This window comes from Pempheris klunzingeri, chromosome 9, assembly GCF_042242105.1.
Source record: "Pempheris klunzingeri isolate RE-2024b chromosome 9, fPemKlu1.hap1, whole genome shotgun sequence".
Classification (NCBI taxonomy): Eukaryota; Metazoa; Chordata; class Actinopteri; order Acropomatiformes; family Pempheridae; genus Pempheris; species Pempheris klunzingeri.
In genome coordinates this window covers 17363776-17422681 of record NC_092020.1, presented here as the reverse complement: position 1 = coordinate 17422681, position 58906 = coordinate 17363776, and the positions used below count along the sequence as shown (strand labels likewise).

Below are 58906 nucleotides of genomic sequence, written 5' to 3'. Positions count from 1 at the left end.
TTAAATAATTTTGTAGATTCATGCATCCATCATTGAAGATTTTCACATTTTAAATGTACCAATTAAGAAATCCGTTATAATTAACGTTGTGTTGTTATCCAGGTGCACCAGCCACCATACTTTACAACAGGTTCACTTCATACATGGGTACATTTAGCCAAACATTATCTCCTTGCCTGTATAAGAATAACCAGTTAATAAATGAAGTTTTGGTTGTTATTTATTGATTATCCTTAAATATGTCACCAGGCTTTACAGGTGTTAACTGTTCAATGAGGACCAACAGGCCCCCACGCCTGAATTCACAGTAAGAAACGTTAGCTAATGAGCAATTTAAAGACAAATTAGCTTCATAATCCGCAAATAATGACTCACCAAAACGTCTGTTGTGGAAAGACTGGAGCTTCGGGGCCATTTTGGGCGCGTTTCCTCACTTGTTCAACTTTTAAATGAGGAATTAAAACAGTTAATAGCATTTCTTTTTTTCTTCTTCTTCGTCACAGCGCTGGAAGGCGGTCCGAGCAAGTAGCTCCCTCAACTGCGGACAACAGCGCCATCTGTTTTTCCTCCCACTCTGACCCTGTCTTTTCTTGTGCTAAGAATAACAATATTTATTGTCCGTGGCTTGTTAATTATAAAAAAAGTGAGAAAAATACAGCGAACCGCGTAGGAGTGTTAAGAGGTTGGGAAAGGTGGCACGGTTGGTGTTTGAATGCGGCCTTATCGGTGCTCAAACGGATATCGTCTCAGCTTCACTTCCTGGTGTTTCACTCATTTCTGTCCCCAAAATGGCGAACGTCGCTGCCGCCGCGGCTGCTGCTGCTGCCGCCGCCGCCGCTGCGAATAGAGACCCAGCTGTTGATCGATCATTACGATCAGTGTTTGGTAAGTCTGTCGCTGTTACTCCATCGGTTGCAGGCAGTTTTATCCGTCCGGTACACAATAAGTAAACAAACCAAGGGCTAATGAAGCTAAAGCTTGCTAACGTAGTTTGACCGTTAGCTAGACAACGAGGGAGTAAAATTAACGCCTTACATGAAACCTTTACATGAAAAGGCGCATTTATTTTTCATTGCGTTAAGGTTTGTCATATCTAATACTTATTTTAGTGGGGAACATTCCGTATGAAGCCACAGAGGAGCAGCTGAAAGACATCTTTTCTGAAGTCGGACTTGTTGTCAGCTTCAGGTGAGTTAAAGCAGGTCCCATTCAGTTTCAGTAACGTGGAGATAAGTTCGCCATGATTATGTGCTGCAGACCCCTGATATAAAAATCTGATTTTGTCCTGTTAAACACTGGTGTTTTAACAACAGGCTCGTATGGTTGTGTGTGTGTTATTGTTCAGTATAACATGGGTTTGTTTGAGTCAGCTCTGTGAGTGTGTGTCTTCTTGTTCTCAGGTTAGTGTATGACAGAGAGACAGGGAAGCCAAAGGGATATGGCTTCTGTGAATACCAAGACCAGGAGACAGCCCTCAGTGCCATGCGGAACCTGAACGGGAGAGAGTTCAGTGGTCGGGCTCTCCGAGTTGACAACGCAGCCAGTGAGAAAAACAAGGAAGAGCTTAAAAGTAAGCTTGGCATTAAGTCGTCTTGGCATTATTTCAAGCTGAAGTGCTGTGTTCACAGTTCTCTGCTATTTCTGGGTTGCACAGGTTTGGGAACAGGGGCCCCCATTATTGAGTCTCCTTATGGAGATAGCATCCAGCCACAGGAGGCACCAGAGTCCATCAGCAGAGCTGTGGCCAGTCTCCCTCCTGAGCAGATGTTTGAACTCATGAAACAGATGAAGGTACGCTGGCTTTTGGTTGTCTGTTTTTACTACCAGGCGTTTCCTTGGGGTGGACTCAGATTTTCAAGTATGTTGCTGGTCTAACCGACCTAGCTTTTCCCTTTCCTACAGACATTTTAATTGATTAATTTAGCACTTGAGAGAGATGTTGAATACTTCGATTTACTCGTATTTCAGTAAGAGGTGCACTCGGAAACAGCAGAACCATCCTGTGTACTGCTTTACACCGTCACCCCGTTCTCTGTTCAAAAACTTACAATGTGATTGGTTCATCTGACTGTCAATCAACATATCAGTAGCTCTGGTCGTGCTTGTTACCCCTTCCTGTGTGTTAGTATTGAATCGACGTGAGCGTCAAAAATAGCTTGTGTGCCATTCTACTCAATGTAAGATGTAGCTGGTAAGTAATTTGTTGTTTCTGTTATTGGTTATGACCCTCTTGTAAATAATCCACCTTCTAGTAGCTGACCCCTATGAACTCAGAAAGCTTAATAACATGTTTGATCTGAGTAAAATGTGAGTAATTAGTTATTTAATGTTTATTTGTATAGGGACAAGCATGTAGCATAAACCGATGCTTCGCATCACAGCATGTATAGCTAAGTTAGTTTGCAATGTCCGTCTCTAGATGGGCCTTTTACAATACATAAAGCTCAACAACAAATACACCAGAGACAATAGAAAGCACAAGTTCAACAATAAATATGTAGCCTACAGTAAAAACTCAGAAGTCCGAACTCAACAGAAGAATACAGGCAGAAAAGAGGCAAATGTAATAAACAAATGTAAACAATAAAAACACCAGGAAATAAAAGTTACTTTGACTACATCTGTTTATTTTACTTAGTAAATTTGGTGGTTATAAAGCTGTTGTAAACTCTCCGTCCCCGTCAGTTTCATCAAAAACCTCACACGTCACTGATGACTTCAATTACTGATCTATAAAGAGCTCTCATGGTGTTATAACTTAAGACATTTCTTTTTTTGAGGGAAACCTAAAGTCTACATGTGTGCACTGTGTAGACTGTATGTATGATCCTTCATTAAAAAAAAAAGGGAAAGTAAAGTGCAATACATTCATGTTTGGGGTTAATGAGAGATTCCGTGAGGCTGATAAAGTAGAGAAACACAGTCTCTTGCCTGGGAATGGTTAAGGGGCAGTTGTGTATGTATGATGACTTGATCTCTGGAACTGATGCATTAATATTTATGATATATTCTGGTGAATGTATGCTCACATATTTGCACATCAGTACAGCCTCCCTAAAATAGAGCAAATGTACCAAATAATAACGCCACATGTGATTGAACATGCTGAATGCTGCTGAGGGTTTCAAAGTGAAATTAAAAAATATCTGACAAAGAATAATAATATAATTGAGAGTATAATAGTTTTTCCCAAAAGTCCTGTTCTCAGACTGTATGTTTAATGCTGCTGATTGTCTTAAGTCCCCAGAAAAGATGGTGACAAATGTTTATCTCAACTCGAATCCCCTCCAGGATGACAACTGTATGCAGATGCTCTTCCTTCCCTTTCATTAACGGAGGCTGTGCTGTGCAGTCTGTCTCTCTCTCTCTCTCTCGCTCTGCCAGAGAAGCCCTATCTTTGCACATCTGGCAGTCTGCTTCATTAAGCTCAAACAAACACCACACTGCAGACATTTTTCCTCCGACAGGAAAAGTGTTTTCTTGCACTAAGCTTGTGTCAGATGGACAGCTCCATACACTGATCAGAGAGTGAGTGTTTGGGCTCCAATTCTGATAGCAGAGACATCGTTGCACGTCTCTGTTTAATGTTTTGTGCTGATGCAGCCACTGTGGTTGTTTATGGACATGTCTCTGAATCACAAGTGGGTAGCAAACCTGTCAGGAAGTAAAAACATACAAAACCTTTTTTTTTTTTTTTTTTGTATTAATGAGGAGCTGTTTCTGTGTAAATGGGATGGATTCATGCTTTTGTTAAGTTTTTTTGCTCTTTTCAAATCTGATTTTCCATGCAGTCTTCAATACTGTATTTCTGATTTCTCTCTCTCCAGCTATGTGTGCAGAACAGTCCTCAGGAGGCGAGAAACATGCTGCTGCAGAACCCTCAGCTGGCCTACGCTCTGCTGCAGGCCCAAGTGGTCATGCGGATTGTCGACCCTGAGATAGCCTTGGTAAGAAATGCTGACTTGTGTATGAAGGGAGCAGCCAAATCTTACAATGTATTATGCTTATTTGAGCAAGGTATGTGAATGCTAACTTCACCTGACTGCGATCTGGTCATTAGCGAAGGGAGCTGAAAGCTACTCTGCATTCTTGAGCCATTACACAATTTTTAGAGATGATGTTCCATATACTCCACACACAGAAAATGCTCCACCGTCAAACTACAGTCCCGTCTCTGATTCCAAGTGGGCAGGGTGGAGGAGCACCAGTGGCCAATCCACCGCCTGCACAGGCCAACGTGCCGGTGTCTCAGCCGCAGCCTGTGGTAAGTAGAACAGTGCCTATTCTCTAAAGTAACAGTCACATGACACCTCTGTTCACCTAAACAGTCCGTCACTCCACCCAGAAAAAGGAGGTATCTAACAAGTTGGTTGTCTGGTTCTGTGACGATTCACTAAATATATTTGATGAATTCTGACCTGTGACTCAGCCAGAGCCGACGCATGCTCGTCTTTTATAGGCTCCTGAATTTATGTCGTGTCGGTTGAATTATTTATGTTTTCCTATTTACTTATCTGTTGTTGTTTTGTCATGTGATAAGCCTGGAATGCACGTCAACGGAGCCCCTCAAATGTTGCAGCCCCCCAACATGGGTGTTGTTCCCGGACCAATGCCTGGACCGGGACCAGGACCGGTATCGGGACAAGGACCAGTGGGACCTCCAGGTAATCATCAAACTGCATGCAGCTTTGCATCATCCTTACATTTCAAATATAGATTACCACGGTAGTTCATGGCTTTAGAATATAACAGAAAACCCAAGCCGCACGTTTTGGTCATTATAAAGTTGTCTTGCCTTTGATAGCAGATCGACAGTGATAATAATTTGTCTGCGGGTTGCATTAAAAAGGGGCTCAATCTATTTCTGCTTTGCATTATTTCATATGAACTGTCACAGTGTGGTGTTTCCTGTGCATTTTTTATTGAAGCAGATCACCAAAACCGTTTTTTTTTTAAAACAACATTTAATTGGATTTTTTATTTATTATCTTTTCCATTCAGAAGTCAGAGTGACTTTAAACTGTCATGTAGCAGTGAAAGGAACCTCCATCCTCATGGCTCTTTACATGTAAATGTTACAGTTTAAGAAAAGTTACTCTAGTCGTGTACACTTTTGGACATGTCATGGCTCTTTAGTACACTAGGTGTCACCAGAGCTTTGTAATTAGCTGAGCTGCTCAGAATAATCAAATTGCCTCTTCAGGATGCTTTTTTTTTTTTTTAATCCTCCCAAAATGTCTGGCAGCCTCAGTGCTAGTTCTGTTGAGCCCACATGTAACATATTTACTGACGTTAAGTCTTTAAAAGTTCTCTCTTCACTCCTCTGTGTGTGTGTGTGTGTGTGTGTGTGTGTGTGTGTGCATATGTACAGTAATGTTATTAGCACACTTCAAAATGCTCTTAAAGTGCTGCTTTGCGCTCTTGAGTTTTGTGTCTCCTGTTCTTCTCACTTTAATGCTGGCTCAGGAAATCTTCAGCATTCTCCCACAGGATCGTCTGGCCAAGCTGCTATCGAGCGGCCTCAAGGTATCGCTGCACTCCCTCAGTTCTCCAGTCAGATCACAGGCCTGTTATGGAGAGGCCTCTGTCCAAATATACATTACCTCTGGGGTTCAGCTTTAGCTTCCTGCTGTTTGTTACACTGCATGTCCACCATAACCAAATAGGAGCCCCTTCGCCCTTCACACATTCAGCCCTTGAAGTAGTTTTTAAGTGTTTGTGTGTAGATTATGATATCTGAGGGTAGCCATGACCAAAGCAGAATCGCCATGTCATGGGGATGAAGCTGCATGTGAACAGATACAGGTCTGGGGCAGGAGTAAAAGTACTGATGTGGCTCAAAGCCCAAATGTTTTTGCATGACTAGTTTATCAGTGTTAAAGCCAAGCTAAACTGTATTTAAAAAAAAAAAAAAAAAAATAATATTACAGTAAATAAGTAGTGAGTGTTGGAAGTAATGTTTCTTCAATGGTAGAAAAATATGACATTTCAAAACAGTGGTTAGGAGTGGTTTTGTAGCATATTACAAAGGTCGTGTTGAAATTATATTTATATTTATTTATTTAGATGTTTCGATAGTGGAAATGTGAAAACAGTTTGTATCCGTGGCACAGCGTACACACACGTGTCACATGTATATAGTATGCTGGTCAACTCCAGATTACAACATTACAAATGAATTTTAGAGCCGTGTGTGCAGACAATGAAAGCTTTCCGCCCTCAGCACTCTTCTAGTTGGACTGCATTGTACAGCTCAGTGGCTGTCAATACAAAAGAGTACTTTAGATGCTAAGTAACAAAGAACATTTTCCATGCTGACAGGTGTAGTTGCTCAATCACCTTTTGGATGCCTTGTCATATCTTGTTTTTCTTTCAATGCCCTGCGTGGACTCATCTTAGGTCTTTGACAGAAGACAAACCATATTAAAACCTCTCGTCACCATTAAATGACTCTCGGAGTCACTTTGCAGAGTTTGTAGTTTGAGAAAGTTGTGAACTGACGTGAGCTGTCCTCAGTCCAGACTGATGGATCACATCGTTCATAGATGTTGAGGCCACGTGCTGCAGAGTTTGGGATGGAGGCACGTTACTGCCTCCAAAGGCCTATTCACTCTCATTTTCTGTATTTTTAGCCATGGTGCTGTTGCTATGAAACTGTGAGGAAAATCCAAGTCAGTTAGCCACAGTGGGATGCTTCTCCTCTATACCTTTGTGCCATTTATTTAAAATGAGAACTCCCACTCCTTTTATGAATAAGTAGAATTCTACACGAACGCATTCAAACCGCTCGTGTTTGTCATTTTAATCGTAAAGAGTTAAAACATCATAGTTGGTAAAGATGATACTTTATGACTGTGTTGCCAGGATAAAGATGAAAAAATGAACATTTGACATATAAGAGGGCTGTCCTGCTGTGTTGGCCTTGTCAGTTTTCATGTGTGCATTTGTCATTCTTGCTAAACGAGGTAAAGAAGCTTCTGGGCTTTAAAAACTGAGTAAGTTCACCATGAATGACATGAAACAGCTGAGCAAACCTTTTAACAACCTTGTTACTGTTCAAGGAATCTTGTCAAGTCAAGCTTCTTGGCTGCTCCTTTGTTGTGTTCCTGTTTGTCTGCATCAGTTGTCAAAAATCTGTCCAATTTCTTGCCATTTTTCCAGTGACAACAGGATTAAAAAAGCAGCTCACACGTCCTTTACCCCATCACTTTCTTCTAGCTGCTCCCTTATAACCAGCTCTGGGCTCCCACTGTAACAGAATGCAGTGAACTAAAAAAAAAAGAAACATATTAAAGTGTCATTTAATGCTGATTTGTAACATGCCCCCGACCTTTACTTTGAATGTGTTCAGTTTGAAATAACCAAACCGAGAGTACTCATCATGTTATTTCTTCATTTTCAATCAACATTTGCCAGTGCAAATAAACATTACATCCTACTGATGTGTTTAATGAGCCACATTTCCGCTACGTTAATTCTGATTAAAGTAAAACTACATCAGGGAGGCTCCGTTCTAGCTGTCATTTAACTATAATATAGCATGAAGTAAGCAATCTGCCAGTGACCCCTCGTGTGCATTAAAGCTGTACGAGAGCATTACATTACACAATGAAATATTCTAATTATTTCATATCTCGCATGACAGGAGATTTGAGGACATGGACGTCTTCCATTCACTGTCATCTACAGATCTAATCCTGCCTTATTGAACTTCTTTACAATTTTGAGGCCTTTTGTTTACTAGCATCGCTACAGATTTCTGCTATTAGTGATTAGTGATTTGGCTAACGTAACTGAACACTGACACACCTGCTGTACTTGATCTTCTCTCCGCATGCCTCCCGTCATCCAATGGCCAAATAACACCAGAGTTACAAGACACAAGTAGGAAAATATTCTCACCTCAGACCGTTTGTGTAGGAGTAGTAGTGTGTGTTTTTTTTACAGACATGTGTTTTTGAACCTATAATCTCCCTCTTAATGTTGATCAGAGACCAGTTTTTCATGTTGTTTCCTATATTTTCGTGTTCCTGATCACACTCTGAGATATCTCCCTGTGTGTTGTGACATCGGGCTGTGGCAGTTTGATGTGGTCACTCTGTACTTTATTGTGTGCTTTATCATCCCCAAATAGCTCTGATTGTTTCCTGAAATATCTACCCTGAGCAAACACATGCTTTTATGGTTATGTGAGGATTAGTCAGGAAACATTCCCTGGTCAACGAATAGAAAAACACTTAGTAGGGTGTCGTGTTTTTTATGTGGCTGAATGTGTGATTCTCTTCTCTCAGGACCCGGCGGTATCCCCCCCAGAGGCCTGCTGGGAGACGGGCCTAACGATCCCAGAGGAGGAACTCTGCTGTCTGTCACCGGAGAGGTCATAGACCCCAAGTAAGATGTTCACCCAAATCACATTACCTGAATAACAGAAGAGGCGATGTGTGGATTTTAGTAGAGTGTCAATTCAAGCCACGTTTTCTTTCGTGGTTGTTTTGACAACACCTGCGGTTACCGTGGTAACGTCAAATGTGGTTCAACACTACAGATCCATGACTTCTGGAGGCAGCGAACGCTCGGCGAGCAACTACTTTTGTACAGAAATCCACCAGAGGAGAAATTAGTGTATTTATTTGTTCACAGCACAGCCGAACAAATGTTTATCTTAATGAAGGAGTCAGTCGATGATAATTTGAACTCCAGTCTGATTTCATGGGATTTTTCCACACAACAAACTAACAGCTCACTGTGGCTGCTCCTCCTGTTCCATCACTGAAAATGAAATATCATCCACTGACTGAAAATGATTGTCCCTTCTTTTTTTTTTTTGATGGATTTACACGTTATCTGTGACCCCTGGTCCCATAAATAATACATAAAATGGGGGAAAAAGTGGTAAGAATTATGATTTTAAGCTTTTAAAACTGTGCCCTCTTAAATTTTCTAGAGATGCAATTGCTGTTATTTTGTGTCTGTGTGTATTCAGCCGGGGTTACATGGGAGCTCCACCCCCCCACCAAGCCCCACCTTTACACATGCCCCAAATGGCAAGTGGACCCCCTCCGGATTTGAGAGGACCTCCAATGGACATGAGAGGCCCATCCATGGGCGAACCCCGAAACATGATGGGTGACCCCAGAGGGCCCCCGATGATGGAGCCACGGGGACCCCCGATGGAAACCAGAGGTAGGTGCTCTAATGAGAACATGAGGGTTTAAACTCAGCCGTGACTGAGTGCCTGTGGTTTGTTTGTAACAGATTTCACTTTAGTTTCAGCCCCAGCTGGCGGACAAACCAGATACCACAAACCAAACAAGATGTTTGTCCTAGCAAGAGGTTTTTAGAGGATACGATTTGTTGTTTGACATGACAGCCACAGGTTTTTCTTGCTCCTGAGGTTACACTTTACCATTTCAATTTCCTTATATTTAATACCTCCTTGATTTATGTTTTTTTTTAAGGTCACACCTGTCACAATGTTTCCAGAAGCCAACATGACTTCTCTTGACTGCAAACACAGTTTTTTCCACTTGTGGGTTTTAATGTTAATGTTTTATCTAATGAGAACGAGTCATTTTAAACAGAGTTGTCCTTTACTTTAATGGTTAACTCAATATTCAGCAGGAGTGAACAGTAAGTGTGGTTTAGTTTTTTTGTTTTTCTCTTCAGGTCGTGACCCGAGGGCGATGGATGCTCGTGGTCCGGTGACTGGGCAGAGGGTTCCCATGGCGGCAGGAATGCAAGGCCCCGTCCCTCACGGCATGGGTCCGAACGCTCCACCTGCAAGACCGGTAACAGCTGCATCTAATGTCTCGGCTACTTTTTCCTGCGTTTTTGCAGAATACAGAGCATCGAAGTTTGATATGTCATGAGGAATTAGAATCTCTCAATTTTTACTTATCTATTAGCGCTATAATAAAAACCAAATAAGCAGAAACACAACAAGCAGATTGTGCAGGTGAGATTTCAAAAAAAGAACCCTAGAGGCTTATTAAATAAATCTCACCTCAATAAGCATCATAAGCACATAAAAAATAATTTAATCCTCAAAGGTAAACGACAAAGACGCAAACGTGTAATCAAAACAAGTAAGAATGAGGAAGGCAACATTAATCAAGAAATAAATAGATTATGTGATCGTGTGTGAGTGTGCTTCAACTCACCAATTTAATTATGACTATTAAACATTTACTTCACATTAAACAGGATTCGTACAAAATCTTAAACGTCTGGTAAATGGTTATTTTCAACATGTTTTCAAGGTTAAGACTAAGCTTGAACTGGGATACACTCCTTGATTTTGAACATAATCTGGTGGTTCATTTAAACCAAAAATCTTTTAATATTTGAAATGAAACAATCTCGTCATCGTATTAGTTTGTTGTTTGAGAGTGCACGCTGGCTGCTGTGGGTATGAAGGAATTCTGTCAACTTTATTTCTTCTCAATTTTGTTTGTAGTAACAATTTAGATGCGATGATGAAGGCTTCAAAAATCTGGGCAATTTTGGTTTAGGAACCATGAAAGTGCCTGAAAAATGCTTGATTTTTACTCAAGAACTAGATCTTTTTAAAAGCTGTATGAACTCATGGGGGAAAAAACACTGTAAAAATCATTCGAGTGAGACTTGAGGGACGAATAATGCAGAAGAAATCAGTGCTTTCTGCTCAAATTGGAGAATCCTAATGTGTGTTTGTCCTGCAGGGTCCTGGTATTTCTGGCGTTCCTCAGTCGGGCGGAGGCTTCAGTCCGGGGCAGAGCCAGGTCTCCACGCAGGACCAGGAGAAGGTGGGTGTCACTTGATCAGTCACCCCCATGATAATGAATAGAACAGGCCTTCATCAATAAGCAGCAGGTCTCAGGGTTAGACGAGACTCAGCGAGGTCTCGGCAGCTCCCTGAAGTGCCTCTGAGTGAAATGCAAATCCTGTTTTGCATTCTCTCTCACTGATTGCAGGTCACTCCAAGTACGTGCTGCCTGAGGGGGGAAAAGCAGGTCTTACAAATGTAAATGCAGCAGCAATAGTTTGTGTTCAATAGTAGCCGTTGATGTTTGAACACAATAAAAGCTTTTAAAGGATTATTTGGATTCAACTTTCATCAGAGAATAGTCAAAATTACTTGAAATGCCTGAGTTTTTCCCATATTTTCTTCACTTTGAAGGCAGAAAAGCACATTTTACCTCCTGCGTAACAATTAAATATAATCTGTCACGTCGTCTCTCTCTCTAGGCTGCCCTCATCATGCAGGTCCTACAGCTGACCCCAGAACAGATCGCCATGTTGCCCCCGGAGCAGCGGCAGAGCATCCTCATCCTCAAAGAGCAGATTCAGAAGACCGCTGGAGGGGCACCTTGATGGTCTGATGGAGAAAAACCTCAAAAAGGTTTCAGGTACGTGAGGTTTCTTTATTTCCTTCACATCCCTTCAGGAAATTCAGACTTTGAAGCATTGCATTGACTCTGATTTCTGAAACATTATTCTGTTTTTCCTCGTTTTTCTACACACTTTATTTTTATTTCAGTGCTCGCGACCTGCCCCAAAGCTTCAGCCCGAACAGCTCTGAAGACGTCTCATTAGTTTGGAATATTGTATAGTTTTTTTTTAATCATTGTTACCTGTGTGAAAGAGGTAAGGTTGGTGCTTGAGGATTCAAAAATAAGTGAAGCCTTTGAGAGGATGGAGGTGAATGCTGAGCAAAGAGAAAGTCATGGAGGTCTCATCCTTTTCCTCCAAGCCGACTGTTTTCATGTCTGGAAACTGTTTATCTTGATATCGTTTTGTCAATAAAAGAAGAAAAGAAAGACAGACTGCCTTTTTATTTTTTTTTTCTTTAATAGGAGTTTGGGATTATTTACAAGAAAGGGGATTAAAAAAAGCAAATGTGATCATGCAATAATTAAAATAATTGTCCTTCCATGTGTTCAGAGGATGACTAACCAGAGGTTACGTGACTGCTTCGTCTTCCTGATAAGGAAACACCAGCAAATTCTAGGTAACAGGTTATAATAAACCAATGTCTGTTTCCAAGAAACCAGTTTCCTTAAAGCTTTAGAAAAAAAAGTGACGATAGTATTAAGTTTACATATTTTTAGAGATCCCAAGATTTCCTTTTTTCAATCACATGTATTTAGTTCAAGAACACAATTTTTTTACAGTGTATTTGATCAAAGGCTAATTCTGTGTAAAATGTGCTGAAAAGATGAAATATGCTGACTTTAAACAGTTAATTGGCAGAAAATCATAATTTTGATAAATGATTTTTCAAGTAAAACAACAAACATTCACTGTTTCCAGCTCCTTAAATGTGCTGATTTTCTTGGTCTTGTGTGATGGTAAACTAAATATCTCTGGGTTTAGGCCTGTTGGTTGGATAAAACAAAAAGATTTTTTAAACCTTAACATGGCAATTTTTCCCCACGCAATTTAGAGACCAAACAAATAATCAATAAAATACTCAGCAGATTATCTGATAATTAAAATAATCATTAGTTGCAGCCGTAGCTGAGCCACTGAAGTAATACATTGAAAATTACATGTCAAGAGAAGATCATTTAATTCAATATGGTCTTTGTGCAAAAAAAAAAAAAGAATATATAAACAAATTTCCCTTCATGAACTAACCAGTGTACTACAGAGACAAACCCCTGGAGGTCCTGATCTCCACATAACAGTAAAATCCTTCATTACAATCTTCACTTCAAGTCTCAGGCCACCGGGAACTATGAAGGCTTCACCAGCAGTGCATCTTACAGTGAATGATCCAACAAGTACACAAACATCTGAGCGTATCTGACTTCATAGTGAATTATGATTCATGGATAAAAAGATATGAAGACAGAAAGTTGGTCCCTGAGGAGTGCTGATAAAACAACATGTCTGCCTCTTTATCAGTGTGCAGTAGTGTGACAAAAACGCACCCAGCTCGTGTCACAGGTTGTCAGGCTGGTTTATCATCAGTTATTGTTAGAAAATAATTGGTGGTGAAAGAAAATCCCCACCAGCGGCAGTCCTTTAAAAAGCCAAAAACGCTGCTCTCCTGTTGTTTTGCTCAGAAGTTCTCTTTGTTGAAGTAAAATTTGGTCTTTCGAGGATCCACGTCGGAGTATTTAGCACATTTCTTTTCCAGGACTTTCCCCAGAGCTTCAGGGCCACATAAGAAAGTTCCCACCACAGACCTGAAAACATTAGCGTAAATAAAATGAAGTGTTAGATTTCAGAGGCTGAAGTTTGAATGTGGAAAATGTTCTCAACAAACAGTGGTGGAAAGTAGCAGAGAGCCGTACTTCAGTACAGTTCTGGAGGTACTTGGACTTTGCTTGAGTATTTCCAACTTTCAGCTGCTGTGTACTGTTCGCTATGATCAGTAATCTAACTCTTTCCTCCTGGTCATGCAGTAAACTTTACACCTATCAGAAAAGCATCTCATTGTTTCTCAGAGGCTTTTGGAAACTGCTGATCATATCCATCCTCAGAGTGACCAGTTCCTCATCTTTAGCCAATAAGTATTAAAAAATTGCTGTTTTGGATGCAAAAAAATATGCAAAAAAAGCTAATCTTGCCAGCGTGGGAAATTGACTCCCAAGTATGATTTGTGGTTGAAAGAAATGGCAGATGGAGAGATTTTATAATGAAGACAGAGGAGGGGTGTTTAAGTTCTGGGAGCCTGTGCTGAAATTTTTTTTCCCAGGGCAACAACTACTGTGTTGTGTCCGATGTAAAGCACCTTGCTGCACATCTGCCTTGTCTTTTCTTTTTTTTTTTAAATATAAATTTTTCTACTTTTTAAAAGAAAAACTACCTAGAATGTAATGTACCTATGACTGTGTTTACTCTTATAACGCAGGAAGTCCTGTGTGCGTGTTTTCTTACTCCTGATATGCTCGCAAAAAAATAAAACACATACTTGAAAAAGTATATTTTGCTCATGATACTTTTGTGCTCTTACTTAAAAGGAAGATTTTGAATGCAAAACAAGGACCTGGAACAAAGTGTATTTACACTTTTACTAAACATGAACACTTCTTCCATCGCTGTTGAAAGGATCTTCTGCATTTCAAGAAGATTCTCTAAAAAGAGGATTTTTATCTCACGTGGGGTTTTCTTTGCGGACTTGTTCGAACTCCTTGTCCCAGGCGGGTCGGCCATAGTGGGTTTTCTGTTTGAGCCCAGTGACCACGTCCGTGTCCTCATCAAAGTGAACCATCACGTGATTAGCCTGTGGCAAAATAAGGGGGGGGAGCCAGAACACCTGAGTTAAAGCTGAAATGACTAATACACTGTTAATATGGACTTTGGTCTGTGATTTGAGCAACGTGAGGACTGACACACATACATGGCTTTGATCCCATCCTGTCAGATAGAGTTTGTAGGTGAGGAAATCCCCCATGCCTCTCTCCTCCATCTCTTTCTCTAGCACCTGCAGGAGGTCAGCAAACCACTCGAAGGCGTGGGTTTCTCGGCAGAGCCAATAGAAATAGATCTGAAACCAGGAAGCAAACGCAGGCATGTTGAACAATGATCCCCTTACAAAAAAGCTGGCCACGCTGCTGGTGACTCGTCTTCTAACATGTCCGTGTTGTGAAAACACACATTGTTCTTTATCTAAGAGACAATAACCCATCCTGTCTCACATTAATCAAAGTGCAGCAGCGTGTTGGCGCGGTGAAATGGAAATACGGGTTAGTGTCAAAAGCAGACTGACCGGGTGTTTGAGTCGTTACCTTTCTGGTGTGCAGTTTAGGGTTGGAGTCCTTGAACTTGTACCAGACGGACTTCAGGATGGAGGCGAAGGGAGTGACTCCGATGCCGGCACCGACCAGCATGCTGACCTCATAGTCGAATACGTCTTCACTGGCTGTCCCAAAGGGTCCGTCCACACCCATTCTGAGGAAAAAAATAGATAACTCTAAATAAACTATGTTATCAGGGAAAATATAGTTGATTTCAGGTTCAAAGTTCATTCTTTTCCTTTTTCTTGGCAAACAGCTACTGAGAATAAAAAGTTATTTGCACAAGTGGGTGAATGCCACATACCACACCGTACTATTTATAGCCTGAGCTAAACTACAACGCTGGTCCCTCCATGGACCTTTATATAAAATACACACAACTCAACGAATACACACAAAACACTACAATTCTCACCAGAAGGTCCGTTTAGTAGCTTTTGTGGAGATGAAATGACCTTAAAGTGCATTAAAAAAAAAAAAGAGGACATTTGAGCATTCACAATTCAACAACAACTGGCCAAACTCCATCTGCTGATGAAGATTCTTTTTTCTGAACTTTTGGTGTTGATGAATTAACATTCAACCTAATCTGGTCCAGATTTGTAGCATTGGTTTAAATTAGATTTAATGACCTTTTGCATTATAGCCATTAGTTCTTACCTACCATTGTACTGTTCTTCTGTTGTTTTGTGGGTCATTATACTACAAACAGTGATTAACACTAAATCTGTGTAGGGCCCTACAATCAGTGGCTTAATTAAAGACTTCATTTGAGGGAAAAAAATCCATTCAAAGTTCATGAAATTAAAAATACAGCCAGGGGAACTTGATCCTTTCACAAAAGTTTGTTTTGGGCTCACAGTTTAATGCTAAATTTGATTCATTAGTGGTTTGTGCTCTGAAGTCGTCCTTTGCATGTGGTATCTACCAATCTGTTCCTTTATACATATGATTATGTCTTTGTCCATAAGGCAGTAAATGTCCTCTGTACCTCCACATGTTTATTCATACTTTTAACCTCGTTTAGTTTTATTTAATTGTTAATGTATGTATGAGGTTTTCCACTGGAGGAAGGGTTGCAGATTATTTGTCACAATTACTGCACACAACAGCGATGATTAACACAACCTGCTATATGTGTAGATGTGTGGTGTGTCATTTACGATGAGTTTAAATTAACCAAATGGATTCTTTGTGAATATGCAACTTATTCTTTCATAAAAACATCCCAAAAAGACCAAACTGCCTCTAAAATCAGATCAGTGGGTAACAAAAAGTCGCCTGCTTGCGTGACAAAACATGACGGCATGAAATCGGACTGTTTTTTGCTCACTTTGGTCCCTGTGCTCCCTCTGGTAGCTTCTGCATGATGTCTATGAGTTTGTCGGTCCAGTCTCCAGCTGAGCGGATGTGGATGCTGAAGAAGTCCTCCTCAGGGGCAGAGGTCATGGTGAACGGGTGCCACTCCAGCTGGGAGATGGCCGGGCAGTTGAGGAAGACGTACTGGCCCACCTCCATTGTGAAACCGTTCTTCACCAGCTGCAGCTCCAGCACTTTGGACGGCCGCATCACGATCTGAGAGCAAAGCAAACACGTTTAAGTCCCTGTGACATAACCCTCCCCGGAACAACTCTGAGGGCAAAGATGAGTCACGAATCAGACGCACCTTCCTGTATCTGACTGCCTGCATATAACGAATGAAACGCAGCAGACGCTCACAAATATACAGAATCATGGGTCCGATCACCCACATCCAGGTCTAAAAAAAAAAAAAAAAGATACAGACAGAATGATTTGACAATTCACAAATGATGCTTCAAACGACAGCTACGGATAATCAACAATAAAGAAGCTTTGACTTGTGCCACTTCTGCAGGACTGAGCTGAAAAAAGACAAACCTGTGGAAACCCTCCAGCAAACTGAGGGATGGGACACTCAGGAATGCGTCCCCATTCATCACTGCGGTCTTTACACATGGTGAAGTTGTGCGGTGGATTTGTGGTCTGTTGACTCCTCACAATACGTCTGCAGGTGGGAAAGACGAGTGAAACCTGTTTGCGGTAACAACAACAATGCTCCATCAAAAGAAAACAAAGCTGAGACCTTTCCCTTACCCGGCGCCGTGAAAGACCAGACCAGCGAAGAAGATGACGAAGAGGTGGTGGGTGTACCAGAAGACCTCGAAGTAGCTGCGTCGGATGACCTCCATGGAGGAGGTGATGATGAGGATGAGGGCCAGCGTGATGATGACGCCTGTGAGGCCGGCGATGGTGGTAAAGACAAAGTAGGTGGGAATCTGCTGCGCATGCTGACACAGAGGAGGAAGAGGAAGAATGACAGCGAGCATATGATCCTTCAGCTTGTATGGAAACAAACTGGCATGAAGAGATTTTGTATCTCCACATTAGTCTGTAATCAGTCTTACAATGTCTGTTTTGCGGATTGGGTTCAGGTAGGTGGTGTTCCCCTTGTCCTCCAGGTTGGACAGAGCCGTGCTGAGCTTGTCATACTGCCCTTGTCTGCTGTTGTTGTACCACTCCACGTTCAACAAATGGGCGATCATGTGAACAGCTGTCACAGAGAGGCAACACGTTACTGCTGCTGTAAGCTTTCACAGGTTTACTCTACTGGAAAATGATGCCGATTTGGACTACTGATGAATAAAATTGCATCTCAAGCCAATGTTCTTTTGCTTTTTGTATGTTCTAAAGACTTAGACTTAGACTTCTAAAGTTTCGCAGTCGCTGCATAAGAGGTCAAGGTTTTTATCTTGGAAAAAGAAATGTGGGGGGAGATTCTTTTAAATACACCTTCAGTCAATATTTATTTTACTCCCCTGATGTAACCATGCCCCCTTTTTAACATTTTGACCTCTGTGTGTGTGTGTGTGTGTCTGTAGTTAAGAGGAAGCACGGTGGGGAGGGAAAAGACCATCACAAAATGAGCCACATTTTAAAAGACATGACATCCGTTTTGAAATTTAAGTAAAATTTCTTTTTTTTCCATTTGTGCGTTTTTCAGTTTAACTCCACCACCAGGAAGGACTGAAAATCATTTTTTTCCCCTTTACTTTTCTGTCACACTTGAGTAAACTGTCTGATAAACACAGATAAGCTATAAGCTACAGGCCAGTTTGCACAGTGTAGGAAATAGCAAACAATCCCCCATAGATGTGCACAAAGAGCATATTGTATAGAGTTATTTAAAAAAGGTCTTCTAATCTAAATGTGAATACATTTGTTAGATTTTTCCCTCCCCATTTTTCCTATTGTTACTGGTGACGCAAATATAATGCCACATCTAGACTTGTGGCACAGGCAAAACAAATTGCTCGCACATGAACTCTGATCTAAAGTTAAATGTTGATAAAAGAAACAATTTCTACAGCCATAACCATAATTTTCTTTTTAAACAAAGAATATTGTCTGAGTCTGTTAATGCACAAGTTCACCTGTCATCAGAGCGATCATGTACGCCACCAGCTTGTGGAAACTCAAATTCTTGTCCAACTGTTTTCTCATTGATCTGCCACAACACTAAAAAAAATAAAGAAAGAGAGTGGAAAAAATATATAAAATACATGAATATATAATGCATTTTAAGTAATTGCAATGAATGTAAAATCCTGGGTGAGAATTACAAACAATAACTTTATTTGTGTAGCACCTTTGATAGAGATGCTGATAAAAACTTTATTAAAAATGAGGAAACTAAAGCACAGACAAAAGAAAAGATAATACATGCACATACAGCAGTCAAACTAGTTTGCATGACCTGCATGAAAATACTCGAGACAGTGTGTTTGGTGCACCTCGCCCTGCTCGGACAGGAAACATCGGCATCTTACCATGAAGGAGCCGCGGAGCAGAGACAGCAGGTTCCTGCACACGGGAAGGAGGATCAGCAGGCAGTTGAAGTTGAGGACAGCTGCGGGAGCTCTGGCCCAGGCCAAGGCAGACTGAGATAGATAGATAAATAAATAAATAAATAAATAAATACATGTGAAATGTTGGCTGTAATTCTCATGACAGTCTGTTGTCTTTACTCACCCCTAAAAGATGACGCGTGTAGAAAAACTGATCCCCCAAATCGTAGAAGAGGTAAAACCAGACGAAAAGGAAGATGTTGATGCCCATCCAGACCACCTGCAAACACAGCCAGGATCACGATTCCAGCACAAAAGTTGTCTTTCATTCAAAAAATTTAATCACAAGTTGTCTATTTGCGTTGAGGACTTAAGGGTTTGGACTGACATTCATGTTTTGCGCACAAAATCTGTGCGTAAATCCTCCGCATGGTCACCATTAGTTCCATTTGCGGTTAGAAAAATGTAACTCCTAAGGTGAAACTGAGAAAAACTCACCAGTATGACGGATGTAAGTCCATTGTTAATAATCCAGTTACCCATGTTGAGCACTTTATCCCGACTCGCAGCAGCTTCCCTGCATCTTCCACCTACCTGCGCTTTCTTTATACCCTCCTGTGCGCACTCCTCCCTCCTCCAAAAGGTGCACACGTGATGAGACACAAGGAAAGAAAACGAGCAGCGATTGAAACAGAGTCATCGAGGAAGTTTAAGATGAGAGGATTCCTTCTTGGAGGTAATGGACCACACCCCCCCCTGCTGGAAATTCAGGTTGGAAAAAAGTGTTGGCGGTAGGAATGAGGAAGTATCTGTTAAAGCATACAGGAAAAATTCCCCAGCTGGGCGCTGACGCAAACGTCTAATAGGAAAAAACTAAACTAAAGTTTTATTGTTTGCGTTTCAACAATAAACAAGTAGTCATGTTTCATTTTTAAAAAGGCAAGAATGAATGTGTTGGCATTAGATTTTTTTATTATTTAAGGTTCAAGTAGAGCTGTAGTAGTCAAGGCACTGAACAATGGACAAGACAAAACGTAATAAAAACAAGCAAACTGTGAAAACACTGAAATAAAAGTAGAAGCTCATAAAGTGTCAGTTGTGTTAATGCATGACAGGCACACCTGATATTCCCTTAAGGCCTCACTAAAACCTGTTTTGTTTTTTTTCAGCCAGAGTGGACAGTGATTAACACAATGCATTCATCACAGCAGGCTTATGCGGCTGGGGAATTCCTTGCCTGACCTTTTCTTACCCTCTTACATTTTTTTGTTCTTTTTTTACGTCTGTGCAGTGTGGATGCAAACGTGTGCAAAGGGGGTGTTCGTGGTGTGAAAACCCTGAGAGGAAGTAAACAAGGGGCGTCCTGCTCAGTCTTTTGGGCACTTTCGGACACACTTGGCACCGTTCCCGCACACCTGGCTCAGTCGTATCCACGACGCACCGCTGCTCTCTCAAGGCGGCCTTTGTGCATATCTCGACATGCTACATTCTTTTGTATGCTGAGGCCTTGTGGTGCCCTAAGTGTACCGGATCATCCCCAATAAAGGCGTCAGGAGCTCATCTACGTCCCTCTCACAACCATGAACGAGTAAAGTGTAGTGCGCTTAAGAGAAAAAGGCAAAAGTTTGTTCTCCAACACATCACCTCGCCAGTTCAAAAACAGAAAATCATCGTGGTTTGTGTGTAAAAGGTCTCGAGGACTTGTTCAGTAGTGCAACCTGCAGCACCAGCTGGGATGCATTTCCACAGTTCCACAAGAACTTGAATTTGTTCATTTAAATCCCTCCACAAATTAAATTCTCAGGCTGCTTCCATCATGTCCTCAACAATTGCCGTCTCCCGCTCTCCCAGCTGACTGGTGAGGTCAGGGGGTTCTGAGTTTTGGGGGTCCAGCAGCTCCAGTGGCTCATCCGGCACCAGCACCATAGTGGCAGCGGTAGAGTACGAGGGCATGGGCTTCCTTTGTCGACCCCTTCCTTTATGGCAGCAAATGCAGTGCAGGCAGTCGTGGACGTTGTACTTGAAGAGGCGTCTGCAGGGGTGGCAGAACTGGTAGAAGAGCAGCATGAAGACCACGGCCAGGCTGTAGCAGATCAGCAGCTGCACGGCCAGCAGCGGCGCGCACACGTACTCGTAGAAGTCCGACTTGTAGAAGTACCAGAGCGTTATAAGGAGGAAGTTCTCAACGAAGCGTCCGCAGTAGTACATGGCCAGGCGGTCCCAGCGCTGCTTCCTCTCGATGAGCTCTCGGTGAGAGAGGTCCAGCTGCACCGCCGACCAGCAGAAGACGTTGATGCAGGCGTAGAGCAACGTAAACATGCACAGCACCACGGTGGTGCCCAGCTTAGAGAAGTTTTTCTCAATGTTCTCGGTCAGGGAGCCTTTTTTGGCCCAGAACTCAGCCCAGGGGAGGAAGAAGAAAAAGAGCAGGTTAGCCACGCCGACAAGGATCACCCAGTGTGTGAGTGCCGTGCTGAACAGGACCAGAGCGGTGATCCGGGTGGCAATCTCCAACCCTCTCCACACGATCATGCACAGGTAGGCTGCCGGGCGCAGCCGCAACTTGTAGTCGTCGTATCTGATCTGGATGGCCAGAACGCTGCACACAACAGCCCCGTATATGATGGAGATCAGGGTGATGATCATCAGAACCCCTGTGACAAACATACAGAAGTCATCATGTCATGTTACACTTTACAAATGTTAACAGAATAAAGTCTAACAAATGACATCAACATAAAGTTATCAGAATTCAATACAGCAGATATTCAAATGGATTCACTAAATCAAGCCTGAATTAAAGTGGAATTAATATTCTTGAGAAATGTTTAATGTTAAATGTTTAATTTGTCCACTTTACACTAAATACCTCCAAAGCGAACGACATTCCCATTAGCCTCAGCTATACTGTGTTCATTAGTAATTAGCAAATATTAGCATGGTAAACATTATACCTGCTTAACATGCGCTTGTTTCGTCTTTGTGAGCATGCTGACATGCTGAATTTAGTGTTTAGCTCTAAGCACAGCTGTCCCTGTACTGTAAGTGCAGCCTTAGAGCTGCTGCCACGGCTGTACACATCGTATTTTAATGGAAAGCCTGAATATTTTACACTATCACCACTGGTTTTTAATAGGGTTTCAGTTTAATATGACACAGCTGCTGCTTCCACAAATCTCCAGCTTCTATCAGATATGTTCAGTCCACCACAACTCCATACACACCTTTTAACAATTGTGGAGAGAAATGCAGAAAAGAAAGGACTTATTAGGTTAAAGGAGGTTGTTTAAAATCTTCCATCCTTACTTAACTGCATTTATATACTGGCAGTAACACCTCGTTCTATTTGCAAGGAGCTGAAAACCACAAAGTATTTCATAAATTTAGAGGTATTTGGACTTTGCCAAGAATAAAAACAAGGAAACATTGTACAGTAGTAATTTTTTCTTTTTTTTTTAAATCCTCACATAGAGGAACCGAGCATGAACCCCAACCCCTCAATCATTCTTACATCTGGTAGGGAGGAAGTATTTCTCCTGGATGGTGGCGTACAGTTGCAGCGTCAGTTGAGGCGTGGAGCCCAGAAAGGCCTGGATGACCGCGGTGCGTTTGAAGGCGTTTCTGTGAGTGGCCAGGTTGCGCTCCGATTGACCGATTTCCCACTCCATGGGCGTCCCCTGTCCCTTCTTCAGGCTGATCTTCCTGGAGATGGTGACATAAGGCTCTTCCTTTTTACCCGCCCTGAAATAGATGACCAGAGCCTCGACACACCTGAGGACATAACAGAAAGAGTGACTGAGAGTGGAGTACTATTTTCACACCAACAGAGGGCAGTGCAATGTTATGTTTACATTATGGGTCACTGCAGTGCGATGTTGTGTTTTAACATTAATATTTAGTCATCGTACTGTGAGAATATGTAAGGTCAAAACAGAAATGAGTAAAATCAAGTATCAGGGCCATAAATCAGAAATTTATAGTTGCAGTTTGTTTTCAAACTTAAAATGAGATATTTAGGTATTTATCAACATTAATCTCAGAAATGTTATCTGATGAAAAGGATCCATAATAAACAGAACTTTCTTTGTGAATCACAGCTTCACAAAAAAATAGAACACAGTGCTGAGAATCCACCAGAGGGCAGCCAGAAGAAAGAAAACACAGCTCCCTGAGGCCTGAATGTATACACTGAAAATACCAGGGTGTGGTTCTCTTAACCTTAGCGAGGTGAATGCTCTCTGTGTCACAATCCAACACTACACTAGTTTAGCACTATTTACGAGCACGGAAACATGTTTCTCTGCTGCATGAGGTTTCTAAAGAACTCAGACTCAGAAAGAAGTCAGACTGCTAACTTTAAAGAAAACATCTTTATCTTCAACAAATATTGTGAATTTATGGGAAAGGTAACTGTTTATACACTGTAAAAAATAATTCTAATTATTCCTGACTGGTTTCTAAAGGCCCAAATGACACAAAAGTTTTTAAAATAAATGTACGAGTGTACAAGCTGCAACAAGGAAACTACCTAAACTGGAAGTGCAAGATATTCACCTATCAACAGCAAAATGTCAGCATTATAAACCCTGAATAATTTGTAACATGAACCGAAATTCACAGTGCTGCACATCTGCGCTCAACACCCTGGGAAGACTCCCCCTGCAGCACTAAGTCTCACATCACTGTGCTGGAATGTTATCTTCTGCTCCAAAATCTCCAGTTTTGGACTTGTTCATGGTTCAACTATGTGCTGTCCTGACAATCCGGAGTCAGCAGTTAGACTGTTGCTTCAGCTGCGACCAGTCTGGAGACTGTCGTCTTTACTCACAGTGCAAATGTGGCACAGTGCCAAGCTTCCACACACGTCCCTGAACTGGGTTTGAACCGAAGGTTAGAGACTCGTAAGGGAAACGTTGTTATTTGGAAGCGCGGCCTTCTCACTAAACCAAAACACACTTGCACCACATTCACTCCCAGACTGATAGCCACAGAATAACAGTAAAGGCACAACACCCTGATTTACTGACATCCTTTCCCTGGAAACCTGGCAGCACAGTGGGCTGAGGATGCAATGTGAGGGTACTGAACTTGAGCCAGCGTGCACTTAGGATTCTGTAAAGCGGCTGAGAGGCAGACTGAATTTCACTTATGGGAGGAAAAAAAAAAAAAGACAGCATTACTGATGAATGCATTAGCCAAGAGAATCAATATGCTGACTTCCAAGGCAGCATCTTACGGATTTATAAAGGGAAACACGGGCTGCTGCTCTGTATTTGCAGTCTAAACATGCAATCTGTTCCCTCAGCGTGTGAACACAGCAGTGTGGCGTGACAAATACCACATGAAAGCAAAGGAACTGCCGGTAAAAAGAAGTCAAGAGACATCAGCGACTGAAATACTGATATTCTCTGACGAAAAAGGGCATCAGAGCATTCAGGAAATTCTTTCAATAGCTCTTTAGCAAGATCATCTTGTTTTGGTCGCTTGGGATTACATCATTATTGACACAGTTTGCCAAACACAAAAGAGACACAAAAAAACCAGGCTCTGCATGCTGAGACCAGTCCAAGCTGAGAGAGTAATTATGTAGTTTCTGTCAAGTCAAGACAAGGCCCATCCTGTAGCAGATAACTTGAGTCCCTCGTTGAAGTTGCTATAACAACTGTGTGGATCCCGTGTCCCATCATCTTCTGGTACAACCCGTAAAAACAACTAAAACTACGGCTCTTAACAATAAAAAATGTTCATGTGCAGTTATCAGGTAACATCACGAGTTCGAATTTCCACTTAAGATCATAATTGCAACATCCCTGAGTCACACAGGAAACCTCCCCTCTGAGCCAAGACGAAACAGAGGAGAAGTGTTTACAGCAGCACAGTGTGGAATAAGAACAGCTTCAAGTAGAACAGAAAAGTACAGCGCAGACCAGAACAGAATAAAATGCTCTTTAATAACAATCCTGGTATTTGTTTTCTGGCCTCACTGCATCAGAGATGTTACAGTAAAGAAAATGTTCACATTAGAGCATTAGGCTCACTGTAATAGTTAAAGCCGTTTCAACGGTCATGGCCATTTTAAATTACAGGCACGAGCAAAGCATTCTTTGGTAGAGAAGAGGCTTGTGCTGCATCATAAACATGCGTAGCTGACAGATAACAGCTGCTTTTGGTTGCAGCAGCTTTCTTCATTCAGCTGGACAAGCCTGGATGGTTTTTATCCACTGCTACTGTAGCAGCGTGGCTGAACGTCTACAGATGTTGATGGTCTAAAGAAGGTGAATCCTCCTGACTTCAGTGATCTTTTTCCTCAAGCCCCATCAACAGGTCAAATTTAGAATTTGTCGAGTACTTAAGTTAATGACCAAACATCTGCTAAATTAATGTCATTTCCATTAGCTTCAGCTGTACTTTGTGTTTACTGCAAATGTTAGCATGCTAACATGCTGACGTCAGCATTTAGCTGAAAACGTCACTGTGCCTGAATGAGCTTTTTTTTGTTTGTTTGTTGTGTCCAGGCTCCTATTCCAGATTGATTTTGAGGCTCTTGCACGTATACTCGACAGATTTAGCACTGCACTTTGTAACACCGTCAGACTTCTTCCTTGTCACACCCTGACGCTTACATTACCCACAAAGTAAATCAGCCGCCGACAGTTTGGTCAGAAATGTTGATGTGTTAAATAAGTAGCGGCTGTTAGCTATTAGCCTTAAGCAGAGGTGCGGAACAGGCTACAGAGGCCTGCCGAGATCACTTCTTTCCAACTCCAGGGACACAGATCTTTTTCATTTTTAAACTTAAAGTCTGACACTGACTCCAGTGACATCACTTGAGGCAATTTATCAGACTTCGCACAACTCCCTTTAAAGCCACCAAAGGCTTCACACAACTGCTTTCACATATTCCAGTTGATTTCCCCAAAATAAACAGATTTTGGTGTGTAAAACTGGTGGGGTTGTCCTTCAATTACAGACAGAGTGATACTGATGCTATAGGCTCATACCAATAACATTAGAGAGCTGCAGGTGGGCTGCAGGTGGGCTGCTCCAACATGTGTGGCTTTATCTATAGTGGGTTAATAGATGATTATAGACCTGTGTGTGACCTTGGTCCTGCTAACTGTGGGAACTGCAAATCTGCATGGATCACTGTAGTATTAAAAGAGAGCAGGAATCAAGTGAGCTCTGCACTGTATTCTGAAAATACAGTGAGTTGTATCTGTTCTGATCTATTACAACACACAGCAGATAAGCTCCAATCACAACTGTTAGCTCAGCATTGAAGATAAAATCATTTCCTGCCTTTTGAGTGGCCTTACAATGGACGGCCTGTTTTTCTTTCTCGTCATTGATATGCCTTTTAGCAACACTTTCTCCTGCAAAGCATTGCTCCTGTTGCACCTAACCTGCACAAAACTGAAAACGAGGCTGAATTTCCTGCCCCGTAAAAGGTAAAAGAAACACACCTTTCAATAAAGCCTTACGATACTATCAATTCAGAGCAGAGCCTAAGGGCTCACTGTTGACATATCAAAAGTTCAGAGAGAATGACAGAGGGTATCAGATTTGAATTTCAGAGTCTCCACCTACATCTTCCTGCATGAGTCACGCTTCGCCAAACAGGTCTCTCGGCTGAGATCAACTGACACTGAAGTGCAAACTGGCTGTATTCAAACACAACACCTCCCTCAACCACAATGCTTTCAAAACTTTTTAAAACCTTTGCATCGCTTAGAAGAACACATATTTGGTTCTTTTTTCTAAATGTGTGCCGACCTGTCACATTTGCTTTTCCGCTGCTTTGATTTCCAAGAATAAAACCAGCTGTATTATTTTCAGAAGCCTTTCCAGCAAACATATACAACCTCTTTCTGACCTCTCTCCTCCTGAGCCAGCCAGGCCCAATCGGTGGACTGACTGGTCCACAGCACCAAGGCCTTTGGGTGCCATTACCCTTAGATGAGCTCATACAACTGAGCGGCGTACAAGCCATAAATGTGAAGGATGTGTTACTAAAGGGTGGGTGCCAGCTCTGCAGTCATTTGACAGACTGCTTTTAGAGTCTAGACAGCAGTGGGGGGGACTTCAAATGAAAAGAAGCTCAGGACTCCTTATACTGTATGTCCATCCCTGTTCAGCAAATGATGTGGGAGGTTGTTTGGTTTGTTCTGTTCTTCAAGCTGAACAGGCTTTCCATCTGGTGTGTGATTTAGATAATGGCTGCCAAATCTGTAATTCTCATTCAGCGCAAAAAAGCTGTTTCAACTAAAGCTGAAGCTTCAACAGTCTATCATAGCAAGTTAATGTGGTTCATATTATTTAGCTGATGAACTACAACAGATTGATGCCAACTGACAGATTCAATAGGTGAGTCAGTATTAGGGCTGCAACTAATAAGTATTTTCATTATCACTTAATCTGTTATTTTTAGATTAATATTTGGCCTATGAAAATAAAATAGATCTGCAGTATCCAAGGGGACGTCTGAACTTGATTTTGTTTGATCAAACACCCAAACACATTCAGTTTATTATCATATATCTTGAAGAAAAGCAGCAACTCTTCTAATTTAAAAGGTTGGAATTAGAGAATGTTTGTATGGAATGTAAATGTCCAGTTACATGTCCAGTAAAATGGAGAGAAGGAGAAGACCAAGTAAATACATAACAATATAGATAAAGATATGAATAAACAAATGAATAAAACATTATGATGCCGGGCTGCAGCTAAAGATTGTTGCCATTATTGTTCACTCGGCTGGTATGTCAGAAAACCTATAACTTCACCTTCCTGTGTCTTATTTTGTTAGACCAATAGTCAAAAGAGCCTAATATATTCAGATTACTGTCATCTATGTCAAAGAAATGCATCAAATCCTCACAGTTGAAAAGCTGGAACCAGCAAATGTTTTCCTAAGAAAATGAAACTAAAACCATAAATTGATTATCAAAATAGCAACCAGTTAATATCCTGCCAGTAGACTAATTAATAACCATTGCAGCTCTTAGACAAATGAGTAATGAGTATTTATAGAGACAACACTGAAAAAATCTCAAGCCTTTCTCTACTAAAATGACCAGTTTGGTGACTTTTCAGGACTTGTTTTTGCATGTTTACTACAAATCACATAAACCACTAGCAGACAAAGTGTCTGAAAACTATGAGGAAAATACTACTGGAAAAACACACACACATCCTGCCCCTGCCTTCGTGGTGCTTCAGTTGACCTGACCCCCACCTACCTGATGAGAGGGCCGAGCAGCAGCAGGTGCAGGAACAGGACCAGAGGCCGGTCCCGGCCCAGGTCTCTGTGGATGAACGTCAGCGCCAGCTGGATGAGCACAGCGGGCACCAGCATGAAGGTGATGGTGAAGCTCATCCAGATGGTATCGTCTGTCTTGTGGTACCTGCTGCAGAGCACGACGGCGCTGACGAACTCCGCGCAGTACAGCACGGTGGCCAGCACGACGCTGAAGGGGGGGCGGATCCGGCTGTGATTGACCACCAGCATGACTCCGTTCTCCTCCACCGAGGAGCACTCCTGCGGGTCCACGTCCGAGATCTCCCGCTCCTGCTCCTCCATGGTCACTTCGCTCATACTAATAATGACTTTGATTTGTACTCACGCTGCGAGAAACGACTGCGACGTGGCTAAAGAACGCTGACGTGAGGCTGAAGTCGTCTCGCCGTACTCTGCTCAAAAAACATCACTTTTTGTGCGTAATTCCCTTGATGCGTCGTCTCTCCCAACTTTCCACCAAGTTGATCATCGCAGGTTTTTGTTTGTATTGAACTTTACAACTCGGCTGCGCAGCCACCCACGCATCCCTGAGATCTTTTGTTTGTGTGTCTGATATGTGGTCGTAAAGGTTTTACCACCCCGTTCAAACCAGAGGAAACCACCTTACTGCCCCCAGAGATACCGCCGCTGTTACCGCGCCATCAGAGAGCAGGATCAGGAGAGTTAAGCCCTGTCATGCACTCCGTTTAGAGCAGAACCTCAGCTGGGCGATCACCGTCCAAACTGGGAGGCTATCTGGAGCTTGTAGTTTGAAGAAGCGTGTTGCTGGTTGCTAAAAGAACACGGGGGTTTCCTCCAGAGTCTCGCTGCAGGCTGAAGGAGGTCTGGGCGTCTTCGTGTCGGCACACTTCTGCGGCAGGTCGTGTTTTCACTCTTTTGATGGGCTGTCAGTGCAACAGCTGCGTCAAGTCAGCCAGAAACACACCGGGCCATACCGGAAGTGATGTGCGGCTGCCTTCAAAGTAAGAGATTAGATATGAGATGAGATGAAACTTGACTCCTCAAGAAACACATTTCAAAAAACACATTTGAAACAGATTTCAGGTGTGTCTAAAAAAAAAAAAAAAGTGATATGCTAATATGTGTGCTAACACTCGCACTAAAGGGCATGAAAAAAGGTTTTGGATTGTCTGCCACTGTGAAAATAAATATATACATAGAAATACACTGAGGTGGATACATATTTAGTAAACTATACATTAAAAGCAAAAATAAAATGGATTAAAAATGAAAAAGAAAACACCAAATTATTCTACAAAGCAAAACCGCACATGGATCTGCTGCTACTAAATACAGGTTTAAAAACATTCAGTACCAACTGTTTGTTCCATTATGTTTTGTTTGTTGTATTACTGGGAAATAGAAAAAGAAAACACTGAATGACGTGTATAAAGGGGCCGTCGCACTGAAAGTAGAAAAAGGTGTGACAACAATGGAAAGTTTTGAGTTTTGAATGTATTGGAGAAGTGTAAACATCTGAATGGTCGGGATATGAGGGATCTCGTACAGGTCACTGTGTCTTTAAGAACTACTACTGTACTGTTACTACTACTGTTAGCAGAGAAGGAGGTCAAAGCTGTAAAATCTAAGAGGCATCTCAGTCTACAAATAATCAGTCAGGAAAATATAAACAAGGATTTACAGTAAATGGAGAGAAACGCTGCTACTTCTGATACAGTAATAGAATCCATGTAGTTTTTATGACATACAGTATTTGTCCTCTCCTAAGGGAAGCACTGTGGAGGACGAGCATTGAGGGATCACTTTCACTGCACTTCCATTTTTAGTTTCCTCCAGCAGGGCGGTATTGGCCTTGTTATGGTGACCTGCAGGCCTGTGAGCGAACAGGTGCAGCTCACACACAGACACACACTATTAAAACATCACTCCATCTTCTCATTCATCTTTTACACAGACGTGTCCAAATTACATTACAGTTTGTTAAGACTACGTGTCAGTTAGGCAACATTAGCATTTTACGACCCAAGTGAATTTCATGTTTGCTCAAGTACCGAAGCAAACAAGGATTAAGTGTACAGAAGGTTCATGTCAACATGACCTGTCACCTTTGAAATAAGTCTATTTATGAATGAGCATTAACCTCCACTAATTGTGGATGTAACTTTGTTTTGTTTCCCCTTCAACTGCAAAGCAACACAGGGAGTTGTCCTGTGTGCATTTCTGTGTGTATCAACTGTGATGCAGTTTCAACACAGCTCGCCTCAAACATGCCGACCTCTCCCTGTCTAATCAAATCTCATCTAAGTCAGTGACGTCAACCTGGCATTGTTAAGGCGGTCAACGCAACATTTGGAGGCTTTTCATTACTAATGCATGTGTTCTGTGAAGCAGTGGCGTGGGTCAGTGACTTCAGACTGCAGAGGACATGTGCTCTGTGGAGCCAAAGGGGAAGTGGAAGGCAGAAACATCATTATGGAGCAGCAGACATGCCCTGTACACAGTGTTACCAGCCAATCAGGTCAGCAAAAGGGTACACAGCTGGCTTATGTGTCTGATTCTTTACAAGGAACTGAAATTATCTATTCATCCTGCCTTTGTCTTGAACTATCTTAAGGGATAGTTTGACATTTTGGGAAATGTGCTTTTGTGTTTCTTTCCATGTGTTCCACTATGAAGATTGATACCACTATCATGCTTGTTTGCTAAATATGAAGCTATAGGAGATAGGTTAGCTTAGCATTAAGACTGGAAGCAGGGAGAAGTGGCTAGCTTGGCTTTGTTTAAGGGTAACAAACCCCACCTACCGACATTTCCAAAGCTTTCCAATTAGCAGGCTATATCCTGTTTGTTTAATCTGAACAAAATGTGAAAACTATTTTACATGGATTATGTGTCAAATAAAATTTAAAAAATATGAAATGTTAATTGACAATAGCTTTTATTGTCTTTGGACAGATCCAGGCTAGCTGTTTCCCCATGTTTCCAGTCTTTATGCTAATCTATGCTACCAATCTCCAGGCTGTAGCTTCATATTTACTGAACAGACATGACAATGGTTTTGATCTTCTCGTTTAACTCTCAGCAAGAAAGCTAATAAGCCTATTTGCAAAACTGTTGAACTGTTTCGTCAATGTTAAGATCTTAGAGCAGAAGCTGTGAAGTAGTCTGACTGTAACCCCGATTGCAAAATCAGCAGTCGGGGGTCTTTGAAACATGTTTGCAATGTGCAGAACTGGAGCACACGGGGGTGTGGTCCTCAGCTGCTGTTGCTTTTGCTGTGTGCGTGTATGTCTGTGTGTGTGTGTGTGTGTGTGTGTGTGTGTGTGTGTGTGTGTGTCAGCTGACACAGGGCTGTGGTCAGAGCCTGGGATGAGTCTACTCAGCAGAGAAGGACAGAGCCTGATTGGATGTTGGTTTAATGACATAATGAGATAAGGCCTGCATACACACCAGTGCTCCAGGTCTCTGAAAGCGGCCACCACACATTTGTTCATCTAACGTATAATTTCATTACAGCTGCAGAAGCTCTGCTCCTCAGGCCACTGTCCATTTTCTTTAGATTTTCCTATATAAACTTTGAGATATGAAATAATCAGTACTGTGGATTGGTGTGTATAGAGGCTGCAAATCAAAGAAATGTATGTTCAGCTGTGAGCAGACTGAGATTTAGATGCAGATGAAGTTCATTTTAGCTTCTCAAGGACAAGAAAATAGCGCCATTATATTATTTACAGACACTACAGGATGCACAGCAGCCTCTGGCAATGAAACTACTGTAGATACTGTGAGTCTGAGGCCATCTAGTGGCTCATGCTGCATTACAAACATGCTGTACTGACTTGATTATTGTATTGATACCATTATGTAATATGTTGTCCTCTGTAACCACTGTTGTATCTGAAAATTTACACTATGGAGTTTTTACCTTTGTGTATGACATGTGCTATTATAAATAAACATGTCAAATATGTTTTCACCTGCAATATAATCTTATTTTTGTTCTCAATATTATCCACACTGAGTAATATTTTATTTACTTAGGTTTTTTGTGGATTTGATAAGAACAGTACTCACGGATCAACTGGAACTCAAAGAGGCAATTTTTTATCTGTTGTCCCAGACCAGATGTTAAAAAGGCACCATTACGACCTATCTTTAAAAAACAAAACAAAACACAATAATAGAGAAAAATATGCAGTACACATTCATTAATTAGATAATAAAGTATGAGTACAGTAACATGCTTGTTTGCTACAATCCATATGGCCATTGTTTTTTATGAACTTATCACCACGCCATATTAAATCCAACCAAAATGTACCTGACAAGAATAGGTTAAGCTTTAGTTCCAATTACACCAGTAAACATGTCTCATGTATACTGTGGTGTGACACCACCTGGCCGTCATCATATTTATGATGTCATTATCTCCCTGAGTGACTAAGCTGTGTCACCTAAATCAGTTCAAAGATCTGCATGCGACCACTTCCAGACTTCAACGGGAAAAGCAGATCATGCACGTCACAGATCACCCCATGAGACACATTTAGATCTCCTGGACGGATACATGCATCTTTGGTAAAGTTGAAGAAGAACCACGCCATCCAGTGGGATTAGCGCTGTGCTCAGAGGACTCTGGGATTGGTTGAACTGCCAATACAACATTTCCCAGGTTGTACCTCCCACATAGGGTGACCAAAGGCTTAGTGTGAGCCTGATTAGTTTTGTGGCTGGTGGGTACAAGATGTTAGTAGAGACGAGCACCTAAACAAATGCATGGACATAGATTTACTTCTGTGAGTATTCTTCAGATTTCTCGTAGCTTAGTGAACCTTTCTAAACTTTACACCTATTACATGTGATTTAGTCATTCAGTGGTATCAGGTACTAGTAGTTTAGTGCTCATTAAATTTGAAACGCTTTGTTTTAATTCACTGATTCACTGCTTTTTATCACCCATGTGTTCTGTTTGCTGATTTTCTGTGTGAAGTTATTATGGAAATATTAATTAAAACAGAGTATTTTCATTAGTTAGAAACACAGAAGTAATGTATTGTTGACTTAATGTAGGTATATTGTTTACATCAACAGGTTTCTCATGACTATCATTACTGCTTATTGCTATTTTTAATGCACATTTTTTACAATTTTATTCGTTGTGCTGCAGTTTCTAATTTCATGTATTCTTTATTTATTATATTAACATATACTGTATATATTTCTAAAGTATGGATCAGAACCAAACATTCAAGGGAACTAGTATTACTCTAGTATTTGTCAAATTAAGCAAAATGCTTAAAATGATATAACTTACAAAATAATGTTTTGTTTTCCACAGACACATATTTAAATATACATTTAATGTTGTTGTTTTTTTCTACACATAGTACTAACATATACATCTTTTACATATAAACTTTCATAAAGCTCACAACACATGTACTCAAGGTAGGTAGGTAACTACAACTAACCAAGAAACTAAAACTAGGTGTGAAAAAACATTTTAGTTAATTCAAATAAAAGTAAAGACTAGGCCTTAGAAAAAAGCTAACTGAAATTATATTGTGTACATACAAAACAAAATGAAATATGAAAAAAATATATATACAGGAAATGTCTTTAGTTTTAGTCTTTGTCAATTTCGTCAAATTTGTCAACAAAACAAGCATGAGGAGGCACTGGTGCATGTGTTTACTGAGACTAAGATCACGTCTACACGACAGTTGGGAGTCAGTTGTTTGTATCGTACTCTACCACTGACAAATACCTCCCATATTATAATTAAAAAACCTACAACTATCACTGAAACGTATGAAAACTAAAATAAAACAACCCATTTATAAACAGTTTAAAATAAATGAAAAAAATAAAATAAAAATAAAAACTGGTGTTGATACGATTATACTAACTTCCTCTAAATGCCTAAAATGCTGAAATTTCAGATGCCTGAGCAAAACATTCTCCTAAGTCACACTGTAGCAGACATGGTGACAACACCGTCCTCTACAGAAACAAACGCATGTGGGTCAGCTTGTTAACAGCGGTGTAAAAGCAGGACATTCTAAACTGGCTTTAGCAGATTACGGAGCCTCAACAGATGTACTGGACAAAGGACTGAAAGATCTGCCAGTGTTTTTTTTTTAGCATATGGCCCGACGACTTCAGACACACACACCTGCTGTGTGTGTGTATTAAAAGACTCAGGAGGACTACGTGTAGACATTGTACCTATAGCTGAAGGCTTTTACTGGGCTCACTCATCATCAGGACCATAGAGGATATCAAGAAAATATTTGTGTTTGTAGCGAGACTGTCTGCAGACTGCTGATTTGAAATTAAAGTGAGGTGAAGAGTGCTTGATAACAGCTAATTTTAGATCCTGTGGGGGCAGAGAGACACACTTGGCAGTCAAAGCATCGCCTGGATGCCCGGCCATCTGTAACAGTCTCCTTAGCCCACAGGAGACTCAAAGCATCTTTGTGTTGGACCTGGCCATGACCGCCAGTGTCTTAACCAACCGGCCATATATTTATGTGTGTATGTGTGTGTGTGTATACTGAGGTTGACCATCTGTCTGCAGGTACCAGTTCCAGAGAAGATGGTGGCCACTGTGCACACCTTTCTCACCTCAATTAAACATGTTCAACCTGATGAGCAACTGCTGCACCTGGGTCTCCAAAATACAGGAGCCAATCAGGTACAAACGCACAGTGAAATGTACAAAGAGCTTGATTGGTGATGTGTGTGCTGCATTTGGCAAAACATAGTCCCTCCAGAAAGATAAAATAATGCAAAAATCAGCACAATCACAAAGTTGAGCCATAACCACCACCTTGATTCTCCATATTCAACAAAATAAAACCATTGTGGGTGCAGATGTTTCTCTGTTTTCTGTTGAGGAAGTGATCTGAAAATTACTCAACTTAGAATACAAACAAAAGCATTCTGTGCAGAGAACAGAGAACTAGACAAATCATGATTACAGTTTTCTACAATATGAATTTGCATGTCATGTACAGTTCATTCATGCCCCCTGGTTTCCAGTTGCTACTTATATTTACATCAGTTAAAGCTCGATGCTGGTCCTGTAAGTGATTTATGTAACGCAAATACTTCTTTACAGGAAAGTGACCATTCTGGTGGTTGGTCTTGACAAAGCAGGAAAAACATCCTCCATCAGAGGGATGTTAAGAGGTAATTTAACAGTAACTTTAAACCTGATGAATCTCTCCAAGCGCTTAAAGAAGAAACACAACAATTTATCTACCTGTGTTTTACTTTCTGTCCTCTTCAGTCCCCCATGGAGTGGAAGCAGGACCCACCCAGGGTTGCATCCGAAATGAGCTCAGAGTGGAGAACTACCTGGTCAGCTTGTTGGATGTGGGAGGATCAGCAGAGTCGAGAGGAGCCTGGAGGGACATCTATGGGGAGGCACATGGGATCATCTTTGTGGTGGACTCTGGTGACAGGCAGAGGATAAAGGAGGTCAAAGAGGTTCTTGCAGACCTGCTGAGACAGCCAAGAGTGGCAGGAAAACCAATATTAGTGTAATTATATTCAAATTCATACACAAATACATACAAGTGTGACACAGTATCATGTGCAGTTCACACAGCGCCCTCAGGTGGCTGAAGAGAGAAAATACTGAAATATCTTCTCACTAGGTAACTGTGGCCTGTGTTCAAACCATTTCTTTGCAGGTTGGCAAACAAACAGGACAAAATGAACGCTTTGCTGGGAAGTGAGCTGATTGAGATTCTATCACTGGAGAAGCTGGTCAACCAGAGCCGCTCTCTTTGCCATATTGTAAGTGTTGTTTTAAAATTCATCAACAACATCTCTTGTTGAAACAGCAGAGAAGCACAGGATTGTAGAGATGCAGGCAGGCAGAGACAGACCTTTGTCCCTTCCAACTCAGGAGCCTTGTTCAGCCTTAATGGACCTGCGACGCTGGTCGGACAGGAAGACTCTACGAGGCCTTCGCTGGTTGCTACGAGCTGTTTGTCTGGATTACCCCGAGCTGTGTACTCGTGTAGCCCAGGACAGCAAGAGGCCCCTGGAACCAAGAGAGAGGAAAAAGAACTGGAAAACAGAGAAAGTTCGCAAAAAACCCAAAGGGGAACGGTAAGAGAGGACTTAACATTCAGTGCTTTCATTTACACATAAATATTGTACAGATCAACCTTTCACGTTAAATGTTTTTAACGCAGAATGAGATCCAGTAAGTCAGATCTTCACCAGGTTCATCGACCAAAAGACAAAGAGAAAAAGCCCAAGAGTGAAGGGAAGCTGCAACCCATTCGAAACATGCTGCAAAAGGTTAGGAAAATATCTTGCATCCTTTTTAAACCTTTACTCAGTAGCCACTTTATTAGGTACACCTGTAAACTCTTTCTAATGTAGTCCAATTCAAGAGCCATAAATTCCAAATCTCCATCTGTGTCAGAGCGCAAGGTGACGTCTTCAAACAGTCTATCATGTTTGTGTCCTTTGTTGCCTTATTTTTGTATTTTCTTTGTCAAAATTGTGATATATAGATATCTATATATACACACACACACACACACACAAATATATATTGTAATGAATTCATGTTTCAATAAATGGCAAATTAAACTCACCGGTCTTTGATTCACAGGAAACGACTCTGAAAGAGAAGCTGAAGACGAAGAAGAAGAAGAAGGCGGTTAAGGTGAAGGAAGGTGAAAAAGATCAAGAGGAAGTGCATGAACAGGAGGAAGAGGACGGTGACGGTAATGAGGGAGAGCAAGAAAACCCCGGTCACAGAGAGAAAGCCAGCAGTGCCCTGATACCCCCGAAAAAAAGAAAACCGAAACGCAAAACGAAGGTGAAAGAAGAGACTCTGGACACGCATGAATCACCTGACAATGATGAGAAGACACTTAAAGGTATTGATTAACTATATATCTTTTAGTGATTATCTGTTTAACAGTGGAAATCTAATATTTCTTTTATCTTCTGCCCAGTTAAAGGGGAAAAGAAGAAGAAGAAGAAAGTTGTCAAAGTGAAAAGGAAGAACAAGATCAACACAGAGGAGATGCCTGCAGCTTACTCTCAACCCGTGGACCTGTCTGCAACTTTTGGTGAGCCTCACCTACTTCTTCCATCTCCAAATCAAATACAATAACACTTTGGACTCTGAAATGATACAGTGAAGACTGGTTTTAAAAAGATGACCTTGTCTCCCGATAGATCTTTACAGAAAAGCGATACTGGCTCTGAAGGAACGTCAGGAACAGGGACAGTGACTGTGAAACCTGTGAGGATGTGGTCCACAAGCAGTAGTGCACAGTCACACTACATCCCCACACAAACTCTGACACCACATTTTTTTACACTTAGTAGGGGAGACACAGACTGATGTGTCTTTATCATCTACTATAGACGATCACTTCGGACCTGAACCCTGAGCCTTCTCTGTGAAACTGCAAATCCCAGTGTGTAGTGAAGGGCAGGTCTGCTTAGTCATGATAGTAACAATAATAACATGAAATAAAATAAGAAATTAAAGATAAATATATCAATAACATCTTTTTAAAAGTTGAAGATAAAAGTGTGTATTTGGCCAAAATGGAGAGGAGATTTTGTTTGTATAAATCTATGCTGTTTTGATTGTGAAAGAAACATGATTTTTGAACTGTATCCTTCTTTTGTTTGTTTTTTACGATTATTTGAGCATTTTTCAGAAACGAGCTCTGCACTAGGCAGAGTGTAGGACACTGTTAAAGCGATGATCAGATATAAGAAATTGTAAAATAAACATTTTGACACTACTTGCATGGCATATGGTATTTGTTTACAACAGTAAACAAAGTATGTCAGATTTAAAAGTCTAACTCAGACAGTAAATGAAGAAATGTTTGTCTGAATGTATATCCAAATACGCTGGGTTCTGTTGTTTTCCACCTTTTTCCATGCAATGTACTAACTCAAAGACATTTTGAGTTAGTACATACTACCACAGTCCCCAATTCACTCCCTGTATCTGGAGACACTGTATTTCCCAGATGGCACAACAGATATGAGTCTTAATGCTGCAGCCTCTGGGTTTGGCAGTTGTTCAGTTTTATTAATACTGACTGTACTATACTTGACTTTAGCAATGACAAAAATGGCTTGAGTTAAGTACAGACAAAACTCTGTGGTTTGTTGAGTGATCATGACTCCATTACTCAGCAGTGAATTTTGAGTCACTGAAATTCTTGCAATAACATTTAAATATTCCTACATGAACCTATATTTCTACATTATATTTCTGATGTGTATCTTTTGGAAACTACAGATTTCTTTGACTATAGCACTATAACATAAAACAGGGCTTCATTCATTTAGATTAAGAATGACTATTGTCCAAATTTACATTTGCTTTACAAGCACAAACACCACCTTGATCGGGGCCATCAAATGTCTAACCCAGGCTATGTTCACATTTCTACATATTGCAGACTTACACTTCACTGTACCCTATGCTGGTTTTTAATGGTGGTTTATTGAAATCTACAAAACTGCAGACTGATTGCCACGATTGGGAATAAAATCTGTCATAAGGAAAACTTTTCCCCATTGCAAAATGAATCTGCTTGGGGACACCGAGGGCAAAAAATTAGTTGCTGGGTCCTTGTTACCCCCGTGGTCATGGACAACTTTTTCCATGATGGAGCACCACCTGGCCCTACTTGCTGTGTGGTAATTACATTAAACAAATCAATTCAGAAATATGCAAAGTAGCTTACAAACACTGAATAATGAAAGTTATAAAACTAGACTCTGACACTGGGGCCCTCTTCAAAAACAGATAATAATCATCACTAGTTAGGCCTAGATGAGCGGGTTGATGGTTAATATAACTACCACCAGCAGCTGGTTAGCTTTACTTAGAATAAAGACTGAAAACACCAACCAACACCTCTAAAGCTCTCTTAACAAACATGTTATACTTAATTTGTCTAATCCATATAAAATAACTGTTTCAAATCATCAGTTTATGATTTCATGGAGTTATGTGTGGCACTATTTCTTTCCATGGTGCAGTGACTTCCTGGCAGCCCCGTGGTATGGAAGCTAACTCTCTGCAATAAAGCAAATAAGCTTACTTTCCAAAAAAGTATTTCTTTAAGGCTGATCTCAAATCAGTTCATACTGAGCGTTAGGGGGCTCTTATCCCAAACACCTCAACACTGAGTCAGTCTCCAGCTTTTGGGCTCCCCATGTTACCCCTCCAGAGATGTTCTGTTGTAGTTATCAGCAACACTGCAAAGCTCTTGTTATCAATGAGTGATTGGTAATGGGAGCGCACAGTTGGGTCCTCCTGGCCCTGGATGCGGAGCACAGACGGGACCAGTGCGTCGCCATCTTTCGTCGTTGATCCACAAGCCCATCCCCCTGGTGCATCTTCACCGGGAAACCCTCCGACTCCCATCCAGTTCAGTGGGAAGCGCCTGTTACACGCACGGTGGCGGTGAAACATGGCCTCACCAAGGACAATAACCATCGTGGCCCTCTCCTTTGCTTTGGGTTTGTTTTTCGTCTTCATGGGGACCATCAAGCTCACTCCGAGACTAAGTAAAGATGCCTACAGTGAGATGGTGAGTGAATGGCACCGATATACTGAGTGTGGGGGTAAAGGCCATTGTTCTGGGCTGGCTGCGGACGCTAAAGGCTCTCAGGCTCGAATAATGTGAGGAGATGCTGACCTAAATAGTAAGAGATACGGAAAATGAATGCTGTCGATATCTGACTCGCTCTTTTAACGTGCTTCTATGGAGCGTTGCTCGGTTTCCCAGAGGAGACTCCTGTGTATGAAATGTGAGGACCTGCTGCATTGCCTGCAACAACACAGCTAGCACACAGGCTAGGCATGGATGTTCTAAGATAAGCCTTAAAACATGAAGTCATTAACACAGCTGACATCCACGAATCCGTATGAATGCATGAAACAACCTGAAACGTTTCTGCCATGAGCTACTAACCACTGAAACCGGGATGAACAATGAATCGTTTAATGCACTTTACTTTCTCAATACATGCTATAAATTAGCTGAAGGATGCTCACATGCACGCCTGCCGATCTACGCGTTTGTAAGTCGTAGCATTGTGGCCTGTTTAATATGATGTAGCTGCTAAAGCTTCTCCTTTAATGTGAAGAGCCACTTCAAGCTAAAGAGCAATGGCGGCGTATTCGAGCAAATTCTGTGAGGTGCACCTGCTGATGTTGAAATGTCCTGTGTGGAAGAGGGAAGCTGGCAGGCCTACAGGCTTCATATGCAAACTAACATGCTCAGGGTACTTTTTAATTTTTCTAATAATAGCTGTATACGGTCATGGGTTTTCTGGAGCCAGAGAGCCGTAAGCTGAAGATAAAATTGTGCAGCTCAGTACTGAACTAAAAGCATTTCAATGTGACTTGATGAGGGTGACCTTATGTGATCCTAACTGACCCCACTTACAGACACCGATGGGATCTAATTGAATGCTAGATATTTATTATGTACACGTGAAGTATTTTAAAGAGATCCCTGTACTTTTTTTCTTTCAGAAAAGGGCATACAAGAGCTATGCGAAGGCACTACCAGGCCTGAAAAAGATTGGGATCAGCTCTGTCCTGCTCCGTAAGATCATCGGCTCTCTGGAGGTGGGCTGCGGCGTGGTGCTCACCCTGGTGCCGGGCAGGCCGAAGGACGTGGCCAACTTCTTGCTGCTGCTGGTCATGCTGGCTGTCCTGTTCTTCCACCAGCTAGTAGGAGACCCCCTGAAACGTTACGCCCATGCTCTAGTCTTCGGTATTCTGCTCACCTGCCGACTGCTTATCGCCCGCCAGAGCGACGACCGGCCGGAGAGAGAGGACAGCAGAGAGGAACAGCACATCAATGACCAGGAAAAGAACAAGGTCAAGCAGTCTTAAGATCCTCTTCTGTGGTGGTCCAAGCTGTAATGAAGGGAACCTGGTGCGCCTGTGTGGATTGCAGTAATTCAGATTTGGAAGGAAGCAGTCACTCAACCCGTCACACACATCCTCTGTTCCATCCAGTTGGCTGACTGATTACTCTCACCTACTCCTCTGCACTCTTAATGTGAAACTGAGAACTCCTGGCCCATACATCCTCTGCACAACCGAGGACAATCATCCCAGTGGAAACTCTGATGTGCTCAGCTCTTTGTCACAATAGTCAATCCATGTTCCCTATTTATTTCAGTCCTACACTGTGCTAAAAGCGTCTTTGTTTTTAAGTGTGAATTTCATTTATGTTACAAGTTGATTTGAGAATGCTGTGTTTCATGAAAGAGTCTTTGTAGGTTGTTTTTCTAATTTGTTTTTATACTGTAGGTAGGAGAGACTGATAATTTATGAATTTCAATAGTTCAAGCATGTTTCATTTGATCAAAAAAGTATAAAACATAAACCAAAATGAGCATTTTTGAAAGAATTTTGTACTAATTATACATCAATAGTATTACATATCCAGATAATGTTTTGGTGCAGTCTTACCAGAGGATATTTTAGAAAAGAAAACAAATATAAATCCAGGATATTTTATCATCTTAGTAGATTTTTGCAGAAGTACGCATGAAAACATTTCTCTCAAAGTAAAATAAGCTGAATATCCTCTGTCTCATCTCAGTTCAGTTGTCACAATGAAGTTGTCTGGCTGGAAAGGACAGCAGTTGCTGCCTCAGGTGTCTTCTGCAAAGCTTATACAGCAGAACATAACCAAATCAAAGAAGAAAAAAAGTCTTTTTGCCTGTTAAAAATGGAATTTTACCTTTTGTAACGCACAGTTGAAGTCTTAAACCTGTTCACCATCTCTTAAAGATTCTGCTCATCTGTTTAGTTTTATTTTTTCTCTCTAAAGATACAAAGAGCATTCCTATTACAGTTTTGTCAGGGGGTGAAAGCTCTGTTAAAATGCTGTCCGTTTTGAAATTCACAATATTTCTGTAAATGATATACTTAAAATAAAGAATTGGAGGTGAGACAGACTATTGTTTGTTTTTACTAGAACTCTTGCATTTCATTCAGTTGAATCTAACAATAAACCTTAAATTTGTAACAATGGGTGATTTTTGTGTTGTAAACTTGTAATATGACTTAAGTCAGTCCCTGTTAAGGTGATTCCTTTATATCAGCACATCAGCTACATGGGCTGCATAGTTTTATGGGCCCAGATATGCAATGCTTGTCACTATGCCCTGTAAGAGTGACATTGCCTATTTTATTCTATGCATTACAGGGGAATCAGTTTTGTGAACTTCAGTCAACTCCAGCCAACAGTTTAAACTCTTTTTTTCTCACAATACAAACTGATGAAATGAATGTACTTATGAGAAAATTGTATTATGGGAGAAGTATCTTGATTATGTAATTTTATCTTGTAAATATAGTTTGTGCAGTGAGATATTTGAGTTTCTTATGGACAGATGAGTAGGAGAAAATCTCCAAAAACAAGAGTGGAGAAATGACCAGGCAGAATTTGACATTTCTAGGGAATTGGCTGAAACTGTGCTTCATTCTGGTGCCTTTTTCAAGAGCAAAGCCCATTTTTAATCCTAGCCATACATGGGCAGACAAAAAGGAGAGAGGACTGAGCACTGGGAGTGAGGGGACAAACTGCATAACTCGTATACAAAGGTCTTTCTGTAATGCATTCTGCCCTCAAGACACCCTCAAGACATAATGGAGTGATTTTGGCCCCTGCCCCTCCCCCCAGCATTAACACTGTACTGGAGGTCAGTTATAGCTTACAGTTTTGGGGGAAGTTAGGGGGGCGTTGTAGCCTACCCTTTAAAATTATGTAAAGTATTATATATTTACTTACCCAGTGAACTAATTGTCACTGTGGTGTTTGAAGTACAATTTGACCAACATAAAAACATTGCACTAATTACAGTAGAGTACATTTTTATAGAGAACACACCTTCTTCCAGTTCCCATGTCTGTCATTTTATGACCATTTGGTTTTGTAGGGTTTATGTAGTTTTCATTTTGTCTGTCCAGGTTTTCAGATACACAAGATTAGTCAATAAGCAGAAATTTCCTTAGTAACAAGTTTGATAATAACAACTCAGGTCCAGGTAATATTTTCTGTTTCTTTGTTGTTGTTTTTTTATAGTAAACTGACAGTTGGGTTGACTTTAGAAGACATTTACATATGTTAACATGGGCTCATTTTTTAGCATTAGCTAATTAATCAAATTAACTGTTGGTTGCAGCCCGGGAGATTTCTGCCCCCCGTAAAAATGGAGATTAATGAAATTACTTTCTTCTCTCACGGTTTTCACAGTAACTATTACTGTTCTTTGTACTAAAGATAACACCTGTGAAAACAGTTGACAGGGAGGTCTGTGGATATTCCAGAGTGACGAGGAGTGTTTCTGGAAAGATGCAAATGTCATATTCAGTGCTGTGTGTGAGCACCACACACAAAATGAATCCACCTGCGTTGTCTGACTAAAACCATCACAATTTCACAAGCTAGCTCTGTCAAAGAACGTTATCTGACTGCTCGTCCACAGGATATAACGTACGGGTGCGTTAATACCCTACTTTTATATTATCTTAAAGACGTACTGACCATCTGTCAAAGTTGTTCCACATAGCGTCCTCTCACAAACACAGATTTGCCTCCATATAGACATCTAGCCACAAGACTCTTGTAGTTTTACTAGCAACTGACTCTTATCGACGGTTGAAGACAAAAAGGACTACAATTCCCAGGAAGCACCAGAGCGGAAATACTACACTGCGCAAGCGCAGGGCAAACGGTCGCGCGGAGGATTTGAGTTTTGTTTGAATGGCTGAAGACTGACTGAAGCACAGTATTTAAGTTTTAGCAATGTAGAAATGGCAGCAAAGCTAAACCCGTCGGCGCCGCCGGATTCAGGGTCTCTAAACGACCAGTCCGTGTCCAGTCGGAGCAGTAACAGAAGTCTGAGGGTCGCAGAAAAGGAAAGAAGGAAGAACGAGGCGGAGGACCCGTTTGTTCTGGCCCTGAAGTATTTCTCTGACGGTGAGACGAAAACCTAGTTAGCTAGTCGACAACTAGCAAGCAGATGGTGGCCTTACTGTTACCAACCGTACAATCTGAATGCAGTAATATATACATGTTAACCATAAGTTACCGCAAAGAAAAACAGACAGGTTTTGTGTTACATTACTTCCCTATCGAATATGTGGTTGAATTTACTAAAAGCTAATGTTGCTAAGTTGGTTACTAGCTAGCTCTCAGCTGAGTGCATGAGACAGTCACAAACAAGGCTACCATTGTCTGAACAAACACAAACACAGACAACATTATTACCACTGTTATAAATCTCTGTATAGGAGGATCACTTCTTGATTTGTTATGTCATCTATTGCCATTATTAGGGCCCGAGCCCTGACTTCACCATATATTTGCAATCTTTGCAGGGGGGAACGGGGCGCAAGGGATAATCGAAAACTCACCAAAATGTGCAAACAATTCAGGAGTGGCGAGAAATTCGATAGTTTATGTGTGTCACATATGAGCGTGCAGAAATGGCTCTATAGCGCCCCCCAAACGGCAGCCCCTCACACTACTTTGAGCTAGAAACATGCAATTTGGTGAGCACCTGTATGACATCCAGGCACACAAAAAAGTCTCAAAGACCCATACCGGGAAATGAACAGGGCGTCCAGTATTTTGCTTAAAGTGTCAAAATTTGATGATTTTTGGCCATTTTGGGGGTTATAAAAAATCTATCTTGTCCGACACCGTTCATCCGATCAAGCTCAAATTTGACTATGTTGTAGTCCAAGACTTAATGATGAAAAGTTATCAAAGGCAGAGTAGAATATTGAACGGCATGGCGTGGGCGGAGCCTCAAACTTTAGCCTTCGCCACGAAACAGGAAATGGATCATAACTCGGCTGTAGATGATCATACCTGAACCAAAGTTATCACGTTTGATGACAGTCCGGCCCTGAACACATCTGTAGGACAATATTCACCGACACTCATAGCGCCTCCTGGTGGCAACAGGAAACGTCATGTTCTACGCCGTGGCGTCCACAGACGAGACGAATGAGCAGATCTACTTCAAAATACTGTCAGATGATCCTAACATCTTAGATGAAGCTGTGGAGAAAAATCTGTGAATTTTCGTCAACGTGGAGGGGGTCTGGCGTGTTCGACCCTTCGCCATGAAATTTCGATCACCCATAACTCCGTCACACAAGCTCCTATCTTTACCAAATTTCCCGTGTTTAATGGCAGTCTGGGTCTGAACAGCTGTGCAGGACAATTTTGAACGATAGTCATAGCGCCACCTATTGGCGGGAGGAAGTGTAAAGTGTTACTCTCGAATGATTATCTCCCAGCAGGTTAACCACAGACACCTCAAATTGGGTGAAAACCTTCCCAAGACTTTGATGATGCTACGTTACGAAGGACGTGAGTTTTCGTGAAACGCTGTCCCTGTAGCCACGCCTCCTTTGCCATGAAACTTACGTTTATTGTAAAACTGGTCAAACGTGATTCAAACTTCACCAATCTTGGCACACGCATCAGGAGGCCTAAAATGAATAATCTGATCTAGTTTATGAGTTTGGGTGTGGCAAAATGGCTCAACCGCGCCACCTGCAACATTTCAACAAAGCAGCCCCCGCGCTACGTTTGACCTACAGATATGTGCTTTGGTGAGTATATAGAGAATTAGAAGACCTACAAAAAAGTCTCTTGGAGCCACGTTGTAAAGCCAACAGGAAATTTATTATTTTTAATAAAGTGAAAAATTGAATGGATTTTTGGCCATAAATAGGGTTCGTAAATGGTCTAAATACTCCAAGGGGGTTTATCAGATCTCCCTCAAACTTGGTGTGTGTGTTACCATAATATTAACAATGAAAAGTTATCAAAAGACTGTGTAGAATCTTAAGGGTGTGGCCGTGGTGTGGCGTTTCGTTTTCAGAGCAAAAAGTTGATGGAAAGTTGATGGACAATGTCCAAGTACAGTTTAAACTTCACCAAACCATCTCAAATGTAGTGAAAACATTCCCAAGACTTTGGTGATGCTGTGTTGTGAAGCTCGTGAGCTTTCGTGAAATGCTGTCCCTGTGGCCACGCCTCCTTCGCCATAAAACTGGAGATTGCTGTAAAACGGCCAGGCATGATTCAAACCTCACAAAACGTGCCGCACACATCAAGAGGCCTAAAATGAGTAATTTGATCTGGTTTATAGGTTTGGATTTGCTAAAACGGGTCAACGGCGCCACCTACAATATTTTTTCAAAACTTTAACGAAGCAGCCCCCGCACAGTGTTTCAAATTCACTGTGTATATGGCCAATGCCAAGACCTACAAAAAAGTCTCTTGGGTCCATGTCCTAAAACCAACAGAAGAATTATTATGAATTTTTTAAATTGTGTCTAAAAAGAGGCTCCAAGCAGGCAAGCTACACCGACCTGAAATGTGGTCATTTTAACCTTTTAAATCCTCTAAGATACTTCTTTGACAATCTTTCTTCTTTCAGTGTAACTACATGCATGGTAAAAAACAATTTTAGCTCACAAATCACTAGAAATAGCAACATTTATTCTGCACTTATTTCATCTGCCACCACAGGGCAATACTGGCTTTCTAATGGATGTAAACCTCTTTGGAAGGAGTTAAAAGGTGTTTTCAGTGTGTGTTACTCTACTGCAACACTAATAAGGGAACATCTTATAGTATCTGATCTCATGAACACACAGGTTCTTTGAATTCTACGTGTTTTGTGTACATTCTTACTGACTGACTAATTCTTCCACACATCAAATGCTGGATAAGAGTTTAGGATTAACAGACATCTACGTGCCCTCGTTGCCTCGCGGTCACGGCAACAGCCGCAGACGACAGGATCTCAGTCTCTCGTGACAAAGATGGTCAGATTTATGTGAAACTTTGGAGCGATAGGCGTGACGTACGCCTGGCTTCCGCGAAGGCTTCCGTGCAGACGTCACGCAAATTCGCCCAGCCTCAGCCGAACCGCGCGGCCACGTCCGCGGCTGCACACTCCCCGACGCGCGCGCATTTGCAAGGGCCCTTCAATGCTGCTTGCAGCTTTAATACTTAACCTGCTATCCAATTTATACATAATGGAATGATTGATTCTGAAATATTGTTAGTTTTGTTAGATTTTACACCCGAATGAGTTTTACTTCAATGTGAATGAGAAAATGCTAAAGAAATAGTTTATTAATATCATCATGGGTGCTGTCATATTATCCATGGTGTTGCTCTTTCGTATTTTTTTACCTGAGTAATTGAGAATTTTATCAGCTATAGTCTGTTTCTCTGATGCCCAACCAAACTAAAGTCCTGAATAGCTTATGGTAGATTTTACACTTGGCTAGCTATCTGTTTTCATGTCTGTGTAGTGACTAAGCAAATGTTTCTAGAGAATTCATGTCTGTGTAGTGACTAAGCAAATGTTTCTAGAGAAGATACTGGAGTATGTTCTCGCAAACAGTGACAAAACAACATTGGCAGAAAAAATATCAGAACTTTTTTATATTTCTTGTCTAACTGTATGAGTATCTTAACAACATGACACACACTCTGATGTCACCGATGTGTCCTGTAGTTGAAGCAGGTACTCCTGTGTACGGGAACGATGATGTGGAGAAGAACATGGTGCTGGTGGAGAAGGTGGGCTACAGTAAAGGACTTTCCCCAGAGGCCATTGCTGTTATGCTGGAGTTTGCCATGAGCCTCCGTATGGGTAAGACATCCACTTAGCAGAAGCTGTGCAACAGGTATAGATTATGTAATTTGAAGCTGAAGATAAATGTGGGCTGCTTATATGATAGTGAAACTTATAATACCATCCATCCTCTCTGGCACTTAAATGGTCAAAGGGGGCTGGAGTCTGTCCCATCACACTCACACAGGTTGCTAGTTTATCACAAAGACAACTGTCACACTTTTATTCAAACCTCAGTCACTTTAAATGTGACTATGTTAACCACTGAGCCACTGCGCTGTCTGAAATGTAACACCATCTGGTAGTTGTGTGTTAGTGCAGTTTAAATGACAGGACTGCTGGCGCAGAGTATTGCTTATGTTGTAGATATGGTGCAATGTCTTTGTAGTGTGATAAGCACATATTTTTCACACAGTTTGAACATGTAGCGCACAAATTGTATTTCACCTTTTCCAAACGTGTAGAAACACCTGTGCCAGAAGACAGAGTGTGTTAATGTCTTGAACAGCTGTTATTTTTTTTTTACAGTCAGTCTTAACATTCACTTTTTAAAAAATTGATTTTGTTTCTGTGAATGACTCTGTAGGGACTACTCTGTGTGCACGGGTGCTGAAGTGTCTGATACCTGCCACTGTGGTGCCACAGGAGGCTGTTGTTCGAGCCGTGGTTTGGCTGGGTGTTGGCAAAATACCTATCAGCACACAAGTAAATGCAATTATATTTATTAATTAGAAATGTTAAAGCTTTCAGTAATAACTTTTCTATTTCATGATGTTAGGCAGTATGTTTGTTAAAAGAGATGTACTCTAAAAATGAATTATATTATTCTAATTACTAAGTTTACATCATTAACCATTAAAAAAAAATAAGACTAGTGTTGCTTTTGAAATTCTACAATATTTTTGATAAGTAAGTTGGTTTACCTGCATTTAAATCTGTACCTGTTATCTCTAAGATTGTACCATAGTTAATCTATTCCTGTGTTTATTTGCATGTACAATTTTCAGGTTCTTTTCTTAAAGTGGGTGCTGACCGTATTTGACATGATTGATGCAAAGGACCAACTTCGAGCCATCTACGGCTTCATTTTCAGCTTTGTCACAGATGAAAATCTGGTATGTGTGCTGATGATCTTTGTGTTGTTGTCATAAGCAAAAAATGATGGCATCAAATCAAATCTTTGAGAGGCTTCACTTTGCTTATTTTCCATTTAAATGACATGTACATTAGTATGCCAGAGCTATTTTTGAAAATAAGATCGAAATGACAAATGCCTCACTGTTTATGGATACTGTTTATGGATACTGTGACACAGACTTGGTGTAATTGGTTAGTTTCTGCCTGACTGGAAAGACAGTATTAAAGAGGTTTGTGTTTATCTGTTAAGGTGCAGCAAAAAAAAAAGTTCAGTCACTATTGATGGTAGCTTGGCTATATCAAATCTCGAGTTTGTGCAATGGATCCATGGTTTGTGCAGGACATCCCATGTCACACAAGTGACGATTCTCTGTGACTAATTGGTGGTCTGCAGAGTTTCACCTTTTAGTGTCTGTTCAGCTCGCTTGAAACCTCAACTGAGGTAATGGTACTATCCACAACTTTTGCCAATGGAAGACTAGTCGAAGTGAGCAGAGCTGAGCCGGTAGAATGCAGTGGAAAAAGTGCTAATCTTAATCTATTCCCATGTTTTTCAGTGTCCTTTCATCTGCCACCTGTTGTATCTTTTGACCAGAAAGGAAAGTGGTAAGTCAAATGTCTTCACACCTGAAATATTAACCACATTTGTTCCCCTATTTACCCTTGTTTTTTCTAGTATATTACATTAGTATTTATTTCACTTCTGCAAGAATTATTGACTGTTACATTTTTGTCATCATTGTAGTGCGAGTCTTCAGAGTCAGGAAGCTACTGGAGCTACAGTCCAAACTGGTAAACATCCTCCTGATTTGATGCCCTCTAGAGTAATTTATTAAAGCCACTACATTATGTCCTAACTGTGCATGAAAATCTATTCAATGGTAAACTGCAGGATGTTTTTATACTACACTATGTGCATTATTTCCATCAGCAGCTTCCCTTTCTATACCATTGTTGATTGTTTTGACTTTAGGAATTTGGAAACATCGATCAAAATTAAGATTCTGAATAGAGAGCTTTGTCACATTGAGTATGTTAATGTTCATCTCGTTTCCTTAGGGAAGGCAGCCGTTCCTCCTGCACCTTCTGTCGCTTTACAAAGTGTTTTGCCCTGAACTGGTGACGGTCTCCATTCCATCGAGAATGAAGGTTTGTACATGAACTGTGCAGTTAATGCTCATTCTGCTGTTAATAATGCCATATGTCCATCCTCTCCGAAGCACCTATGAAATTGTATGTTTTCTGATTTCTTTCAGAGTGGGTTTAGGAACCACACTTCCCCCTGGAAATCAGCGTTGATTGCTGTCCAGAAGAGGAACGGCTCCCAGGTTGCCTCCAGCATTAGTCTGGCCTTCACAACTAAAGATAAGACCAACTCCAGGAAAAGGGTATGGAAATCTATTTAAGCTGTCAGATGCACTGCTTACTATGTTTGCACTCCTGCTGCACCACAATCACTGCTTGCCAGTGGCACTCCAGCATCTCATCAACTCCACCTCCACCGCAGCTTTCACCTGAAGACTCTTTAGGTTTTCTCCAGGGATAAAACAGTCATCCTCACTCTGCTGTCTCACTGTGCAAAATGTTAGAATATGAATGACAAGGTCAGAAATACAAAGTACCAGATCTATCTACATATCTGTAATCAATGTCTTTATCATGATTTGTAGCCTTTATAATAAAAAGTATACAGTTGCCTAGGCTCGCCTTTATTTATTTTCTCGTTTTACTATGCTTTTCTTTTCTAGAAACACGACCACCTGGAGTTGCCGGAGCTGAGTTCTGTAGTCAATAACCAAGCTCAGACTGAGCCATCATCCAGCAGGAAGGTGGTCCCCCTGGTGCAGCTTCACTCCTTTGCTCAGCTGCTGGAAAATATGCACCATATAGAGGTAATTTCTCCAAGGACAAATGCCTGAGTTCTGCATCTGTGGGGTGCTGTTACAGGGGCCACCCATGCTCCTTTACAGCCTCTCTTCTTCTCAGTCTTTTACACTTCTGCTTCTATTCATCTCAGCTCTTACAGTTCAGCTCTTAGTCCCAGCCCACCTGGACCGAGAACAGACAGAATATCATTGGAGCATCCAGTGTGAAGATCATTAATCATTTAAGCAGCAGAATAAAATCTATGCCAGTTTCTCCATGTCATTAGGCTACATAAGTGGTCTGTTTTAAAATTGTGATGTATCCTCTTAGCCACAGGGTGGTGCTGTGTCACTGTTATGATTTCATCTGTTCTTTTACAAGACCATTAACAATTTTGTCCCAAAGGAAGCACAGCTGAGGTGGCCTGGGGCTGTAATTTGTTTATTAGATTAGAGCATAAACCAACTTCATGAGCACAGCGCTTATCGTTTGTTTTTTAGACAGGCCATTGTGCTTTTTACAGATATGGCCAGTGGTTTATCTGTTCATGAGTAATGAAAGACCGGAGCTGAGATGTGTCCTGGTAATGCATTTGACACAGTTTCATAGCAGTTGGTCACTGAAAGAGACCTCTCCATAAATGTCTATTTGCCCTGCAGATTCAACGTCCTGATAAACTAATATAAGTAATTTTAAATGGCTCTCAGACTTTTATGTGCCATGCTACATAAATATGCCTTTTTCGCCGCCCGCAAAGCCAATATTGGACAGCAGTATCATCAACTGTTTAATGCCAAAATGCTTTACTTCGCCATGTCTTTGGAAAGATGGATGAGTACAGTCAATCTTGCTCATAAAACTATTCAGCAAAGGCATTGACAAAGGTTCATTGATTACTTCCCTCATTGCCTGCACTCCTGTTGTCAAAAGCTGAATGGTGCTTTCTCAGTTTAATGATACAGTTGCTCCATAATTATTGAAGAACTGAGCTGTGGCCATTCACAGTCTGTCTTCTCCTCATTCTAATTTATTTATTATACTGACAAAGTCCCCATATTGGGAGGCAGCTGTTCATTCACAATAAGTGACTGTATAAACTGTCCAGTGTGATGGAAGAAATGTCCCAGTGCTGGCATTATGGGGATTACCAGATACTGAAGAATTAGCTCAGTAGCGGATTGGTGGCCCACTCAGTGAAAAAGAACATGAGCATCAGTTTGTTCTTATTCTTTAGCAGGGAAATAAGATCAATTTCAAATTGATTTTAGAAAACTAATCAGGAAAAGCAGCTTTTTTTGTGTGCTGTCTATGCAATGTTTAATTTTGTGAGTATAGTTTCTGTCAATATATTTCCTTTCTCTGTAGTTCTTTGTATTTATGGATATTTGATTATTTTAGCCTCTGAATCATACTTTCTTGCATGTGTTTCTTCATTTACCTTGACCAGCTGCCTGCTCAGATGGGCTCACTGCTGGGCTCCAGTCTCGCATTGCAGTACCTGGACTGTGTACAGGATGAGTCTGCCCTCCTACGCCTCAACTTCTGGCTAGGCTACGCTCTCCACGAAGGTAAGGGAGGGGAGAAGCTACCACATAACTGCTGTGACATCTTCTATCAGAAAGATTCATCCAAAGAAAAGCTGACCTTAAGTTGAACCATTTTACTTATTTGGCATATCAAAGGGATTCTTTTAGAAAAGGTTTTAAAAGAGACTGGAGGGGCGTCACTGTGAAGATGCAGCAAATGTGAAATCCTCTGCTGTTTTCTTTTTATTCCCTTGACTTTTTCAACTCACTAAATACAGCTTTTTTTCTGTCTTTGTGAAGAATTTTTGTTCTGTAGTGATGGAGGAGCCTCCCAGAATTCAGAAGAAACTCTGCAGTTTTTGAACAAGTTGCTGTCCACGCAGCACTTTCTCCAGGTGAGCCTCACATTTCAGATCCTGATGGCTGCCTCACACCTGTCATTCACCATTTCCTGTATTCATTAACCTGCACCCACATGCTTAGCTGAAAAGTGTGGAAAAACTGCAGTTAAACAATGATTTTAATTTGTCACATTTCTCCACCAGGAGGGTTTTTCCAGTTCAGAGGCGTTTCTCTACAAATTTCTCAATGTTTGGGATGGTTCCCTCTTCCGCCCACAGATCCTCGGCCTGCTGAGCAACATTCCTGTTGTCCCCAGCTCCCGTGAGTTTTGCTTCCAAACTGTGCCCATCTCCATATTTAGTGTTCCTCCCTTGTGCCCGTCTCCCATCCAAGGGTTCCCCCCGAACCTTCCTCTAAACACAGTCCATGTGCAAATATAGCCTTGCTCCTATGTTAGCAAGGCTTGTTAATGTAAGCTCTCTCAACAAAATTACATTACAGAGCAACTGAATCTCTTTGTTGTAGGTTTACATGTAACCTAGGTGTATCCAACAAGATTAATGACTGTACACAATAAATAAATGCATTATCTCATCGCTATGCATCCTGCAAACAGCTGATTAACAAAGAAAAATACTATTAAACGTAAGTTGTGTCTTTCTTTTACTCGCTTCCAAAATAAATGCATGCGCCACCCAGATCAAGATCATCCTGACATGAGGTGGTGGTGCACATGGGAAATACCATCTTCACTCTGGGTAACACTGCAATGTCTACAGGGGCTGCCAAAATCAACACAAAATGGAAACGTCCTTGTAGTTGCTTTAAGAATAAATTCGAGTTTAAGGTTACATGATGTATTCAGTATTTCTAATGTATGGTACCACTGACTTAGTATTTACACTTCGGAAGATTTCAAAGGAAGAAGAAGAGTGGCCGGTAGAAATGTTGACAGTGGCAGATGAGGAAAAAAAATGTAATTTCAGACCCTGGTCATATTATTATGGTGCACTGAATCATATTTGGCACAACAGTAACCTTCTGTGTCTACTTTAGAAATGGGACGACTTCTGTTTGAGCCCCTCATGAAGCTTTTCTTCACCTCGTCGCTGTTTTTCAAGGTAAGCTTTCTTCTCTGACACACAAGTATGATGAACCTCCTCTTACTGCTGTAGTTTAATTACGTCATCTGCTAAAGGTAATGTAAAGTCTATCTTGTATTTACAAAGCACTCATTATGGGCGCTGAATTAGCTTAGTGTTTGAAGTACTGCATGCTGAGTGTTTTTACTCGTGTGTGTGTGTCGGCAGTGTGGACTGATGGAGTGTCTCAACAATATGCTGCTGAAGTGGCTGACCTGGCACTCTGTATACGCTCTGGAGGACGACTTGGACATCAGCCTCAACAGCCACACCTCCATGTGAGTCTCACATCTACTTCCTGCTACTTGTTTATGCCCCGAGCATAAACAACCAATAGACCGGCAACACTTTGTGGACTTTCTTGAGAGCACAAGGGTTATAGCTCTTTTAGCTTTTACTTTAAGGCCAAGAAATGTCTTTTCACACCTTATCAGTTCTTACAGTTCCAATAAAAGTGTTGATGTGTTGCCCCCAGTTTTATTTACTGCAACTCAGTTTAATGAAAAATCTTGATTCTCAGTTTGTCCTTTGTGTTGTAATTGGCTGCCATGTACCTACTTTGGGGGCATTCTTCTGTTGTATGACAGACCTTAAACACTCTTTCACTAATGCTGTAACAGGGCCAACCAGCCAACTGTTATGGTTTTCACTTAGCATCACTCCAAGGTGCTACTGTTCTGGTTAAAGCGTGTGTCTGACTGTCTGCTCTGTTCTGCTCTCCGTCCCAGAAACATGACTCTATCAGGGTTCAAGGATTCAGTGATGGAGCTGGTTCACTTTGTGGGTCGACTGGTATCTGTGGGCCTTCAGCTTGAAGGCTGCCACTGTCTCCTTCTCAGCTTCATCCTGGACTTCTATGAGACGGTAAATGAGCCCATGCTAAAGACTGAATCTGCTTTCTAGCTTTCTGTCAGGCAAGATACAGTGCTTGGGCTCTACTGATGCTCCTAAATGGTATAACTGTATTTAAAAAATGTGTTATTCATATTGTTACTTTACTTGGATGTTTGGCCTTCACTGGTGCAGAATGACGCGTGAACAGTTTTACACTACAAGGCTGTTTTCATACTCATCTGTTCAAGTTCCTCTCTGCTCACCTTGAATCTGAGTTTAATGTGTACATAAGTGCACATGTCCAGCAGTCAAAGTTTTGAAATGAAAAATATTTTCACATTTGTATTTTTGCAGTGAGAGAGAAGAGTAAATCTATTTTTAAAATGTTTAAGTAATTTATTTGTTTTTTATTTAGTTGAAAACCCAAATTAGACACAAATTATTAATCAAAGTCAAGTATTATTAGTGCTTAAAAGTTGTCTAGAGGGGATCCTTAACCACCACTTTTCAGGGATTTAAAACATGGAATGAATATTTAAGGATCACAAAATGGATAAAATGGAAAGGATTGATGAAATAACAGAAATAAATATAACAAGGAATATAAAGAGATGTACCCAGTAGATGAGAAATGCTTTCACATAAGTGCATCAAATATATAAATAAAGTCCTAAAATGGGTAACATTGAAAATAAACAATATATCCTAATATTCCAACCAAATAAATTTTGACAGAGAAACGCTGACTGAAGATTTGGCTTGCCTCCAGTTCAGAAAGTGATTTTAAAAAACTTGCATAAATATGAAGATCAGATGCAGAGAATGGCTTCATAGATCAGCGAGTACCTTCTTCCAACAAAACAGTGTCATGATAAAAGCTTCAGCAGTGAGATAACACTGTATGTTGAAGCATAAACGTCTTTTCAGTCTCAACTCCCGGTGGGTGCTTATTATATATTCCTCTCCTTCCCTAGGTGTGTGACACGTTTCTGAAGTATGGGCTCCCCCTCGTAGTGATGCCTCCGCCTGGAGTTTTTTACCCAGCCCTGTTTGCCACCGACCCTGTCAGCGTTGACAGACTGGCCTATATCATGTACAGGTGGGGACTCTTCATCTTTATGCTCCAACCTCCCACTGGCCCATCAGGATGCATACGCTTGCAACATCTTTAGAGCAGTGTGTCGTATGTTTATACATATTTGATGACAGAGAAGGACCAGAATCAAATGGCTTCATTGTACGTGCATGTCCATGTATGATTTATGATAAAAAGAGACTTAGAGGCCAGCCCTCTTTGCCTTTTATGTAGAATTCAAGCACCATTTGTAACTTCAGGCTTTAATAACACAAATCCTCACAGTGTCGGCTAATTGACTACACCCCAGGGTTCTGAAGCAATTTCATTGAAGCTGAGCGTAAAAATGCCATGGCAAATTAACATTAGAATGTAATGGCATTATATTTTTTTTTTGACAGACCATAAAGAACAAGCTGTTTTGCAGTAATTCATGATCACATAGGTCAGTGGTCTTTCTCTGTTTCTTTTTTATCCAGGTACAAGGTGAACTTGACATCAGCCAAGAGTCAGGAAAAACTCACAGAGGTAAAAAAAAAAAAAAAACACACACACATAAAGATACTTTTCTTGCTTTTGCTCTCACTGTGAATGTCTGAAAATGAAACATGTGATTCTTACAGTGATATTGTAAGAATGCATTTTGGTTCACTGCAACAAGTCCTTGACATAATGTGGAGGAAATTCTTTTTATTAGAAGAGCTAATTTAACAGTTATGATTGCATTTACATTTTAGCTCTCTTCCAACGTGTTTGTTTTTGATGCACTGTGGTAGTATTTATAGATTTTACATCTCTGTCCAGTTCTCTTTCGGAATTCAGAAGCATCCACCTACAGATGATAACCTTTAATACCCTCCCAGATGAGGACTTAAAAACTTGATTTTAATATATCTGCTACTGCGAGCTGTGAATTTACAAGTACATGTCAGGCAGTCAGTATGCTCCCCCAGACATGTCACTTTTTATTAAGAAAAATTGGCTTGGTAAATGGCACACGAATTAATCAGCACAACAAGCATCAGACATGAAACTCTGGAGATATGGAGGGTGGTTTACTCTGACTCTCTGTCTTTCTCCACTCTTCTTTCTTTCTTCTAATTTTGATTTTGCGTCCATTTTTCAGCAGGCCTTTCACATCAGCCGTCAGACGTTCCGTGAGTTCAACCACTACATAGTTGTAATGGTCAACTGCCTGTGGAACTCCAAAATGTTTCATCCAGGCATGGACGTACAGCTGGGAGAGGAGCTGCTGCAGAAGAGCAGCGTGCCACAATACTGGACGAGGTTCGACCTCATTTACCACCCCGCCTTCATGAGCTACGCTGTCGACTTTCACCAGAAGGTGAGTGTGGCCGATTGAGGTTATCTTGATTTGTGTCTTACAAAGACCTTTGGGTATGATCCAAACTGCTGCAGACACGAAATGTTCCCCTCCAGGTGCCTTTTAAACAATACCTGCTCCGAAGCTCCGGCTTATTTTCAAAGTGTAAGAGGCCAGTGATGGATCAGTGTGCTCCCAGTCCATACAGTTTGGTTAATGGCCTCGCAGCTAAGACAAGGAGACAAATGTGTTATTAATGTATCTTTCATAGAAGATACATTAATACAGAAGGACATTTTATTATTAATGGATGCTGCACGAAACATGGTTTTCATCATGTTTAATAATACACGTACCTCTTTTTGGTTCGGTCCAACTGCAACATGCAGCAGTGATCTTGTGAGATTTAGCAGGGTGGGCTCACAATGAATATTAATGTTCTCTCTTTATCAGTGTTGGCCAGGGAGAAAGAACATGGACCTCAACTCCATAAAGGTATGAAAGGGGGGATCTACTTTTTATTTCTGCATTTTTAATAGACTCCACGCATCAGTCACATCTCTGTGATTAAGAGAGACTGCTTTGATCATAAGAATCTTCAGATGTGTTAGATTTGACTGGGCGTGTTCCTGTGCACTTGTTTCAGCATTCGAAGCCGTGGAGCTGGTACCTGGAGTATTTGTTCACTCAGGGTTATGACGGCCTCAAACAGTTTGTTCAGAGCAACATCAGCCGGCAGCTGACAGCAGGCGACGGGCAGAGCGACTGTCTTTCAGCGGAGCAGAGGTAGACGCTCAACTCGATGAAGAGGAACAACAACCGCTTGCATCTTACCAATTTTTTTTTTTTAAAAGACTTGTACATATTTCACCTGCACCTCTCTCCCAAGCGAGCTACTTGCATATGATCTGAGTATCTTTTTATGTACATAGATTTACCTGTGTTTATTGTGTATTTTTACTTATAGCATTGTCTGTTTAATGATAATAGACCATAATGCCCTGGCAGCCATTTGGTATAGGCAGTGTCAGTGGTAGGTTCAAATTCAGTGAGTGCACATTCAACTGGGATGATGGTTTGTATGTTGCAGAAAAAAAACTGAAAGGGCATCATTGCAACTCGCTTTCATCTGCCGCAAAATATCCACAAAATGTTTGACATCACAAAAATAGAATACTTTATGACCCAAAAGTTACATAAATGTTGATGGTGTAGAAAAGAATAACAGTAATGATTCTTTTTCAGCATTTTTTCCTATTGAATCGGTCATTTTTTGTTTAATGTCAACAAGCTGACCTTGAACCTGCTACTACACTGAAAACACATTTCCTTTTAGCCTTCTGTTTGTTTTGTGTTTTATTCTTGTACAGCTCGCCATATGCAAACCCCTGACTCTTGCACATTCCTGGAAATAAATAAATGCAAGACTTTTGCTCAAGAAGCAAATAAAATCGATCTGTTGTGTTTTAATAATATAATAATGCAGTATGTCACAGTTTACAAGGCCAAGAGTCTTGGCCTTGAGCCCAAATGTGAACCTGGACTTTACCATCAAATGGCATCAGTCGCTTTAGAAGCTGTTATATAGATTATGTATTCTTAATTATGCATTAAGTGCTCTACCATCTGGTAAACAGCATTTTGCTTTAATTTAGGGACCCTTCTGGGTGGTTATTAGGCCCTGGGCTACTTCTGAAAACACTGGTTGAAGTCATTAGAAGCCACATAGTGATCAGCTTTGTCTAGGACTGTTGATTGCATTCATTTGTCCACTGTTTTTTTTTTTTATTTGAATTGGAACACATTGATCTTTTTGGCTATGTAAAGTAGTGAAAAAGGACAGCTTACAGTTATCTGAAATTTACAGATATTTTTGTTTTGTTTTGTCCAACCAAAGGCCCAATTTATTAAATCTAAAATTATAGAAAAAACAGCAAATACAGTAAAAAAAAAAAAGTTGGAAGTTTTGCATTTTTGTTTATTTCGACCACTTCAACAAATTATAAAAATTCAACTAACTGATTGTTTCAGTCACTGCACTACACTGACAGTCTGTCAAGTTTCATTTTCATTGACATAATTTCATCATG

The 58906-nt window shown here is 41.0% G+C and overlaps 6 protein-coding genes across 7 annotated transcripts; 4 read left to right on the top strand and 2 right to left on the bottom strand.

Moving 5' to 3' along the window:
• Positions 1-777: 777 nt before the first annotated feature.
• cstf2 (cleavage stimulation factor, 3' pre-RNA, subunit 2) lies at positions 778-11804 on the top strand. The gene is made up of 13 exons (XM_070836609.1): positions 778-885; positions 1110-1188; positions 1401-1570; positions 1655-1791; positions 3828-3947; positions 4142-4264; positions 4541-4664; positions 8292-8391; positions 8984-9183; positions 9667-9788; positions 10701-10784; positions 11227-11387; positions 11519-11804. The coding sequence occupies exons 1-12, from the start codon at positions 789-791 to the stop codon at positions 11350-11352; spliced, it is 1482 nt and encodes a 493-aa protein (XP_070692710.1). The 5' UTR covers positions 778-788; the 3' UTR covers positions 11353-11387; positions 11519-11804.
• Positions 11805-11822: 18 nt separating this feature from the next.
• nox1 (NADPH oxidase 1) lies at positions 11823-19159 on the bottom strand. Its single transcript, XM_070836607.1, has 13 exons — positions 19091-19159; positions 18777-18872; positions 18575-18685; positions 18179-18263; positions 17153-17298; positions 16842-17035; positions 16626-16752; positions 16393-16485; positions 16060-16301; positions 14718-14880; positions 14330-14476; positions 14088-14212; positions 11823-13172 (listed from the first exon to the last, which is right to left on the bottom strand). Exons 1-13 carry the CDS (start codon positions 19133-19135, stop codon positions 13046-13048), a joined length of 1701 nt encoding a protein of 566 aa, XP_070692708.1. The 5' UTR covers positions 19136-19159; the 3' UTR covers positions 11823-13045.
• A 402-nt stretch (positions 19160-19561) lies between these two features.
• xkrx (XK related X-linked) lies at positions 19562-28730 on the bottom strand. The gene is made up of 3 exons (XM_070836610.1): positions 27832-28730; positions 22104-22363; positions 19562-21246 (listed from the first exon to the last, which is right to left on the bottom strand). Exons 1-3 carry the CDS (start codon positions 28185-28187, stop codon positions 20393-20395), a joined length of 1470 nt encoding a protein of 489 aa, XP_070692711.1. The 5' UTR covers positions 28188-28730; the 3' UTR covers positions 19562-20392.
• Positions 28731-32627: 3897 nt separating this feature from the next.
• Positions 32628-37120, top strand: arl13a (ADP-ribosylation factor-like 13A). The gene is made up of 10 exons (XM_070837263.1): positions 32628-32647; positions 34432-34548; positions 34975-35045; positions 35146-35398; positions 35552-35657; positions 35770-35975; positions 36062-36170; positions 36490-36760; positions 36839-36955; positions 37065-37120. The coding sequence occupies exons 1-10, from the start codon at positions 32628-32630 to the stop codon at positions 37118-37120; spliced, it is 1326 nt and encodes a 441-aa protein (XP_070693364.1).
• A 2191-nt stretch (positions 37121-39311) lies between these two features.
• On the top strand, positions 39312-41850 carry tmem35 (transmembrane protein 35). The gene is made up of 2 exons (XM_070837112.1): positions 39312-39457; positions 40408-41850. Exons 1-2 carry the CDS (start codon positions 39338-39340, stop codon positions 40771-40773), a joined length of 486 nt encoding a protein of 161 aa, XP_070693213.1. The 5' UTR covers positions 39312-39337; the 3' UTR covers positions 40774-41850.
• A 1860-nt stretch (positions 41851-43710) lies between these two features.
• Positions 43711-58269, top strand: cenpi (centromere protein I). Of its 2 annotated transcripts, none has more exons than XM_070836863.1 (20): positions 43711-43876; positions 47451-47588; positions 48157-48275; positions 48578-48685; positions 49265-49313; positions 49453-49499; positions 49767-49856; positions 49964-50095; positions 50456-50599; positions 52021-52141; positions 52400-52494; positions 52645-52762; positions 53498-53562; positions 53752-53861; positions 54312-54447; positions 55392-55516; positions 55972-56020; positions 56622-56837; positions 57270-57311; positions 57463-58269. In XM_070836863.1, exons 1-20 carry the CDS (start codon positions 43711-43713, stop codon positions 57604-57606), a joined length of 2214 nt encoding a protein of 737 aa, XP_070692964.1. In that variant the 3' UTR covers positions 57607-58269. The 2 variants fall into 2 exon arrangements, with proteins under 2 accessions (XP_070692964.1, XP_070692963.1); XM_070836862.1 differs by having other exon boundaries at positions 56619-56837.
• Positions 58270-58906: the final 637 nt, after the last annotated feature.

Excerpts from the sequence above, each read along its gene's own strand:
- cstf2 (XM_070836609.1), top strand. The coding sequence starts at position 789 with ATGGCGAACGTCGCTGCCGCCGCGGCTGCTGCTGCTGCCGCCGCCGCC. Across the intron at positions 4,265-4,540 it reads TGTCTCAGCCGCAGCCTGTG|CCTGGAATGCACGTCAACGG; the intron begins GTAAGTAGAACA and ends TCATGTGATAAG. Across the intron at positions 8,392-8,983 it reads GGAGAGGTCATAGACCCCAA|CCGGGGTTACATGGGAGCTC; the intron begins GTAAGATGTTCA and ends GTGTGTATTCAG.
- nox1 (XM_070836607.1), bottom strand. The coding sequence starts at position 19,135 with ATGGGTAACTGGATTATTAACAATGGACTTACATCCGTCATACTG. Across the intron at positions 17,036-17,152 it reads CAATCCGCAAAACAGACATT|CATGCGCAGCAGATTCCCAC; the intron begins GTAAGACTGATT and ends CCTCTGTGTCAG. Across the intron at positions 13,173-14,087 it reads GTCCGCAAAGAAAACCCCAC|GTCTGTGGTGGGAACTTTCT; the intron begins GTGAGATAAAAA and ends TAATGTTTTCAG.
- xkrx (XM_070836610.1), bottom strand. The coding sequence starts at position 28,187 with ATGAGCGAAGTGACCATGGAGGAGCAGGAGCGGGAGATCTCGGACGTG. Across the intron at positions 22,364-27,831 it reads CTGCTCGGCCCTCTCATCAG|GTGTGTCGAGGCTCTGGTCA; the intron begins GTAGGTGGGGGT and ends TTATGTCCTCAG. Across the intron at positions 21,247-22,103 it reads ATACTTCCTCCCTACCAGAT|GGGTTCTGATGATCATCACC; the intron begins GTAAGAATGATT and ends TGTTTGTCACAG.
- arl13a (XM_070837263.1), top strand. The coding sequence starts at position 32,628 with ATGGACATAGATTTACTTCT. Across the intron at positions 35,046-35,145 it reads CATCAGAGGGATGTTAAGAG|TCCCCCATGGAGTGGAAGCA; the intron begins GTAATTTAACAG and ends TGTCCTCTTCAG. Across the intron at positions 35,658-35,769 it reads GCCGCTCTCTTTGCCATATT|GAGCCTTGTTCAGCCTTAAT; the intron begins GTAAGTGTTGTT and ends CTTCCAACTCAG.
- tmem35 (XM_070837112.1), top strand. The coding sequence starts at position 39,338 with ATGGCCTCACCAAGGACAATAACCATCGTGGCCCTCTCCTTTGCTTTG. Across the intron at positions 39,458-40,407 it reads AAGATGCCTACAGTGAGATG|AAAAGGGCATACAAGAGCTA; the intron begins GTGAGTGAATGG and ends TTTTTCTTTCAG.
- cenpi (XM_070836862.1), top strand. The coding sequence starts at position 43,711 with ATGGCAGCAAAGCTAAACCCGTCGGCGCCGCCGGATTCAGGGTCTCTA. Across the intron at positions 49,314-49,452 it reads TTTGACCAGAAAGGAAAGTG|TGCGAGTCTTCAGAGTCAGG; the intron begins GTAAGTCAAATG and ends TCATCATTGTAG. Across the intron at positions 50,096-50,455 it reads AGACCAACTCCAGGAAAAGG|AAACACGACCACCTGGAGTT; the intron begins GTATGGAAATCT and ends TTTCTTTTCTAG.